This window comes from Polyodon spathula, chromosome 21 (genome assembly GCF_017654505.1).
Source record: "Polyodon spathula isolate WHYD16114869_AA chromosome 21, ASM1765450v1, whole genome shotgun sequence".
In the NCBI taxonomy this organism is placed as follows: Eukaryota; Metazoa; Chordata; class Actinopteri; order Acipenseriformes; family Polyodontidae; genus Polyodon; species Polyodon spathula.
Genome location: NC_054554.1, coordinates 26,927,951 through 26,999,765, shown reverse-complemented (window position 1 = coordinate 26,999,765; position 71,815 = coordinate 26,927,951). Strand labels below are relative to the sequence as shown.

The 71,815-nt window shown below is 43.6% G+C and overlaps 3 protein-coding genes across 3 annotated transcripts in view; 2 read left to right on the top strand and 1 right to left on the bottom strand.

Annotated features, from left to right (window-relative positions):
- Positions 1-23,921, top strand: part of bahcc1b (BAH domain and coiled-coil containing 1b) — an 89,776-nt gene extending 65,855 nt beyond the window's left edge. The window contains 20 exon segments of the mRNA XM_041221860.1: positions 1-270; positions 2,274-3,185; positions 5,597-5,757; positions 7,036-7,172; positions 7,265-7,375; positions 10,740-10,857; positions 11,103-11,337; positions 11,687-11,926; positions 12,657-12,830; positions 13,171-13,448; positions 13,783-13,881; positions 14,213-14,387; positions 14,560-14,677; positions 15,053-15,128; positions 16,415-16,523; positions 17,275-17,391; positions 17,987-18,160; positions 18,540-19,780; positions 20,172-20,408; positions 20,987-23,921. The exon segment at positions 1-270 is cut by the window's left edge and continues 67 nt beyond it. Of these exon segments, the coding sequence (XP_041077794.1) occupies positions 1-270; positions 2,274-3,185; positions 5,597-5,757; positions 7,036-7,172; positions 7,265-7,375; positions 10,740-10,857; positions 11,103-11,337; positions 11,687-11,926; positions 12,657-12,830; positions 13,171-13,448; positions 13,783-13,881; positions 14,213-14,387; positions 14,560-14,677; positions 15,053-15,128; positions 16,415-16,523; positions 17,275-17,391; positions 17,987-18,160; positions 18,540-19,780; positions 20,172-20,408; positions 20,987-21,193 (5,189 nt within the window). The 3' untranslated portion in view covers positions 21,194-23,921.
- A 23,927-nt stretch (positions 23,922-47,848) lies between these two features.
- Positions 47,849-52,196, bottom strand: LOC121296069 (actin, cytoplasmic type 5). The gene is made up of 6 exons (XM_041221237.1): positions 52,090-52,196; positions 50,402-50,531; positions 49,988-50,227; positions 48,853-49,291; positions 48,568-48,749; positions 47,849-48,349 (listed from the first exon to the last, which is right to left on the bottom strand). Exons 2-6 carry the CDS (start codon positions 50,525-50,527, stop codon positions 48,206-48,208), a joined length of 1,131 nt encoding a protein of 376 aa, XP_041077171.1. The 5' UTR covers positions 50,528-50,531; positions 52,090-52,196; the 3' UTR covers positions 47,849-48,205.
- A 9,233-nt stretch (positions 52,197-61,429) lies between these two features.
- LOC121296613 (fascin-2-like) lies at positions 61,430-68,939 on the top strand. Its single transcript, XM_041222329.1, has 5 exons — positions 61,430-62,884; positions 65,040-65,196; positions 66,033-66,154; positions 67,600-67,767; positions 68,235-68,939. The coding sequence occupies exons 1-5, from the start codon at positions 62,062-62,064 to the stop codon at positions 68,438-68,440; spliced, it is 1,476 nt and encodes a 491-aa protein (XP_041078263.1). The 5' UTR covers positions 61,430-62,061; the 3' UTR covers positions 68,441-68,939.
- The last annotated feature ends 2,876 nt before the right edge of the window (positions 68,940-71,815 follow it).

Below are 71,815 nucleotides of genomic sequence, written 5' to 3'. Positions count from 1 at the left end.
GCGCCAAGCCGTTCTCCTACACCCCCGCCAAGAGCGTGCCGCCCCCGGCGGGCTGTGCAGCCAGACTGTCCCCCTGCTCCCGCTCTCCCTCCCTGCGGCCCCACCCCAAGAGCACGCCCTGCACTCCCTGCCCTGCACCCAGCCCCGCCACCGCCCCCCGCTCCCCTGCCCTCAGCCCCGCCCCCTTGCACACCAACAAGGGGGCGGAGCCACAGGACAAGAGAGGGGAGGGGCAGCCGCCTCCAGACTACCCACAATCCCTAGAGCCAGGTAAGGAGATGCTCTTTTTAGATCGATTTCTGTATGATGCGTTACAAAAAAAGAACGCTCCCCAGAGCAACAGGAGCTGCTAATGTCTGACTGCCAAAGAGGCTTTAAACATCATCACCAACAGCTCAACCCATTATACTGAAGATTATAATTGAATTTCCCATAGTTTTATCTATATGTTGTATTTTCTGATCAGTTGACCAATATGTAGTTTTAAGACACAAGCTTAACATATCGCACAGGTCCCTTTATCAGGTGCGCACAGCTGCAGTCCACTGAGACAGTGATATAAATAGCATAATCAAATTAAGACACCACCCCCACCAATCCAATTACAATGCCTGTCACCTTGCACCTGTAATGATGAGCACTAAACTCTCCATTCCCAGCTGTCCAGTGCTGTCGCTACCCACGACCTTAACATTGGCACTGGAACACCTCTATTCTTTGCTCTCCAGCACTGGCCACACTGTACCTTAATACTGAGTGCTGTAAATTCTTTATTGTGTATGGTAATGGGAATATTTAATTCGGAAAACAGTGGGTTATGTAAGAGATTGCTCAGTTGTTACCAATCAAAGAATATATTGAACGGCAGGAGGTTCTTCTTGTACTGGTGTGTCGAAGAGGGAGTTTTACACGTAGGGGCAAGAAGTCAAACGAGGATGAAAAAGAGCCAGTATTGCTTTCATTTCTTTTAAAGGAGTGAATCTCGTCCCTCAGCACCCAGCACTTTTGTTTCATCTGAAAACAAAGTGAATATAGAAAGCAAGGCTGTCTTGTCATACTTCTCAAGGTTAGATCTTGAAAAGCTCTTGTCTTCTCGCCGGTAGAGAGAGCAAGAAATATAGGGAGGGAGGGGGCAGGGTTACAAAGAACAGGGGCCAGGGGGTCCCTTAATAAATCATAAACCATAAAAGAAACACTTGAGTGTTCATGCCCATTTAGGCCTGCTTTCCCAAAGTCAGGAACCATTAAGTTAGCACACTTAGGTGAGCACTAACATTCAAGTGTTTAATTTCAAAATGACAGTGGTATTAAATATTGCAATATTGAATGTTACAATATAAATTAATATATATTTCAGTTCCATTCACCTTTAGACATGTACCAGGCTTTGTTTCACTGTCATAACAGCCAGAAGAATTATTGAAAGTAGTGCAGTCTATTAAATTGTTAAATACCTACCAAGTAAAAATAAAAAATAAATAATCTGTTTCGCCCTCTTCCAAATGATCTATCCCCAAAGTAAAGTATATTTGAGGAGAGAGGAGAGGGGGCTGTCGGAACAGTCGGGGGGGGTCAGTGAGATTGCAAACAGGGCCTCCTTATCCTTCAGGGGTCCTTGAGCAGGAGTCAGTGGAAGGATGCACATTCACCTGGCGGTGATGTCAAGGTTGTGGATGGATCCCATCAATAACACGCCTGAAAGAGGAGAGAAGGGGCGTGAGAGGGCCAGCAGGACCTCTAGAGCTGCCGTCCTGCCGGGCTCTGTAATCACACTCTAGCAGAGCAGCGTCATCAATATCCACACACATGTACATACTGGATCACTCACCCTAACACATACACACTCACACACACACACACACACACACAGACACACACACACACATATGCTGGGCCACAACCTTCCTGCTTTACATGGTTAACTTTCCCTTTTAAAACTCACTGTGTAGAGTTTATTTTATTTTTCGATTATAAATCTATCTGTCCAACTAATGTATCTGTCTATGCAAGCTTATCTGTTTGTCTGCCTACCTGTTTTTATCCATATGTACTTAATATAATGTATTCTATAATGTAAGCCCCTGTGGAAACAGAGCAGACTTGACCTCTCATTCCCATAGCCCTGCTGGTCTGCACTTGTATGTAAGATCCAACACCAGCTGTACCTTAGGAAGTTGTCTTGTGGCTCTATAAGTATTGGTTTTGCTTTATAATGATAGATATAATAAAGCATTCATCTCAACTCTCCTTTTTTAAAATTTTTTTTATGTTAGACCTGCCACCTGGATACACCTACCCGGCCGTCGCTATGGGTTACAGCAGCGGCCCCTCCCCTCAGGACGTACAATTGGCCGAACCAGCCGACCTGCAAGCCATGCAGACGGAGCCAGCTCAGCCTGCTCCAAGGCCACTCCCCTTGAGGGAGGAGCCTGTGTGTGAGGAGGGCAATGCCCCCTTGAGGACGTTGGTGCAGGAGGAGGAGGCGGGCCCTGGGACAGTAGAACCCGGAGGCGGGGTGGAAGGGGGAGGGGTTGAAGGCTGCTGTGCCTCCCCAGAGCTGGAGTCCAGTGGACTGTTCCACTGCCCCAGAACAAAGGGGGGGATCTCTGAGCTCCCTGCCCCTTCTCCGACTCCCCCTGCTTCCCCTTCTGTGGTGCAAACCGAGGTGGAAGGCTCCTCTTCAGAATGCGCACAAGTGATGGAATCTGGGGAGGAAAGAAAGGATGAAGAGGAGAAAAAGGAGGGGGGAAACGACGGGCCAGTGGAAGGAGAAGAAAGCAAGGTTTACCAGGACCTCATGCCTGCCGCAGCTACCCCGTCCTCCCCCGAAGCAATAGCTGACCTTACTGCCTCGGAGTTGCAGAAGAATATCCCCAGCGAAGCCCCTGGGGATACCTGGGACAGCCCATCACCACAGGGAGACACGCTTACCCTCAATACCTCAGGAGACCTGCTGGACCGGACCGTGGTGACAGGCTGGTTACTGGGCCCCAACACTGGCCTGGACTTGCTCATCGCAGCCAGCCTCAGCGCAGAGGGACATATACCTCCTACACCCGTCATCGCCAACCAACCACAGACCTCAGGCTTTCACCCCTGCCCAGGGAGCCATGGGATAGCGCTGCTGAGCGAGCTGGTGGACCTGGAACTTCAGCAGCAAAGGAGCAGGGCAGGAGAGAGTGAAGGTGAGGAACTGGGTTTCGTTTTGGCAGCGAGATGTGATCCCATAAAATGAATTTGTGTTCTACACCTAGAGATCCAGCGTTGACGTCTGGAGAGTTAACTGGTATGATAGCTAGCAATTTTAAGGTTGTGTTGTTTTAAAAGTTTTGTTTTGTTTTATAATAAGAAAACAATATTTTACAAAATTTAAATAACACAGTGGGTTAGAAGTCTTTTCACAAGTTTTTACCAGCATGGGGGGAAAAAAAAACTAGTAGGAAAAAACTACATCAAGAGCAATAACGCACTGCTTGATATCAGAACTGCATTCAGTAGTCCAAAAACCTGACTCTACCAAAGCATGATATTTATAGAACAAGAGTAGTGACTGAATAGCCTTGATTTTTGTTTTTCTTTTGCATGAAAGACCAAAAGCCCCCCTTATAAAGTTTTTCCGCCGACACAGCACGCTGCCTTTGTGCGTGGCAGAGATAACAACAGAGCCCCCCTCCCCACTCCCTGTGGGGCTGCCAGCTGAATGCAGGGGCCTGTGCTTCCCCTGCCATACAGTATCGGACCCTGCCAGACTGGCCCTGTGTAATCAAGGTCTTCCTCTCTCTCTCTCTCGCTCAGACACTCACCGACAGAGCTGTTTCCTTTCTGCAGCTCTTGCACACAAACACGGAAGAAAAAGTCTAGAAAGAGTTTTTATTTGGAGCAAAATACATACATGCGTTTAACTCTTTGTGTTCTGTGCAGATGATTAGCATAAAATTCAGTTTTAGACTGACTTTAAGGTCATTATAGTCAGGGGTTCATTTTTTAAACAGATACTTATTAAGGAAGAGGGATAGCATTTTTGTTTCTAGACCTACTGATCTTGCTTTTCAGTAACTCTCATATGCTTCAAGTTCTCATCTGCTTGGGGATCTGGTTTTTGCGCCTCATTGTTTGAACAATACCAGTAGCAGGCCAACTAACCTAATGAACAGGAGCGACAAGACTTGTAAAGAACGCTATGTTGTTACAGTTGTACACTATATTCTTCAATTCATGGAGCAGGAATAGTTTTTATTGTACATCATATGTATATATAGTGATTTTGTTTTTTGCAACAGTTTTTTAGGATTTATCTTTAGATATAATTCTTGTCTGTCAGACAAAAAGGTAGAGCGATTCAGCACAAATGAACCCCTAATTTATAGTCTTTAAACATATATGAGGAATTCCTGTTTTTATTTCCATTTCTTCCAAATGCATTGGCGGCCCCAGTCTCCCATCTTGGGATGATATAGATTATCCTGTGGGATGGCACTATGCATCTCACCCCTGCTTCTAAGCAGATTGGAACCCCCTGGTGATGCAGTGGGTCCTGCCCCACTTCAATCATCCCCAGCTCTCAGGCCTTCATCATTCCCAGTGCTCACACTCTGCGGGAGGAATTGATTCCGCCAGACTGCTGCAGCTAATCACGGAGAGGTGATGTCAGGCAGGTCGGGAAATCCAAGCCCAGTCTGGCCATCGCTGACATCATAGTGCTATTTGTTCCCAGCTGACATCATTTGCCCCCTCTGCTCAAGGACAGGAGCAGCCTTCAAGCAGACCAGACTGTAACTTGACATTTATTTAGCCAAACAGTGCCTGTCAGTCTGCTAAAAGATGAGGTGCTCTGCATTCTCATTTTCAACTCTGATCCAAAGTAGTCTGGGATATATAAAGCAGATATCCTCCCCTCCAGCCTCGCTCTCAGCCTCCACAGAGAATCCAATTTGTGGTTTTGGTTGTTTTGGTTGTTGCTGTACAGTACATGCATTTGTCCAACAGTGGAAAACTGTAAAAATGTGCATACACAGCAGCACAATGCGATATGAGAGTTGTTTTGTAGCTTCGAGTAAGCGCTCAGTGAGAAGAAATAGCATAATAAACGGTGCATCCCCCCCCGCCTGGTGCGGCAGTCAGGAAAGAGAGATTGCAGAATGTAGAGAACACAGCAATCCTCTAATTCAACAATGCGCTGTACAATCTCCAGCGCGGCCTGGGGCCAGTCTGGGCTGCAATGAATATTCAAGGCTCATTTGATTATTGGGCCTGTGAGCGCAGCTCCTGTCTTAATGACAGTGACAAATGCAAAGTAACCTCTCCGTGCTCCAGGCTCCATCAGGAGAGGACAGGGAGATAAGCTCCTAGTTAATAGCTATCATCATTGTTCACTGTATGAAAGGGATGCCGTGGAAACTGTATACATTTAGGGCTCACTTGATCACACGTTAAAGCAAAATAGTTCATATAAATAGGCTTATTCAGGCACCCAAACTGCCTCATAAGCACATCAACAGGGTGGTAGTTGTTTTAACAAGGTTTCACTCCTCTATCCTAACTAATGAGGTCCAGTGCGCAATAATTAAAAGAAAACATCCCCCCCTTCTCTTGGCAGGAGCGGAGCTGCTGACCTTTGACCTGCAGAGCCTGGCGACCCTGGCTGCAGCTCGCTCTTTGGAGCTCGCCCCCTCCTCCCCCAACCCTGGGAGGCCCTGCCACGTCCGCAGAGCCTTCAACCTGCGCAGGGAGTGCAGCTGGACTCCCCGCCATGAGCCGGTGAGCCCCGCACGACACCCAATGAAATCTGCTGCAAATACAACCCATACAACAACGTGCATGCATTTTACACACACACACACACACACACACGTATATATACACCAAGCATCAAAAGAAATGCATCACTATTATAACACATTTATTTTTGAAAAAAATAAGGTATGTAAGTGATGGGCATTGACTAAATGTTTTTGGTTTCTTTCTTATCACTCAATCATTCGTCCTTGACCATGACACGCTTGAGTGACTATGACTGAAGCATTTGCACTTAATCACCTAATTAGTGAGACAGTTGATTGGACACTAGATATGGAGTGATTACAACTGTTGAATTGCAAGCTTGAATAAAAGCAATAAAGAAAATCACAGAAAAAAAAACAATGTGCCACGTCTGTCAAGAGAGCAGCGCCTTCGTGCAATCGGCATGTTGGAGGCTGGACTGGGACAGCGTACTGTGGCTTGCCGTCTTGGGTGCTCACAGACAGTAATTTTAAACTTGGCGAGACGGTATAACCAGGCACACTATGTCAATGACAGGCCACGAACTGTGAGACCAAGAGTCACAACACCTGCCCAAGATCGACACATCATTTTGCAGCATCTTCATGGCGTCAGATGTTAATCAGCACAATAAAAAGTAACTGCACCTGCTCTAAAACATAGTTTGTCATTTTTCGATCACATCTAGTGAATTTTATCCAAGTATAATTGATAAGTTTCGTTCGATGCACAAATATAAGTGATACGTTTCTTTTTATGCTCAGTATATATGTGATATATATGTGTGTTTGTGTCTGTTTACAAGAAATATTTTATCCACAATATATTTTCCACACCATTTTAATAGTTTTATTCACACAGGGAATACATTTCTCAGTTTTAACTTGAGCGATCCTCATGAGAAAGAGAGGAGACATTTCTCGTGTAAGCATTGCAGTGTCCTTTATAAAAGTGGCAGACAGTAAAACCACAGCGAAGTGCAATGGAGCATAGTGAAAACCTGGTAAAGCATAGGTAAGCTTCGTAAAGAATAGCGAGATATGGTAATGCATATTAATAAACATGGCAATCGAGGGTAAACTATGGTAAATCTGTAGTATAACCATGGGAAAAGCATGGTAAAACTGCAGAAAAACTGTGATACCCTTTTCTAAGGGGTATGCAGGGCTCCTTCCTGCAATGCTGTTTCTCTGCTCCCACAACATCATCCTTGTGAAGATTGCAGGATGCTCTACAGCAAGCTGTTCTGTGATAAGTGTGGTTTGCCCCGCGCAGGTATGCCCGGTGAAGGGTGCTATGGACAGGATGGACAGCCAGGAGGTGGAGATGAGGATGAGGCTGGCAGACCTGCAGAGACAGTACAAGGAGAAGCAGAGGGAGCTTGCCAAGCTGCAGAGGAGGCACGACCACCAGTGAGAACACACTCTCTTTCAAACAGCTGTGGAGTCAAACACAGTGGAGACCCCCAAGTTTGACGCTCTGTCCCCTCTTGTCCCACCCACAGGAAGGAGGAGAAGTCCCGCAGCCCGGCTCGGAGGGGTCCCGGCAGGCCTCGCAAGCACAAACCTGCCCCCGGGACTGTCAACACCCCTGGAGAGGGAGCGCGGAGAGTCAAGTGAGTCCTGCATTCTCGTAACTCGGAACACTTGGAGCCAAACGTCGGGGCTTTTCCTGGGAGTTTCTGAGCTTCGATTTTGTTGGTGTTATACTGTGTGTTTTTGCTAATCAGTAGTGGACCTAGGATTAATGACCCATGAATGACTCTTCCCCTATATAGTTGTGACACTGTAGTAAATTAATCAAGAAAGACTAGCAGTAATGTTTTATACAGTGACCACTGTCTCTGCAGTTTCAGGACGTAAGATGCTAAGAAACATTTAGATGTACAGCCTTCTATGTATGTGTTAGTAATGTGCTCTGTTTGTATGTGCATTTGTTAGTGGCGTTTATCTGTGTGGATGTTAGTGGCATATTATCTATGTTGGTGGCGTGTGTTTGCTGTGTATCTGTATGTTTGTCTGTGCTGTGTATCAGTGTGCATGTCAGTGCTGTGTATGTGTTTGTATCTGTGCTGTTTGTCTGTGCTGTGTATCAGTGTGCATGTCAGTACTGTGTGTAATAACAACTCAATGTAACAACTCAATCCAATAACAACTTAATGTTAGTAACAATACGTGAGTTACGAGCAATGTTGTTGTTATTATTATTATTTTTATTACAACAAAACTGTTGACAAGTACAATATTTCAGCCTTCATATATGTATTTATAGATCTGTTTGTTCATCATATTTGTTATTAACAAGGCAAGCCATTTAGGTGAAACATCTTGTCTACATTTCCCATCGCACTGAACTCTGATCAATTATATTTAAGACAGACAAACAGTGTCCCTCAGCTAATCATGCAGAGAGCGCTACACAAAGAAAGAGGTGTCAGCAGAGGTCATCGAGAGCTGTGAATGACACCAGTCATGGGGAGGGGGGAGGGTGCTGAGTGACAGGCTGCTAAATCCAGTCTGTATCCTAAATAAATGATAATCTCGACCTGGGAGTGCATAACAAAGACTATACTCATCTATAAATCAAGACCATTCTCAGCTGACCAAAGGTTCAGTGTGCTTCAGTGTTTCCTCATCAGCTGTGCTCATGTGTCCAGGGCACCACTGAAAGCGAGCTATGTTGGTCAATGCTTCCCCCCTATGAATAATAGAATATAGCACCCATTAGTAATTCACTTCACCCGAGCCTCTATTTATGTGGCCGGGGTAACCCTTGAAGAGGAGATCTCGCAGAGGGGGCACCGTCAACCTGTCTGATGTTAGTGCAGTGCAGTGCAGTGTTGTGTCATGCCAGTCTGTCTGGTGGCTTTCAAGCAGTTCACACTTTGAAAGAATTTGACACATGGCTGGCACATGGCTCGGTCCACTCGGATGTCATGTGAGGTCAGAAGGTCGCAAGGTCATGGGCGGACAGCAGGGACAGGCTTAAACCAGCATCACTGACAGGTCAGGAAAGACCGTATCGAAGAACAGAGACAAAAATCCTTCATTCTGTCAACTTAGTATTCATGCTTCTACTATTTACATCATCAGTTATAAATGATTACGTCAAGCGCTGTATAGTATAGTAATGTTAGGTCTGTGACGGGCAGGGAGTTTAGTGATGCCAGGTCTATGATGGGCAGGGTGTTTAGTGATGCCAGGTCTAGGGCAGACAGGATGTTTAGTGATGCCAGGTTTATGACGGGCAGGGTGTTTAGTGATGCCAGGTCTAGGGCAGACAGGATGTTTAGTGATGCCAGGTCTATGGCGGGCAGGGTGTTTAGTGATGCCAGGTCTATGGCGGGCAGGGTGTTTAGTGATGCCAGGTCTATGGCGGGCAGGGTGTTAATGGTTCAGATCAGCTCCGTGGCTCTCCGATATCCACTCCAGGTTTTTTTTTCTCTTTTTTTCTTTCTCTTCTTCGTTTCAAGGCCTCAGGACACATGCTGGTGCCTCAGGGGTTAGGAGGGGTGAGTGCCAGGGAGCAGTGAGGGGGCTGCAGGAGTTTAAAACACTTCCCCGGTGTTTATCATCAGTCCCCTAGCCAGCACAACGCTGTGCCTCGCAGCACCCCCTCAAATACACCCCCCCCACCCCCTGCTGTGCTTGCCCTCAGGGATGGGAGCCCTGTGTGAATTAATTATATCACTGTACTGGAACTACATTATACCTGCCGATTTAAGATCATTATCATAGTTTTTAAGCAACATTGGAACAAAGCACCCATAAAACTCGGTCCTAATATTTTATTTTTTTATTTATTTATTTTTTTCCAGTTTTCAAATGGATGCGCCGTGCAGTTTTAGCTTTGGTGTAATAGGTGGCTTTATCCACTATACAGCTTGTTTTTACTTGTATTTTGTTTGTGCGTTTTCCTTTTCCCTTTCAGTAGTTGCACTCCTCCAACAGCTTAGGCTGGTGTTAAACCCGGAATACAACAGAAACTAATACAAGTATATAAAGCTAGCTTAAACCAGAAGGATATGCAGGATAAAAAGGAAGGACAGCCACGCTTTCTATAGGTGACACACCTTCATGAAAGTTGCAGCAATGTAGTGGAGTGGCTGAAACTCATTTGAATCCCTAAAGATCCTGATTCCACTAAGCTCTCGGGTGTCCAGTAAATCGAATGTAAACAAATCTGTAATGAGGATCTCAGAGCTGAAGAGATTCTGCATCAGGGATCTAAGAAGCCAGTAAATTTAACAGACAGACACAAATACCAAGACTCCCAGAGATCTGAGAACTGAGCTCCGGGACAACGTTTGGTTAAAGGTGTTCTCCACGGCTAGTGTGCAAAAATGTAATTCCTTGTGGCGTAGTGCAGAAATAAGCCTTTAGCAAGAAGAGAGGTGTAACTCTCTAAAGAGTGCCGGGGAAACGGCAAACCTCGCTAATCACAATCCTGTTTAATTAGTCATTGTGAGATTACCCCTGCAGCTGCGCACTGATCTGACAGGAGGGAGCGGCCCTGTCACATCACGTTTGTCACAGTCTGCCTACCGATTGCCCTGCTCTGCTGCTGCCAGCACTGCAGGCACGAGCGTGGGGCCCTGGTCGCAACACTCAGCCTGGCTTTTACCGGTGTGCTAAATACTTAACAACTTCTATAGAATAGATTTCTATTAACACAAAATGATTTTAGCTTTAAAGTCTTCTTCTGTTCTGGCTTACACCGGTGAAACGTTTGCCTACTTTCTTATGCTAATTATGTCTGATTCAGTTGCAGTCTACAGTGTGACTGCCTGTACTAATTTTAATGCACAGAGGTTTTGATGATTCAGTGTGATTCTTATGGGATTGAACCCCTATTTGCAAGGTTCTGTGTTGCATTTGCTCCCTTCTTCAGAAGTGTTTGTGTGTATGTGTGTGTTTGTGAATACACATTGTTGTACCTTTTCTCTTTCTCACTCTCATTCTCTCTCTCGTGATTGGCAGGTCACTTGGTGCGGGGCTAGGGCTCCTGTATGAAGAGCTGGGAGGGGGAGCAGCAGGAGGAGAGGTGAAGAGGAAGAAAAATAAACTGTCTGGGTTTGAGCAGCTGAGCACATCACAGGTGAGTTCTGTTACACCAATTCAAAACCTGGGGATCTATTGGTTCAGCGAATCAGGGTTCACCGAATCCACTTTGGCTCCACCTATTGCAAGGCTGGATGATTTTCAGTTAAATCAAAAACATTTTTAAATAGTGAAGTAAGAGACTGCCAAGTACACAGCTAGTTTTCAAATAGTTGAAAAGAAATCTGAACTCTCTGGAATGGCTCTTATGTCCCTGTGTGTGTCTGTTCCCCCTGTGTTCAGATGAAGGCTCGGTGCAAGCAGACCAGCTCCCAAGTAGCGCTGAGCTCCAAACTGGACCGGAAAGTGTCCCAACTGAAGCAGAATGCCAAGGTGCAGCGGGGGGGCTGTGGTGGTACCCCGTTCCGCAAGACAGAGACCCCCACCTGCTCCATTCCCACCAGGCTGTCGAGGGGCCAGGGCACCCCCAGAGTCGAGCAGAAACGAGTAGGAGAGAGCAGGACCCAGACTGACGCTGGTAAACAATGTGGCCTGCACACTCTGCAACTTAGTAACAGTTTTTTTTTTTTAAATTTATTTTGTCTGCACAAGTATAGGATCAATTATGGTCTTAGGACAATTCTAAAACCGTACTATTTTGTAGAATACAGTTCTGCGCCATTAGCTGCTGTTTAAGTAACTGATTTAAATGGGCTGGGCTAAAATCAATGACAGTGGGCAGTGTAACAGTATAGATTTGTCTGTCAAATAAATGGGATACCTTTTAATTTGGTGAATTGCAATAGCACTCTGTATTTTCCAAGCCTCCTAGGAGATGTGCACAGTGAACCCCTGTGATTGTTTTCTCTTCACTGTGGTTATTCCAGGGGTCAGTATGGACAGAGTGATTCAGGAGAGCTGGGCGGGGAGGGAGCTCTTCTCGAGGAAGAGGAGTGGGAGGAAGGACGGAGCTCCCCTGACGAGGACCGCCTCTGCCGCAGCAGGCCACCACTCTCCTCAGAGACCACTGGCCAGGAGGCGGAGCCGCCCAGGAAGCGGGCAACCCAAACAGGAAGTGGTCACGGAGAAGACATCATCCCGATCGGAGAACGAGTCTTCAGAGGAGGGTGAGTGGCTTCCTTAACCCTCATACAATCAGTGCACAGCAGAAGAAGCTGTTTCACTAGGGTGCTGTTTGTGATGCATCGTTATCTCAGTAATGCTATGCTTTCATTAGGGAAATCAATTTGAATTTTGTTTTTGCGGTGTGCAGGCTTCATGGCTTGATGAAGGCATTGCTGTTTAAGAGTTGCATTTAACAAATATGGCAAAATATTCCAATGATTTTTTTTTTTTTTTTTTAATCATGTCTACAGTTCTTTTAATAGCCCTGAAATCTCTCCCATTTGGATATTTGTGAAAGTGTTGACATGTGTCACCTAAGTGACAAGTGTATCAAGAGCTTGTTGACATCTGACACCGTGGTGGAAATGTACCAAGCCTGACCCTGCTGGAATGCAAGTCATTTCTCCAGTGGGAAAAAAACTCCTGCCGTTATACTGCAGTGGAACTGCAGTAAATAGCGTTTTGCAAACTGGATTTCTAATGTATTACATTTGCAGCACTTTTAACTGCTATTTATTATTTATCTGGGAGAGAACACTTGGGAGATATGTCTCAATTCCACAGATCCTAATAACGGTGAACAAGCTGTAAGAATACCACATTTATAAATGGCCCAGAGTGATATGAATCTTTATATCACCAAGTGGCCCAGTAGCAGTTAGAACACTGTAATTCCCAGCTCTTAAGTTTGGCAGCAGAATATAATTCTGACTTTTCTTTCTCTCGCTCCAGAAGAGGAGGATGACTGGAGCTACGACAACAATGACGGGAATGATGACATCATTGCCCAACCCTCCAAAGGCCACACCCCCAGCACAGCCCTGTTAGGCCCGTCACCCTCATCAATTGTTAAGCTGGAAGCCAATCAGAAAGCCAAGAAGAAAAAGGAAAGGCAGGGCCTTCTGGGTAAGACTAAATGTTTTTAGAGAAGAATTTTGGAATAAAATCTGTAAGAATCTTGGAATAAGAACAATAGCTAAGCTCCTGTTTGAAATAATTGTCCCACAAATCATTTTGTACAGTAGGAATATCCATAGTGTACAGTGACACCAGGTGGCTGTATTTTGTATTTGCCATAAAGGATCTCTTATGAGAAAACTGTAATCCAAATTCAATGCACTCCCCTTGCAATCTCACTTTACTTGCTCTAAGAATGCTTTACAAACCATCCTCAATACTGAATAAATACACGAGTCAACTTCTCTTAGAGGGTGGGGAAGTGTACTGACTGCCTCTATCTCTCCAGGGTCATTGCAGCTGCCAGTAATAGAGGGGGAGGGAGAAGTGAAGGTGAGGAAGCGCACCCCCTCCAGACCAGGGAAAATGAGGAATGAGAGCAGGGAGCGAGAAGGAGAGAAGCGAGCCAAAGGGTCCAGGCAGCAGCAGCAGGAAAAGGGCTGGACTGACCCCAGCACCAGGAGCAGTCTGTATCAGGCCAGCTCCGGAGTCCATCCCTCCAGCACGCCCAGTGAGAGGCTGAGGAAAGCCACAAGGAAGAGCAAAGCACTGCAGGGATCTTCCAAGGTGAGTGGAAGTGAAGTGTGCCGCACAGGGTAACAGCACTGAAACTGGACTTCATTTGAGCCAAACTGAAGAAACTTCTTAGTCTAATAGACAAACATAGTAGCCATTTCTAGCATTCTTAGCACTTTGAAAAGTTGCTGGAATGACTGAAATGTCTGCTTTGCACCATGTTTATTTTGCACTGAACACTCATCTGTCTACAGCAGTACAATGTTGGCGCAATCTTGGATCTGGTTCCTTATCTATTATTGTGCATGTCCATTGAGGTTGTGAGGTTCCAATAAGGACAGAACCTATTAATAAGATTGCTGTGTCTGTGTTCTATCTTTTCTAGCAGAAGAAAAGCAGTGTGCAGGGAGGGGCCCTGTCCCCACGCAGACTGGAATGTGTCTCCAGCAAGGGCAAGAACAGCAGCAACTTCAGGAGCAAACCGGTGAGGGGGGTCCACCTGACTAACAATCTCCAGCAATTGTAATCATCAGGAATGGAAATTAGACTCCTATTGCATAGCAGTTTCACCCATTCCAGGTTTTACTACGAGCTTGATTCGCCCCATTGTAAAGATAACAAGCTCAGCTGTGTGTTATTAAATTTGGTAAAAACAGGATCAAACTGCTATGCAATGGGAGTCTTATTTCCATCCCTGGTTATCAGGTGGTTCCATGTGTCAAGCAATCAGACCTTTTCCTGAGCACTATTTGCGGTACCAGTCACTTGATGGTGTTTTCCCACTGAGTGTGTCTCTAAACCCCCTCTTGTCTCAGCTGAAGGGTCGTGCGGTGAGTCGGCTGCTGGAGAGCTTTGCTGCGGACGAAGGCTTCCAGATTGACGAGGACAGCAGCTTCTCGGAGGAGGAGGAGGAGGAGGAGGAGGAGGAGGAGGAGGAGAAGAATGAGAGCGCCCCCCTCTGCACGCCCCAGGACAGGAGCAGCGCCCCAAGTGAGTGAAAACTGCTGCAATACTCCACCCCTGACATTTCCAAAGAGAGAATCTCACTCTGCTTCAATAAAATGCATGATCCATAACTTAAAGTGCCCACTTCAGTATACCAGAATTCAGATTGCAATAAAAGGCATTTTCTCTCTCTCTTTCCCTCCCTGCCTCCCCACAGCCGTCCCTAACTGTACCCTGACAAAAGAGTCCCTAGTGGATGGGCTGAAGGTCCTAATTCTCAAAGAGGATGATCTGCTGTACGCTGCCTACATCCACACACTGCAGCCCCCCGACATGTAAGCAACCCTCCCAGGCACTGCTTCTCTACTGCAGGACCCCCTTCTCATGATGTGGAGACCGCTCACCCCAAAAACTGATTAAACTTTACATTAAGTTTTTGTTAAAGTACTGTAAATTCATATGACTAAACCCTGTTTTAAAATCATCCAAGTCAAATCCTCTAATTCAAGCCAATCTTGTCCGTAAGCCTGGGTTGTTTTTGTAAAGACAGACAAGAAGCATGCTGGGGATTCCCTGACTGTCTTGACTGCTAGGCTGTGATCCACACATGTGGATACAACAGAGAGGGGCTAGAGCATGGGAAATGAGACGAAAAAAACACATCAAAGAAAAAAAGAATAATGATTTTATTTGTTTTTTCCCTCTTGAAGCTACAGCATAATGATCGAGGGAGAGAGAGGAAACCGGCCAAGAATCTACTCCCTCGAGCAACTCTTGCAGGAAGCGGTGAGTTCCGCCCCTAAATCCCACCCCAACCCTTCCCCACTTCCACTGCTGGTTAAAATCAGGTATTTAAGCAGCTTCCAGCTCAGCGGCCAGCTCTCGAGACCCAGCAGAGCTTAAAGAAAACACGCTGGCCGGAGGTGGTAGTAACTGTCTCTTCACAGTCGATCTGCAAAAGCGATTAGGGGTAAATGTGTGTGTGTGTGTGTGTTTGTGTGGTTTTTTTAATTCCAATTTTGGATAACTGTACATGCTGAACAACATCTGGACCAAACGATGAAAGAGTACTATCTTATGGGAAAACAAGAGATCTAGCTTTGCACTGGTATCTGTCAGCACCCACGGCACAGTGACCCCCCACATACCACGGTAGGGAGCTGAAGCAGGTTCCAGGTTATCGCTTAACGAGGCTGAGCAAAGCTAAACTAAACAGCACTACAGCACCCACTGTTCAGTTCCTGGTTAAACCACTAATTAACTGTGACATCGGAACCCAGCCTCTCTTTTTTTATTGCAGTTGTCTTTTAAATAAGAATAGCTAATTACATTCCTCATCTTTAACTGCACTACAGTCTCTGGCTGCGCTGCAGTCGAAGTGGTGCGCGCTGCAGCTGTACTCTGCTAATTTAGTGAGTCGTTTTTCTTGTGGGCTGCCTCTCTGAGTAAACTGTGGTTCTGTTCTCCCTTTGATCTGCCTGCCGTTCCCTCACAGTGACGTCTCACAGATGCTGGTGCTTCCCCGTGCCCTGGCACGCTTGGCATTGCTGCCAGCTGTAATCTCATCCAAATTATCTATATTAGTCATTCAGCACTTCCGGAGGTGGCGATGTGATTAAGGCTGCTGTTTCTCACACACACACACACACACGCTACAAAGCCAGCACGGCTCCATCTCTATTGTAGTGCCAGAGTGTCGATCGCACCACAGCTACTACTATTTCCTTGTTTTGTTTCTGTTCTTTCTTTTCCCTTATCAGATGTTTGCCTTTAACGTCGCTATGCTTCGATTACAGAAGGAGAATGGAATTTAGCTCTCAATGTGAAAGCCATTACAAACACTGTTACTTTTTAAGTAATTTTAACTGCTCTGTCTCCAGGGTTTTTATGACCTAGGTTTCTAAACGGCTGGCAGAGTGGGTAGCAAGCCTGACCCTTTAGATGTCTAAACAAACAACACTGCTCTCCTAACCACCAAATATTTCAGTGCTTTCAATCGCCCCCTAAACATAACAAATGTAGTTCTTGTTTTTATTATATAATCCCTGAGTGTATGCATGTGTCTCTGACAGGTGCTGGATGTTCGGCCGCATTCGGAGCAGGAGCTGACCTCAGGAACCCGGGTGTGTGCCTACTGGAGCGAGCGATCGCGCTGTCTGTACCCGGGCTACGTGCGCAGAGGTGAGGGGGCATACGAGAAAACAACACCACATTTTACCACAGTATAGAGTGATTAAATAAGAATAACTAGGGAAGTTCAGCAAGGTTTAGCATCAAAATGGTTCACTGCAGGATGCTAGCATTTGGTGTTTAGTACCAGGGCTTCATGGGATGCTAATGATGGGGTGTAGTGGGCACCAGTAAACCAGTACAGGTATACAAGGTGTCCTCTGACACAAAGTAAGAGGTGGTATATTACCTGGTATTTTATTGCTGTGTTATCTGCAGCAAAATGCCATATTTCACCTTGCCATTAATACGTTTTGATACATTTGCTTAACTGCCCTACAATCAATCTGTGTATTGTGGAGAGAGAACAGTCAAGTGAGAAATATGAAAGATTAGAAAGAAAAGAATGAGGAATGGAGAGCGAGAGCGCAGGATGGACCGGAGCTGGCCGATGAGAGCCTCTCCAAGGTCAGCAGTGACTCAGCCAGCAAGAGTTTCTAAGCACTGTTTGTCCGTGTGCTCGAGGAGCTGACTCCCCATCAATCTCTGTCTAGAGAGGAAGACTGCAGCCAGCGGGAATGAGAAAAGGGGAGAGGAGAGAGCTGACAATAGGAGAAAGGAATATAGGGGGAGGGATCCAAGGACAGCATAGCGAGAAGGACAGGTATTGAGAGAAAGCGTTGTAGTGGATATTGGTGAGGGAGGCAGGAGCAATGTTAATCATGAAGTGACTCACCCTGCATGACCACCGTCTGTCCTCCAGGGGGCCCCGGCGAGGAAGAGAAGGAAGGCTCTGTAATGGTGGAATTCGACGACGGAGACAACGGACGAATCTCACTGTCCAACATCCGCCTGCTTCCCCCGGACTACCAGATCCAAAGTGAGTCTTTCCTTGAGATCCAAAATACAGCAAAGGACTTTCCCTAGTTTCTAAAATTAAGTTGTTTTTTTTTGTCCCATTTATTTTTTTTTACAATCATTAATGAGCAACTTTCCAGACTCCGACTCAGAAAATAAATAAATTACCCCATACCACTTTTGCACTGTTTCTATGTAAAGGATTGAAAAATTTGCAACAAAAAAAAAACATCTTCTGCATCTTACTTGTCTGAACCAATGAGTTCCTCTCACGCCAATGCTTTGTGTTGACACCGGACTGCAGTACAGTATGTCAATCCAGCTGTCAGATACCAATGCGACAGCACACTGAGCCGGGCTGCTGGTCAATAATGCAATCACACATGCACAAGCTTGATTACAGCTCCCAACATTATCAACAAACACTTAGCCCTTTGCACATAATCTATATCCTCGTTTTATTTACTAAAACGGTTGGTGTAAACATTCAGTAAGCCATACCTGCAAGACCTTTACCTTTAGATCTTCAGCATTGCTTAAAAAAAGCTGATTTCAGCGATTTGCTTCTAGATCACGCAGTGCAGGGAGCTTGAGGTTTGACTGTGGTCTCTGTGTAGGTACGGAGCCTCCCTCAGCCATGCTGGTCTCCAATGGGAGGCGGCGATGTCGCAATGCTGCCGTGAAGAAGACTCTGCAAGGGGACTGTGCTCAGCGAGACTCCCCAGAGAGACGGAGCCACACAGAGCCCGGCAAGACCCAGGGGAGGAGGACTGCCAGCAAGGGAAAGACAGGTTACCAATGGCTGCTGTTATACTGGGGGAAGACAATTCTGGGGACACCAATGCAAACCATAAAGAAATATAGATGCCAAACTCCTACTGTTCAGTACTGGGGGAAGACAGTATTTGGGACATCCATGCTAACCTTAAAGAAAAATAACTACCCTATAGTTGCTGAATTGTATGTTTTAATGTTAAAGGTTTAAAACACTGACCAGTTTCATCAGTCAATTTCATCAATTGTACAGCTAACTCGGCAACATGTGCACCATACCAAATAGGCTCTCTAAAACCTATTGTAGACCATAATATTATATAGTTTTAATTGTAACTTGTTCCGTGTTAGTTCACAAAGCCATCTTGTAACAAAAAAAAAAACTTTTGCTTGCAGGTAAAGTGAAGACAGCCAACTCAGAAACAAAAAGCACAGCTCCAGGAAGCCTGTGTAAAAGCAGCAGCAGCAGCAGCAGCCCCCTTCTGAGCTGGCCCGGAGTGGCACTGCCCAAAAAGAGAACGCCCCACAAGATGAGCATGGGCCTTCAGAACCTGTTCCAGCTCAGTGGGAATCCCAGGAAGATGTCCAAGAGCAAGGAGACAGGCAGCGGGGGCTTCACCCTGCACCCGCTCTCCACGCCTCCCTCCACCCCTGCCAAGACCATCTTCAGCAGCTCCTTCGAGGTGGACTCCTTCAGCAGCATCGCCAATGGCTACTCCAGCTTCGGGAGCCAGGCAGGGCTGCCCCTCAGCCCCAGGAACAACACCTCATCCCGGGGCAAGAGGCTGCCGCACGACGGAGGGCAGAGGGGGAGGAAGGCCGGCAGGGGAGCAGAGTTCCTGGTCAAGCTGGACCACGAGGGTGTAACCTCTCCCAAGACCAAGAACGGCAAGGCTCTGCTGCTGCTGGGGAGCGCAGGGAGCAATGGCAGGGTGGAGAAGGGTTTCGGGGCCAAGGAGGTGGTGGTGGTGGATGCCTCTCCTGTGGGATACACTCCCCCTGTGCTGCTGGTGAAGGACAACAAGAAGGGGGGCGGGAACAGGGCAGACCTCCTCCTGAAAGGGGCCGGCCAGCTACGCAAGCCCCCCGCCTCCTCCCTGGGGCTGGGCGAGTACTCGGAGTTCGGGATGAACTGCGACAGCGACTGCCACAGCTCCTACTCGGACATGGATGAGGAGGACGATGAAGTGGAGGACGATGAAAGGAACACCGGATTGAGGAATGCCGGCCGCTTCCTGTCACAGCTCTCTGTCTCCTCCACCTCCTCTGTGTCTTCCTGCTCCTCCAGCTCCGGCTCTCTCTCCAGCTCCAGCCTGTGCTCCTCCGACAACGATTCCTCCTATAGCTCCGAGGACGAGGAGGACTCCACTCTGCTGCTCCAGTCCTGCCTCTCCTCCCACCCCTCAGTCCCCACCGCCCTGCTGCAGCCCCCGGAGCCCCCCGCCAACGCTGGTTCCTTCGTGGCCAAGGCCATGGCGGTAAGCAGCAGCAAGCCACTGAAGAGAAAAGAGAGCCCCAGCTCCTCCTCCTCAAAGACAGCCAAGCGGCAGAGGCTGCCCTCCGTCGACAATGGGCCCAAGATCTCCAACTTCCTGCCTGCCAGGCAGCTCTGGAAGTGGTCTGGGAACCCCACTCAGGTAGGCCTTGCTTCAGGGGTTCACATTTCATTAAAAGTTAATTCGCTGGCGATGGTATGAGTCGACAAATTTGCATAACCAGTTCATTACAGTTTTACCTTATCATGATGATGGAGTCTTGGAGCATAAATACTGCTTATAACCACAGGGGGTCTGAAGGGGGTCTTTGTTGAAATGCTGCTCCAAGAAATCGCTAGCCAGTTCCTAGTGACATAACATGTGGATAATAGAAGACAAGGCTGATGAGAGAGAAGGAATGGCTGCATGCTGAATACGTATAAAGCTTTGCTGTAAAAGTCTGGCACTAGATAGTAAAGTCTAGGATGTGTTCATGTGGGTTAGGTATATTTTAAATATACACTAAGTAACGGATGCACCGTGGCTGTTGCAGAGGCGAGGCATGAAAGGAAAGGCCAGGAAGCTATTCTACAAGGCAATCGTGCGAGGGAAGGAGGCAGTGCACGTGGGAGACTGCGCTGTCTTCCTGTCCGCTGGCCGGCCGCACCTCCCCTACATCGGCCGAATCGAGAGCTTCTGGGAGTCCTGGGCCAGCAACATGGTGGTCAAGGTCAAGTGGTTCTACCATCCTGAAGAGACCAAGCTGGGCAAGAGACACCGCGACGGCAGGGTGAGGAAGCACAGGTGTCGAGGTCCTGATTTATATACGTTTAATCAAATGGTTTTTATACCCTGTTAAGGGGGTTTTGATCAGAGTTTTCTTCTTGGTTTTACTATGTAGTAGGGAAGTAAATAAATTAAATAAAAAATTTTAGGAGAGAAGAATTCCTCCATTCTACAGGATATGGGTTTTTCCTAATACAGTAATCTCCCTCTATAATTGTAACAATGATAAATGGCTCTAGAGGTAATGACCAATTAGTGGTAATTTCTCCTTTTTATGTGTGGTTTTGTAATTGCATCACATCTATAATCCACAGACAGAGTAAACGCAGATGAGAGACAGAATGGGTTGCCATGCAGAGGAAGCTTCAAGCTGCTTCTGGAAGCTTTTCCTTAAACGCCATGCATTTACTCCAAACAAGGCAGTTTCTACAGATTCTCATTGGGAGGGGCTTGTGATTCACTCTGTTCCTTGTTTTCTATACCCACAGCAAACCAGGCTGCATTTAGAAACCTCTAGGGCGCAGGGTAGGGGGCAAAAAAATCAACCAATTGTAAAGCATTCACTTTCTTCTTCTATCCTAGCATGCCCTGTACCAGTCTTGCCACGAAGACGAGAACGACGTGCAGACCATCTCTCACAAGTGCCAGGTGGTAACCCATGAGGAATATGAGTGCCTGAGCCAAGGCAGGAAGCAACACAATGGCCAGGATCTCTACTACCTGGCCGGGACCTACGACCCCACCACAGGTCAGCTGGTCACTGCCCAGGGGGTGTCCATCCTCTGCTAGCGGCTGTGGAGACAGGTGACCGGAGACAACGGATGAGGACTCCACCCCAGCCACCACTCTCCTCTGAGAAACGGTTTGGCTGCTGGAGTTCTAATGGAGACAGGTTGGATTGTATGGGGTTGAGAGGCAGGGTCGGCTCGGTCTACTGCTGCAGCAGAGCTTACCAGAGCTAGCCCAGTCAGACAGGCCCTACAAGGGCCATGCAGCCCAGTGGTACCAGAAGCACTTGGGAGACAAAAGAGTGGTTTGTTTTGTGGAGGTGGTAGGCACAGTTTCACATCACCCCTTCATCTTCTCTCTCTCGGTGATTATGTGAAGACCTGGAATACAGAAGTTAAGGCATCATGTTGATTTAAGCATCACAGCTCTGTCCCTATAACTGGTAACTGGTTACTGCAACTGGTAGCTGTTGTACCCAAAGTGCACTGAAGAATTATTCAAAGGGTCTTTTTTGGCGGAGATGACGGACGAGATCAATCAGCTTTCTGTAATCCTCAGCACCTGAAAAAAACATCCAGCACTTTTTACAAGCGCGCCTGTCATCCAAGGACTTTTTTTGTAGAATAAATAAAATAGAAATTTGCCTACAAGTTGGCTGCCAAAGTGGGAGAGAAGAATGGCGGAATGGTTTGTTCGTATTGCAGAGAGGGATTCCCCGTGTTGCTGATGTGGATGTGTGTATTGATTGGGATAGGACGGGGGTAAGAGGAGTCTTGTATGTATGGACAGCTTGGGTTTTCTTCAGGGGTGGGACGGTGTGATATAGGGACCGTGCTTCAGTATGAATTTAAATAGAGAATTATCTCCAGACCTCATTTTGATGTTTCCAGGGATATTTTTGCCTTGCAGTAAACAAAAAAAAAGAAAAAAAAGAGGAATGATGATTTTCTAATCAAGCCATACACGTCAGTACCTCTGCCTGTTATCTGAATCAGGTGTAAACTGTACAGGTCATTCAGTTCCGTGTGTGTGTGTGGGTGTGGGTATGTATGTGTGTGTGTGTGTGTGTGTGTGTGTAGATTATATATATATATATGTTGTTATAATGATCGACCCAGGACACTGCTCTTAAAAAATATATGATAAAGGTAAACCTAGCGGTAAAAAAATGAAGTGCACTGTATCTGTCCTTCAATCTTCATCAGCCCAGCTGGGAGTGTGACGTTTGTGAAATCTTGTAAATAGCAAAGCTGAGGGATTGGGTGTTCCTAGTTTGAAAAACCTGCCTCATCTTTGTGCAACTGAAAAAGTGGTCTGAGCGGACAGGGCTGTCTGTTAAATTGTGATCTCATTTTATGTAATACTTTTTTTTTTTTTTAAATGGCTGTGCCGTTTGAATGGAGAAATCAAACCGCTGCCGTGGAAAAATAATTCTTAATAAATACCAATAGTAAAGCAGACACACACACACACACACACACGGAAATGTCAGCCATACTGAGCTTACCTCAGACATTATAATGGGCTTCTAGAACTGGGGCCACTCTGGTATAACACACTTGTTACACTTTGAACACTGAAGGTAAATCCTTTGTATTACAATGCCATATACATGCTGCAATGTGTGCGTCGACAGAAAAGTATACACTACACTTCAGAAGTGATTACAGCCCTCCACTTAACTCCCTCATGCCGTGTATTTCTTACACAAAATGCAGGATACTTTATGATAATGAACCCGGAGTGGAAGGTCTGAACTTAGAACCTTAATAGCATTAATAGTTTGGTTCTAATCAAAGGGACGCTGCTTTATGGTTCAGTGCACCTTTTAAAAACAGAATGAGGGGCAGGGGGGTATGAATTTGTTTTTCTATCAGGGAGAGGGAGGAGTAAAGTAGGGAGGGATCTTGAATATTTAGCTGATGGTGAGTTTGTAAATACAATAAATGTGTGACTTCACAAACCAAAGCACCTTCAAAGGGTATTATTCGTTTAATGTAGCTTTTGTTTTATCTTTTAAATATGTATCTATTGAATCGAATCTTCTTTAAGTGGGACCCTGCAATCCAATTGGCCGACGAGAACTTTTTTTGCAAATTCGTAAATGAAGACTTGAGAGTGTGTGGCTGTATGACTAACACAATACACACACCCAAAGCACTTCCATGCTCTTTGCAGCGCTAATGTAAACCTGTGATTGGACAATCAGACTTCCACATGAGAGCAGTGTGATTGGCTGAAACGAGAATCCGTTCTGTGTCATTTATTTTGCTTTTGCCAAATAGGTGGTTGTTTTTTGGTTGCTCTTATCTCTGCTGCTGCAGTTCAATATGCAAGCCTGGGTTAACCGTGCTATTTGATAACTTTTTTGTTTGTTTGTTTTAAACTACATTTCTTATTGTAACCAAGAGCTTTAAAGAGCACTGGTACGGGGATGTGATGTCATGTTTCTCCAGGCAACCAAAGCCTGCTGCAAGTGAAAAGAGCACTAAGGATATTACTGTAAACTCTAACTGCTGGGGGACCTTGAGGGAGCGCCAGGAATAGCTGGCGTTGTGAAACTTAATAATCCCTGCAGATCTGGGAGTCTCAAACTCCATGGCTACTGCAAGAAGTGATGTCACACCGGTACCGGTTCAAAACCGTGGCGGCACTGTGCGGTAAAATATTTGTGACACTTTTTTGTAATAAAAAAACATTTAAGAGGCGTTTAGCCTAAAGCAGGTATTTATTTCATTTTTTTTTCCCCACACAAAAAAGAAAGAAAAAATATTGTAATAATGTTGCTATACTGTATGCTTGTACAATGTTTGGGTTTTTAAATTGGTTTAAATAATAGTTTTAAAATCCTCTGTGTTTATATATATATATATATATATATATATATATATATATATATATATATATATATATATATATATATATACTCTGTATATGTATATTCTGTATATACTGTATATTTTAAATGTTTAAACAGGAATAGGGGTTGCTTCTCATGACCTGTGTATCTTCTATTATTTTTTTATTTTTTTTTCTAAAGGAAAAAAAATGAAAAAGTCACATTGTCACAGCAGATCACTACAGCTAACCTGCATCAGTGGTTCTGTAGCGTGGATAATTTTTTTTATAAAAACCCCAGCTCTGTAGTAACTCATTAATATCCTGCAGCTAACTCAACATTTCTGTAACACTGTAGTTCTGGGAGTTCACAGGTTATTGCATTTATTTTATTGCTCGGGTGTATTGCTTCGAAAAACACCAGCTAGTGACTGGCTCCTTTATAACTCTTTAAGATAGGTTGGGCTGTTCTTGTTTTAAAACGAAACTGCCTCAGAATTTGGTAAACGCAGTCTAAGTGTGTGTGTGCGTGCGTGAAAGAGAGAGAGGAAGGGGAAATGAGACAGGCTGTTCATTGAGAGAGGCTGTTCACTTTGAGGCACGCGTGCAATACTACTAAAGTGTATATTATTGCATTGAATATTCAGCTTGGGTAGAAAGATGCACCATGGAAACGAACAGGGTGGGTGCAGGCCCACCCATCCTTTAGCCTGTGTTATTTAAATCCACTATCGTTTATATATATTAAAAAAAAAAAGGTATGGTTTTAAAAAGTATACCTAAAATAGTTATTGCTAAGTAAATATTAAGATATTTTAACACTGAATTAAAAAAGAGAGATTTTTTTAATTAAAAATATTGTTTTTATGTTGTTCTTTTTAGGGTTTTTTTTTTGAGGGGGGGGGGGGGTTGAATTGAAAGACTGTTTTTTCTAATTGTGTTTCAATGTTGTAAAAACTCTTGTACATGTGTAAAGTACGACTATGTTTTGAATTTTGATTTTGTTGTAAACACACAAGAAAGGGGTTTATGAACTGCAGACTCCATGTAAAAGCATTTTAGTATTAAGATTTTTATAGATGGCTTATGAGTAAATATAACAAAATAATATAAATTGTTCTTGTTGTTTTTTTTCTGTTGGTATTGGGTGGTGAAGCTAAGGCAGTTCGCAGCTCCAGCTCCGGACTGATAGAGACCCCCTGCCAGAGAGTCTATCAAAAAGGGCAAAGTCTGAAAATGAAAGGAGAACCTGTGCTCCTAACACAGGGTTTGAACCCACCAGCCTGGGAGTCAGGGTCGCAGCTGGAGCACCTGCTGCGTGAAAACATTATTACCTTGTGTGATGTGGACCTAAGGATAGATTGTGATTCCCAGCTTCGGTTCATTTGTGACTTGAACTGGGTTCAAAGCCAGACCTTATAGGCCTATAAGGTAAATTAAACATTATTTTTGAAAATGAGAGATTAACACTTGTGCCTCATGTGGGACTTGAACCACGTACCTTAGGGACCAATGCTCTACCAACTAAGCCAGCCAAGAGCTGCATTAATTATTTAAATACTTAAGTTTAACATAACAATAACAAGTCCTAAAAGGGTATGCAAACATAAACGACAACACACAACATGTTTACTCTCTGAATAACCAAGCAGTTATCACCGGTACAAATACAGAAACATAATATGCAATAAACAAGATAATACAAGAATAATGATCGAATGACAAACAAATGCGTATTTGAACTGTAATCGAGTATATGGTATAATTACAATTACACAGGTGTGCCATGGTTCAATTACAATTACATTGCAATTGCAATTAATTACAAATTGCACAGTTGCAATTGTACCTGACCCCAGGTCTGAACCTAGCGGTATTGTTATCATCAGTGAAGTGCTGTGTGCTGCACATGTCAGTGCATTGTGGTACAATGAGTCCACATACGCATTTAGAGTCAGAGGGACGTCTCCTTTAATATTCTGTTCTAAAGAATGCCCTACCCAGGTTGCATTACAATGGGATGAGCAGGTTTCTAGAAATACATTATATTCAAACAAGATCTCAGCTGTCAGGACCTGCCAAACTTGACACGTCTGAGTAAAACTAATCCAAATTAATAAAACACAAATAAATTAAATGTGTGTAGGTGTTTCATACGAGTTAATACAGAATGGCCTACAGTACAGTATTAATGCAACGTGCTTAAATTCTCACGGCTTCAACTGACACTTGGAAACGATGGACCGTAACATTTTTACCTACAAATTACTGGCAGTGGGATATTGCCTGAAGACAGCTGTAAGTATCCCTGTCTTCTATCTCTGCCAGAGGGGCAAACTGCAGCTGCAGTACCATGCTATTAATCATGATGTCAGCTAACTTCACAATGCATAAAACAGGAGTTATGCTATTTGAATTGCAAAAGGATAGCTAGCTAGGTAAACCTGAATAAAGCTTAGCTTTTGAATGTCTAAATACACAGTATACTAACATTAGGGACACGTCTGTTATTAAAATCACCTTTTACTGACTAGTTTTGGAATGAACTAAATAAAAGATATAAGTTATTGGAGTGGTGTTGGCTCCTCCCCCAGGGCTAATTTTCAAGGTACCTGGTTGGTCAGCCTTGACAAAGCATATACAGCAAGAGAGACCATTCAGACACATGAAAAAAAAGCAGATTACCCATAAACCCAGGGATACAGAGCTCTTTCTCCCCGGCAACACAGCAGTCTGGCACAGGCTTGCTGAGGGAAGACCCCCCCCCCCCCCCCTCAATCACAAGCCCAAACAAAGCAGTTCCTCTCAGCTGTGCTGTGAGAGTCTGGGGGCCGTGGGGCTGGGACTCACTCACACCCTCCATGCTCAGACTCAGGGGGAGCTGTTAACAGTGTAGCACTTGTCTCGGGTTGCACCATCAATCACTGCAGACTCCAGGGCTCTGGGGCCAGCTGGGGTCTCAGTGAGCTGGGTGTCTTTGCTTTCATTTGGGGGAGGAGCGCAGCACTCTGAGGGGTGCTGTGCTGACAGTTAAAAACTAAACCTTTAAATGAAGAAGCACATTTAGTCCCTTACAGTCAGTGGGTGTCACACACACACACACACGACATGTACAGCACTAGATTAGTTTATTGTGCTGCACTAGCGTCCAGGTGCGGGGCTGCTGTCCAGACCACAGTTCAAAGACACCTAAGGTCGTATTCATACAGAATTAGTATGTCTCTGTTTCTCCTGAGCTGCGTGGTGAATTGCTGTGGTGAGGGGGAAAATAGATTGGACATTCTAAATTGGAGAGAACATCGTGGGGTAAAATCGTTGTGCACTCTAACAATAATGATAAGAAAAAAGACTTCTGCAATCACAGCGTGATATACTGTGCATCACTGAGATAGAAAAGCAGCAGCCGCAGCGAGGTGAGAGAGGAAGGGATCCCAGTTCAGACCCCACCACTCTTTATAAAGCAGGGCGGAGGCGCGCACTCATGGCCAGGTTTATCTGATTCCCCGTGTAGTTTACAAAGGGGCTGAACAGCACTGCCTGGGGACAGGGCATCTCTCACCGCACTGAAACAACATCCGTGGGCTCGCTCTGATTAAACACGAATGTGTGCTCCGGGCTGCCCTGCCTGTGTTAATATCTTCACCTAATAAACATCTCGCCTTGCAATTGACCCTGCCCTGGGACAGGGGGCTCGGAGTGAGATGGTGGAGGTCTCTTAAGTGAGTACAAAAAGGCAAACAGACCACCCCCTCTCTCCGGTCTATGGTGGCTCTCTTGAAAGCGAATCTGAGCATCTTCCATCTTGGGTTCTTAACTTAGTGCCAGCACTCAAACCTGCCTCTCCACCCACAGTAGTGGGCTGTTATTTCTGCTATGCTTTAAATCCAATTACTGGACTCTAATCCATTTCCGTGGTGCGTATTACTTCTGATTTAAAAAATGTGGTGCCAGTTATGCAGAAAGAGACTTAAATCTTCAAAGGATTACGTGGGATTATAATTTTTTTTATGGTATGTATCTAGTTCCTCTTGTGAATAATAATAATATTCATAACAATATCCATACTAATAGTAATACCATATTATTGCTAATAATAATAATAATAATAATAATAATAAATAATAATAATTTTGGAACGTCATCCTAATCTAAAGTTGGCCATCATTGCATGTACAGGTTTTAATTCTGACTGGCTTGAATTGCAATTGGAGTTCACAATCTACAGTTACTTGGAAGGGTCCTTAACCTTGACACAATAAATGTAACTTCACTGCATCTACCATTTACTGTACAAAAGGTAACACATGTACTGTACTTGCTATCACCTCCATATTGAAAGACACCTTTCAAGAACTTCAAAAGATGGGTCATCCCTTTCTGGAAGCAACACCTCTTAGATGTTGTCCCATCCCTGTTCAAAGATTGCCTTTTGCAGTCTCTAGTATAAATATCTTCACTTGTCCCTCTCCTCCTGCACTGAGCCCCCTGCATTGAGCTCTCCATGTCTCTGCAGATCCGTCAGCCCTCCCTTCACTCTGCCCTGGTGTTGTCTTTCCAAGAGCCGTGACTCCCCACGCCAGCAAACTTATATTCAGTTATAAAACCTGAAGACCCCCCAAGAAGACGCCTGTCCTGCTCCCATCTTTAGATCTCAAGCAGCTGAGGGCATCAGCTCCTCACATAAATCAGGAGACTAGCCTGGGGGAGAGGAGAGAAACCCGGGATCTGAGACCTGTTAGAGCGGGGTTCATGTCAGAAGCAGGAGCGCCGCTCATATTCTCAGAGTTTTCCTTTTTTTTTTACGTTACGTTAAGTATTCAATAATTCTGCTGAAGTATATATAGTTTTGGGGGTTTTTTTGGGTCATCTGGTCCCGAATGGTGTGGAAATGAGCTGTAAATCCCCCTCCATTCTCTAAATAGGTCTCCAATGTGCAGTTTTGAAAGAAACACATTTTATAAAAAAATGTTACTAGACTAGACTAAAGCAAGTTTTTTTTTTTTTTGGTCTTACTGTAACTTTTTCACTTCTGTGTTTCTGGGGTTAACGTACGTTGCTGGTTGCAAAGTAAGGCAAGGTGTCTAGGGCGGGGGCAATTTCACTCTTCAGGCTAGGAAGTGCAAGGAAACACAAAAAAGCAAGGCTTGCAAACCAAGATTTTATTACCCTGGTATCAGATATCAAGTCAAAAAACTAAAAAAAAAAACATTTTCTACCCACGCGTGAGATTTATGAAATGATTTTGCTAGCTGCAAATACTTTAACGCTGAGCTGTTCACAAGGAGGGAGTCTACGGTATGCTCCCTGTTAGCTCATTATATGTCCATGCGATTTCTTTCCATATATTTTGCCAGCTAGCTAACCCCTGAGATGATGCATCCACCGGAATGTTCCAGAGACGATGGTAATCATTCCGTTGATACAAAGGATGTTTCAGGAGGTTTGCTTTGACTTGCCTGTGTGCTACCGCGCCAGCGACAGCGTTTCACTGAAATTACATGGATAAAATGACTCAACAAACGAACAACAGCCTTTCTGAGGTAGTCACAGTTTGGGTTTTTGAATTATATTATAAAAAAAAAAAAAAAAAAAAAAACATTGAACACACCAGTTGAAAAATGCGACCACCCATGTGAAAATAAATGAAACAAGTCGACCACAGTGGCGTCACACACACAAAACTAAAGAAAAAGTCACGTCTGATCAAATATTCACACACCTGTGGAGCTGAAACCTCATTGCTGGCCCACCTACAGCAGGTTCTGCAAATCAAGGACAAAAGACTTCAGTAGCGATAGAAATCACCCAGGCCCTCTGAGCCAATCACAACGCCCCTTTGACAAACATTCAAAGACATTGTTTTCTATTGTACCGTAACTTCTTATTGTGACACAGAACATAGGCCATTGGGGGGGGGGCTATGTAAGAGGTCCCTTTAAAGTGTTGAAAAGAACAGCAAAGTTTAATGAAAGCATAGTGAAGATGACCAGACTGGGGTCCATTACAATTACAATTACAGCAAAATTGATTACTGAAGTTTCAATTGCAATGCGATTCTGTTCTATTACAATCACACTAAAAAGTAACATCAATACACAAACATACTGAATAACTTCAATCTGAGGTCACCAAAAGTGGCTTAGAATACAAGAATAATGAACAGTTGAACTGGAAGTGATCAATTACAATTTTACAGGTGTGTCAAGGTTCAAGTACAATACCAATCACAATTCCATTGTAATTAATTAATTACAAATTGCTCAATTACAAATGAAATTCAGCCCCTGTGTGGACGTACAGAGAGATGTAGGGTTTATATATCATAGAATACTCCTGGATGCAACATGCATAGTAAACATGTGTTGCATAAGCTACTGCTGACTTACACACATACTATACATAGATACGCACACACGCACACACGCACACACACACACACACTACTATCCTTTTTTTCATTTCTATACTTCCAGCGTGGAACAAGCCTCACACTGTTAGTGCCTCCCTGGTTAAGACAGACTGTCCCGTTTCTCCTGCAGTGTCAGCCCGAAGGAATTCTCCAGGAGCCTGTCTGTGCTGTAAGGAGCTCCTGTGTTCATCCATCATCCCCAGAGCAGGTCGTGGCAGCCTTTACTTTGAACTTTCGATTATTTACATTGCTCCACTGTCTGCTGGCAGCTCCGGGGCTATTAATCAACCACGGCACTCCCGCTACCTTCCCCTCCCCTCCCCAGTCTGGGAGCTGCGTCAGGACTGCTGGAATTCCACAGCCTGGCAACGCACAGCGGAGAACCTGTCAAGAACACGCCACAGCTCTGTACCCGATCTGATTCATCAAGTACGGGAAAGGGAACCAGTGCCACACCTCTGCACCTCACACCGCTCGCAGCACAGGATTCCAAAGCTCCTTCTGAAAGATGCACTGTGGGAATTCTCAAATCAATCTGATCAGGAATGATTCAATGGACTCTCCCATAGCTGGATCGCCTAAATATCTGTTTTGTAAAATGTGACTCAAGAGTGAGGGATATATTGCTTATTACAGTTCACCTAGGAGTAATCAACCAATCACTGGTAAGGATTTGTCAAACTTCAGTCCATCTTATATTCTTTCGATGTCATTCGATGTCATTCCGATGTCAGTCCAGTTTTTCTTTATTTATTTGCATGGCTCTTTAAGATCTCTCTAAATTAGTTTCAACTAAAACATTTGTGAGCTACCCAATATACAACAGCCACTACAACTCCCCTTTACATCAGATCAGGACGCAGGGCAGCTCTGAGGACCAGCTGGGGACGCAAGGCAAGCCCAGGTCAGGTGTGCATTCTGGGGGTCTAAAGATCTCTTGATTCAGTGATCGACGCGCTGATGCACTGGTAGATGTAGATGACATGCTCCTGTCCTGTGCAATGCTGTAATTTACATGCTTGTTTATAGATTTCTTCCCTCCACCTGTGCTAGCTGACAGCACAGCCCTGCCAAAGTGCTAATGAGATGTTAAGTCCCTGGTGGACCCTCCTGGATAAACATTTCATCATATCGATTCAAACAGACATGCATCATCTGTACCTGAGCCGGTGGGGGCCAGAGGTGGTTGCAGTCTTCCCCCAAGGCAATGCAGACACTGCTCCACAGCTCCTCCTGCTGGTGGGAATGAGGTATTTCTTCCCTGATGCTCTGTACAGCCCAGCACAGCACAGCACAACACAGGGGACTCCTGTAGAACTGAGCCAAGTGTTCCAGTCAACATCCACAATGTACTTCTACAGGAGCTAAAAATTGGATATAGTGAAAGTATTTCAGCATGGATAACACACACACACACACACACACACACACACACACACACACACACACACACACACACACACACACACATTCACACACACTTAAGACTTAATAAACAATGTTTCAAACTTCTCGCAAGTTGTATTATTTTTCTTGTTGATCTTGATCTGGACTTAATTTTCATTTCAACTCACGTCAAGCTTGCCGCACACAGGAAACTATGCAAGTTTCCTTCCTGCGTCACAGATAACAGAACCCTCCCCTTGTAATATGTGCTGCACAGCTATGCAGAATCAGGTGGGGTCCCATTGCCTGCAACACAGGAAGAGAGCCACAGTCTGCAACAAAACAACCAGAGACCTGTGAGAATGTAATCGTCCTAGCAACCGTTTCAGTATCAGCACTGCCTGCTGTTTAAAACAACAGAACAGACCCCAACTGCTTCTCAAATGCGCAGTTTATTAGAACAAAAGCTATTATTGTTAGGGAGGCCTGTGGTGGGGGGGGGGGGGATTGAGGTGGTGCAGCTGTCAGTAGCGGAGTTGGGGGGGCTCCCCTGGCAGGTAAACCCAAGCCTGTTACTCTACTGGATATACAGGCACTAGAGGAATAAGCAGCCATATCTAACAGACTAGTTTCTAGACCAGGCACGGCCAAAGTTGACCATTCCAACCCTGTTCCAACTTGTTTAATTGAACCAATGAAATCTCCACCCCACCCTGAAGTAGTTAATTATATCGTTCTATCATTCAATGAAATGTAGTGTATCCGATAGAACTGACAACCTGAGCCACAAACCTCTTACTCAGGGTTATGTGTGTTTAATGGGAGGGGTTTGAGACCCTTACTGTCCCTGATCATGCTGAAGTAACAGGGTGATAATGAGATTTAAACATTGTGTATAACCCTTAAAAATATCTTAACCGTGTTACAATACATTTCATGTTATAACAATGGAGCCCCTATCAGACACACAGTGCCTAGATTCTCAAATGAAGCTACCTGTGGTTAGTGTCTGCATAGAAACTTTGTAACATCAGTATGTGTTGATGCAAGGCTCTGAATTATTCAATTCCATGCCTTGTCATGACAACAGATATTAAGAACTCAGAACAACTGCAAGCCAGCTTCAAAATCAATCTAGATGTCTTTCAGGCACCCCCAGGACTGAGTCACGACTCCTTCCCCAAACCAGGTGGAGAGAAGGAGATGAGCCCTCCACCTCCCCCTCTGCGAAGACAAAACAGAGGTAGTCTGGCCAGTAATGGTCTTAGATAAGGAACTATAATAGCGCAAAAGAGCCAGCAACAGCTTTTGCAATCTGGGGAAGAATGTGGCATCACTGTAAACAAAACCCAGTCTCTCTCTCTCAATCTATTTCTCTCTCCTGCATCCTCTTAGCCGACGCAAAGCACCCTGCTCTGCTAGCTCGCCTACACAAGGCCGCTACCACCGGCACACTTCAAAGCGTTACCTGCTGGGTTCAGGATTCTTCTCTGTGTTTTTTCAGTTGTGCAAACGCTGAGTCAGGCAGAGAGAGGAGGTCTGGGGCAAGGGGAGGCAGGCAGGCAAGCTGCAGCTCAGACACCAGGCAGCAGGGACACTAAGGAGGGGCAGACAGATCAAGCAGCTCACAATGGAGGCCTCTGAGGTGCTGTCTGGAAGTGTCTGTGTGTCTAGGGGTGGGCGGAGGTGTCCACAAGCTAGCTGACAGCACATCGACTCCTAAAAAACTGACAACAGGCTTTTTGCTTAAGAGTATAAAAGTTTCCCTTCTGCTTTCATCCCAAGGGAGAAGTTTCTATGGAGCGGAATTATAAATTACAATATAATGAGTGTCAATGAAATATCCCCCAGAAAGACAGCATTGCAAACATGTACAGTGTGTGTGTGTGTGTGTGTGTGTGTGGAGCGGAGTGTAAACCCTTGTCATCAATCACTCACCCCATATCTCACAAACACTGTCAGCAGAGAGAGAGAGCCGATACACTCAGCCTTCAAACAGAGCTGCGGGAGGCATGTCTGTGTCTCGTTAAAGGTTGGTGGTCCACAAAAAAAATTATATTCTGCTTCCCTATATGAAAGACAAACAATAATAGTTCCATGGACTATTCAATACCAGTGGGCAGGGTTACCATGGATACAGAAGCCTGACAGGGATGATAATAGGAAACCATGACATGGATGGCCCTATTTTGTCCATATAAACATGGCTGACCAATAAACACTGGCTCACAGAGACACCCAGTCCATCAACACACCACTAGGCAACTGCCTCTCCCCCTGCCCCTCCCCTCCCCTCTTAGAGGGGGGTGGGGGATGTGAATGGGGATGGAACTCTCTCCACCCCATACCCTCTCCCCTCACCCCCTACCAAGCACACCACCTTGTTATGAACTCAAGCATGCGCATCCTTTTCAAAAGAAACCACAATTAAAAGACAAATGAGGAATGCTGCAGCGCTGCTGGGCAGACCTGTTGTGAAGAACCACAAACTGAAAAGTCGGGAGGCCAGAGAGTCACGGTGACGATTGATGAGCCGGCCGGGGTGGGGGTGGGGGTTGTTTCGTAACGAGGGCTGTGACAGGGCAGCCAGGAGGGAAGGCAATCTCACCTGTGAATCACACCTCAACACTTAGGATCATGTTTACAGTACAAGCACAATTTTGTTCAACTCCTAAATTGCACCAATGTTAACTTTGGTAAGGGAGTCCAGATGTACTGCAAATAAGTGTCTGTGAAACCAGCCACTAAAAGACTTTTGATTAATAAAATAACATTCAGCTTTCATGGAACCTTTCTAGATTGTGGTTAAAGAAGCCAGGAACATTCTAGAACAGTTTCACAGATATCAAGCTTCATTTAATAAAACATACTGAACCATTGGACAGAGCGAGAGGCTGCATTCCAATTTTCATTCCCTCCCCTCCCAGGTCTGGGGTGTGACTGGTGTGTCAGTATAGTGAACACCTTGTTCCTCCTCAGCTCTGTAATATTAATACAAGTTCCCAGACAGGCTCTGTGCAATACAACAGAACAAGCTGTGCCAGGTGGATTGCAATCGTTATCTGTTCATCAGGCGTCCTGCTTGAGGCTAAAACACTACCCTCTCTGCACAGACACACGTTAACCCTTCAGTCAAAGTAACTGGAGATAAAAACCTGGTCCAAAGAGCTAAGCAGGGCCTAATCCAGGAATGTGTAAAGGGTGGAGGGCCTACTCAGAGGGGATGCCAATTACCCCTATTTAAAAATAAAGAGGATTAGAGCGTTTTAATGAATCTTCGCAGAGGCACAAGCATGCAAGGGCCAGCGTATTTGAATGCTCGAGAATCTCGCTTTCCTGGATAGGCTACGTCTTCTAGCGTTACTGCCAGGGGGATGGTAGAAAATAACCACACATCAAGTGGTATGACAGCAAGGTTTATGAGAATACATATTAAATTCACTTCAACTCATTGGGCTATCAAGGGCTTTCTCTTAGTTAAAAACGTGTTCACACATTAAAGAGTACAACAGGAGACAGGGTTACCATGGATACAGCAGCTTAACAGGCATGCTAATACAAAACCATTGACTGCTAGGCCACACTGCCACCCACTCCCATTAAAAAAAAAGTGACATTTAAAGCACAGTATTCACTTAGAACTAGGCTTTACCATACTGCTGAAAGCAATAACAAGGATTTCAAACTTTCTTTTTTCAATAAAGTTTCAAGGAAGTGTGGGGCCTTGTGAACTGTGGGGGTAGTAAACATTATACATAATAGGGAATTCAGCTGTTCACATAACGTAGCAAGTGGGGTACCACAGAGATTGGGACCATGAATAGTAACAAAATAGAGGATGCTGTGTATGAAAAGGGCTTGGGGGTAGTAGAGGATGAATCTAAGCCAATTAGACAGTGCAGAGAAGCGATACAAAAGGCAAATAAAATGTTAGGTTATACAGCCAACACAGCTGAATGCAAATCAAGAGAAGTTATATTAAAATTATACAATGCACTGGCACGATCACGCCTAGAATAGTGTGTCCAGTTCTGGTCCCCATATCATAAGAAAGACATTGAGGCATTGGAGAGAGTACAGAGGTGAGCAGTACAATTTATTCCAGGATTGAAGAGCATATGAAGATAGATTGAAAGAGCTGAATCTATATAGCCTAGAAAGAAGGGTTTTAACAAAGAAACTGCTGAGACTTATTTTTCACAGGTCACAGAACCAGAGGTGGAAGGCATATTCCGAACTGAGGGGAGAAGGAGCTTGTTCACGGAAACGGTGGTGAACCTTTGGAACAGGCCGCCAGACCAAGTTGCTGAAGCAGAGACTATCGGATCCTTCAAGAATAGATCGGATCCTGTCATGAACAATACTGTATAACCCTCTCTGTGACCATAATAAGACCTTTAGCTAGCCGCTTGGAGGATGGACTGTCCGTTTAGCTACGGATTCCCAGAGGTTTCATTTCCCATACTAACTAAATGGTTTGGGTTTTTGGGTTTTCCTCTCCTGAGTGTTAACAGACCACTCTTGCATTAAGCTAGCAAGCATAGGTGGAACGAATGGCCTTTTCTCATTCTAGAATTTCTTATGTTCTTATAAACAAACAAAAAATACTCAAGCCACCACAAGTTTTGATTAGGCTTTTATTGAGTTTTTGGTTTTCCACCAATGAACCTGAACTTTTATATTTCACTGCAAACCCAGAGTAAAAACTAGCTTCTCATTCACAGCATGCATTGCTTTGCCATCCCAGTCTGCAGGTCAGCCCACCTGATTATTGATTGGAACACTGGTCACCTGATAGCCTTGCACTCTGAACCAGGGGGTTGTGGGATATGTAGTTTAGCAGTGAGAATAACCCTAGCATGGAATGAACTGTTAAACTACAATAATCATACACAACTGTCAGAGTGATGTTAAAGACCAAAATAAAAAAGCTACTGTTTAGCACAGCCAGTTGAGCAAATGAACCCAGAACCACTCAGAAAGCACTATAAAATATAACGAAGACACAATAACACAATTACATTTAAAGCAATTTACACTTACTCTGGTTTTATTATCAAGAGTTTGAGTTCTGGATGAAGTTTTGGAACGACAGCAGCCAGAAGTCAGTGAACACAGCCATTACAAGTCTGTTCTGATGAATAAAATAATGTGCAGTATGTATGGAAACTTTCTAGACTGTGCTTAAAGAAGCCAGGAACATTCTAGAACAGTTACACAAATATCAAACAATTCAAAAGCATACTGAACCATTGGATAAGAGAGAGACTGCATTATTGATTATTGTGAATCTATCAGGAGGGACAGAATGAGAGAGAGAGAAAGAGAGAGAGAGAGAGAGAGAGAGAGAGAGAGAGAGAGAGAGAGAGAGAGAGAGAGAGAGAGAGAGAGAGAGAGAAACCAAATTCATGAGTGCCGGTGAATGCAAACTGGTATTAAGTGTTTGTGTGTCAGGTGGTTGGTTCCTCTTGTTTAGGGGGAACAAAATAAATTCTACAAAGAAAAACCCAACAGGCAAACAGTTTCTTTTCTTTCATAAAGAGCCCACCACATTCCCCTCACTACATAAATTAGCCATTGTGATGAAGCAGGTGTGTCGGCCGCCCCCGGGCACAGCGCTGACAGACGCGTGGAATCGGCTCTCTTATCTGTACAGTCACCGCCCCCAGCCCTCACATACCCAGGGGCCAAACGGCTGTCAGGGGCCAACTGAGATTAGCAGGAGCAGGTGGGATGCTGCACTGCTATGGGTTACCTGGAAGTGAGGGATAAGGAGGGAAGCAGCACGACCTGATGATTTGATTTGAGGCACTGGGAGGATGCAGTGTGGTCTAGCGGTTAGAGCTGAGGGACTGGGTGGCAGTGTAGCATACTCTGCTTGGCTCTTTTCACTATTACCTGAGCAGGGGAGATTTATCCTGGCATTGAGGAACCCCTATCATCTGGCCAGTTAAACTGATTAACACCGGAGCGACAGAAAATGTGTAAAGAAAGCCAACTTAGAAGAGTCCTTCAATTTAAATTCAACTTGCCTCAGCCCGTCTGAGCATGGCTAAGGGCTCAAACTTGGGCCAAGGAGATTAAAATTGACCAAGTCAGCCATCAAATCAGGAGCAGAGGAATTACCTGCGCTCTATTTGCGTTTCCATAGAGACGCGGGGTTGAGAGGGCAGATCCCGCGGCCCAGGGAGGGAAGTGTTGAGAGCGGAGCGAGAGGATTGACACACACAGGGCCGTTATGAAGCCACTCTGCGAATCCAGTGGCTCAGAACGAAAGCGACCGTTGCAAAGAGGTAAGGGGAATGTTTCAAGCACTGCCCTAGATATGTATACGTTTCAAGCCGCTGTTTCTTTGTACCTCATCACATCCTGCGCTGTAGGTCACACTGGGGTAAGGCTGTCCTACTGCACAGACAGCTGCCAGGAAAAGGCTTCAGCACCTGAGAAGGGGGATTGGTGACAATGTTGCCGCTAAGAATAGCAGGTAAGAATTTGTTTTGGTGCTTCTAAGTGTCAGCCAGTAGTGAATTATTTATCATTGAGTAACACTCAAGTCAGTTTAACGACCAGGCAACAATGAAGACAGCCCACTAACCTCTATTTTATACATACAATACTGTAAGAAAGATCAACCCAGTTTGGCTTCCCCTGGTCTACTTTAACAGGTGCTCCATTACAATTAGTGTGTAAAGCAGCACCACGTTCCATTCCACAGAGGCAGCCCCAGCTCCTGTCTTTCAGCACCAGGCTCTCTCTCTTACTCGCAAGGCAGAACAGGCTGCTGAATTCACAGGGAACAAGGGAGGAGGAACATGCTCCTAATGGAAACTCCCTTCTTTCATTTTGTTTTGTGTTTGAAGCAATTGCTGGTAAAAAAACCCAACTCCACTCAATGTTTAGGGAGTGTTAACCATTGTGTTGAAATCAACACCTGTTATTTACACAGAAAATAACATCAATCACCTAGTTCTCCTTTCTTTGTTTTTAATAGCGTCCGTGTTTAAATGACAAACATGCAATCTTATAATGCAAGCACATTCTCAACTATATCACTTTCACATTCACACATGTATAAATCTGAACCAACAACCCATCACCTTCAGTGACAACTATCATATAACAGGAACAGTAAGATATCAAATGCTACAACATTTTTTTAAAGTCACTGTAGTAAACCAACAGTAATATATATCATCTACCTATTCTTGTAAATGGGCCCCACAGTTTAAAGATTCAATTCAACGTTTCTCTATGTGTCTGGCAGAGCCTCTCCAGCTGTCACACACGCAGTGTAATGCGTTTCCATTCTGTGAAAGTTGCACGTGTATCTCCTTGCCAGTATTTTCTTGCGCTGGATTTTTTTAATTAAACATTTGTTGCGAAACTACATTGGGGAAGTGTTTTTATAAATACAAAGAATGAAAAGAGGAATTCGTTGCTCTGCATTTCCCTGTTTTACCTGGAGGCGTATGAGGTCAATTCTGCTGTATTTTTAAGGGGTCGTTTGCTATGAAAGTACAAGGGAGTGCCTTACCTGGCTGTGCTGCAATAGACAGGAGCAGGAAGCCAGTGAACAGTTTACCTGCAGCTTAACACAGCAAAGAATTACAATTACATTTGTATGGATTACAATTACAGTTACACTTATGTGGCAGTAATTACAATTATAATTACAATTACACTAGAGAGTATGATAAACAGTGCCACACATTAACATTTCAAGCAAAAGGGGTTGAAAATAGAAGAATAATGATTGAATGACAAATAAATGTGAAATTCAACAGGAATGATAAAACAGGTGTGCACAGGTTCAGCTACAATTACAATTAGAACTGACCCCAGGTCTGTCAGCGAATGCAAAAAAAATTAAAATAATCCACTGGTCTGCAATGTGTACCAATCACACAGAGTCTCTTTGTTTTGTTTTATATTGGCCAGTTGATTTAATTAAATGTGGAGAGCTGTGAAATACACAGTTAATGTGGGTGAGTGAGGGTTTGTACCCCTCCATCCCTCTCTGCAGCATCTTCTAATCTTTGTTTACAGACAATACCTGGTAAATACAGGCCCACACTATTCAGCTCTAATAGATAACTGCAGTGCCGCGCAAAACAGTCGTTTGATTTATTGTGTTTCTTTAACAGAGTTTAATGACATGGTGCCATAACCCTGTGAGGGCAGAGAAGAATGCAGTGTGATCAGACATGACAGTCCGCCACCACTGTGCTGCACTGCTTCCCTCTCAGTCTCATCTCTAACCCCCCAGCCTCCAGCTCTCACTGCCTTGCACATTGCACACCCAGACAAACCAGAGAAAACGAAAAACGATTTCACTCTCCCTTGAAAAAGACCATCTCCATTTTTACAGGGTCTGGGTTGGTGAGAGTAACAAGATACAGGAAGTGTTTATGTCAATGAGCTGAATGTGACCAACAGGTGCCAGTTTTTGGGAAGGTGCCCAACCTTTGCCCTCAACAGGTGCTGCCAGGGATTAACGCTTGTGCCAGGGATGGTGAGAATTGTTTCGGCCCGGGTGTTGGTAATTCAGAAGGCAACCCCTTCACCTCTGCACTGCAAGGTCACAGATTGCATTCCAGCTTCAAAGTGTGTCCCAGCTGCACCCGAGTAGGCCTGTACCAGTGTGCGGCTGTGCAACTGTTGCCCATCTTGAGGGTTTTGTAGGCACTGTTTAAAACAAAGAAAGTACAGTAGTTGGCCTATGCTGATCAAAGTTCCAGGGTGTAATCTGTATGCTTTGCATGCTCCAGGGATCCACATTTCCTTCCAGTAGCATAAACCCACACCTAACCCTTAAACCACACTCTTACTCCAAACCGGCACCTTCATGCAATCCTTAAAGAACTCTATCAGATTGCAAAATGTGATGGTCATTCCTCTGTAATATTGGAACAGACTCACACAACTTTCGAAAGGGATGTTTGCCAAGATTAAAAAGTGCTTCTAACCCTTTCAAAAAGTTTTTATGAACTATATATACATCTATATATCCATATCTATATCTCTATCTGTGTGTGCATATATATATATATATATGCATATCTGTATCTCGCTCTCTCATTAATTATTATAAGTTTATCATATCATCTTAGTCTCAAGGAAGCAGATTTTTCTTTCTAATCAACGTATTTCTTTTAAACCGTATTATCAACTAACAAAATTGTACTTTTTTTCAGCTAGCTGGAATAAAACAGCACCAAATAGATTTGATTTCTCTTCAGCTAACTTAAATAAAACAGCACTCAGTAAGTTACTTTTGTTATAAACAGTACATCTGTTAAATACGGTATTGTGGGCTGGAGTGCAGCTGGTAGTTTACAGCAGTATATACACTCGAGGTATTTTGTATCTTTTTCTTTTAGATGTGGCACTTGGTTGAAGGAAATGTACAGCTCAAAAAGAGAATGTCAGATTACGTCACTAAAAAGGGTAACTTGTGATAGTTTTTCAATTTCATATCACTAGCAAACAGGATTGATTGATGAGCGCGTTCAGGGCAGAAAGCTACTAAACTAGCTGTACCTGGCAGGGAGAGAGGGGCGGGGCTAGCAGTCCTGTCGTGTGCAATATATAAACCTGCAGTGTTTGTGTGGAAACAATGAAGCTGTCTGTAATTTATGTGGTGGCTTTGTGTGAAAGAGACTCTCTTGGCAATATTTTGTTAAGGAGTGTTTTTTAAAGAACGTTTTGATTAATTATATTAAGATTGCAGTTCATAAAGACTTTTTTTTTTGTTGTTTTTTGAACTGATAATGAAGTTTGCATTATAAAAAAAATGTTGTTGCGGTGTTTAATTAATTAAGAAAATATTGCGAGAGCGCTTTCCTCACAGTTTGGGTGTGACAACCTATCTGTGAACTGGCATCTCAGAAATTTTGATCAAGACAAACTGTGTCGGGTCCTGTTGAAAGACCAAGCAGAGATAAAGTATGACAAGTGTGTCTTTCATCAATAAAAACAATGTTCTATCAGGTTGAAATGACAAGCGCAGAGGAATTCAATTAGTTTTTAATACCAAACAGGATTATTTTAATTATTGTGTGAGGCAGGCTCTGTGAGTTTGCAGTCTGATTAAAGCAGGTGTGTGATGTGACCTGGGGTAGGCTGGGGCAGGTGCTGTTGGAAACTTCCAGGACCAGCGGTCTTCTAAACAAAGCAATATCACCAATATTCCAGGCTGTGCTTACGTGAAACTATAAGGGAAGACCATGGCTGCAGAGGCATTAATGAATTTCTGCATTAACAATAGAAAGCTGGTCACTGCCGAGCTATATAGACCGGAACAGTTCCACACGCTAGATTTATCACCAAGTACTTTCAATTCAGATGGTGATTTTTCATTCCCTTCCTGACTTTTCTTTGCTTCAGAGTTTGTGATGTTTGATGTTGTAGATCCTATTTTAAGAAGTCTTTGAAAGGAATAGATCAATGGGAGTTACTGTCGAGAGAAGCGAGGGCCACACCCACCCACCCATCCTCATACCTACAATCAGGTCTGCATTTCATGGCTCTTAATTAATCCACTGCCCATGTCAGCAATCTCGTGATGCACGGAGTGACCCAGGCTCCCCGAGTGACTGGTAGTGAATCTTGTTTATTTATGGCAGGGCAGCCGGGAGGCAGTGCCAGACGCCAGGGGAACACAAACACAGCTACACTTGTGCCACTGCCTCTGAGTGTCATCTCTGCGCAGCACAATGCCTGGGATTCAGGGCCAGCAGGCAGCAATGGCCCTGCCGCAGAGCCGCACTGCCCCTGGCGTGGAAAGCCTGCTGTTTTTTTACATGTTTGTCTGTTTATTTATTGATGACAAGACCTGCTAAGCATGCCTGGCCACTTTAATGTGCATCTTAAGCTAAACGTGGTAAAAAACATAGTAAAGCCTGGTACCTATTTACCATGGGCCCTCTGCCTTTGAAAACGAACACACACTGTCTACAGTACGATTTACAACACTCAGCTACAGCTATGGCCAAAACTTTTCCATCACCCTACAGAATGAACTAATTCTGCTTCGTAAAGTCAAATGAAACCTGCTGAATAATGTTACGTTAACATATGGAATTACACACCGCTTTGTAATTTTCCAGATACTTGACAAAAAACTGAAAGATGTGACATTTTTAAATCTCACATGAAACACTGGACTACTATTACGACTTCCGGTAGACTTTTGCGATATCATTTTGCAGTTTCTCTGACTACATGATGCTAAATAAAAGATCAAAATGATGTTCATCTAGTTTATTTTTATTTTTATTATGTCTCAGTCCTAAAATTCTAGGTGATGCAAAATGTTTGGGCACAGCTGAACAGCAGGTTATACAAATATTAAAACTTCCTGGATGACATCACAAAGGCAGTCTCAGGTTTGTGTATCTGAAAAGTGCAGGGCATGGGTAGAAACGTTTTCACTCTGTGGTGGCAAGACTGGTAGGAGAGACAGTGTAGATATAAAGTGGCATGAGGTAATGCAATGGTAGGATGCAGCATTAACATAGAGAGTCAACTCTCAGATGCTTACTGGGAAGTAGGCTGGTGATTAATCTTGTGACACAGCAATCTTAAGTCTCCCTGCTAGGTCTGAGTGAGTGTGTGTGTGTGTGTGTGTGTGTGAAGCGAAGGTCTCTCCAGGCACTGCTTGATGGATGCAAGACACCCTCCCCTATCCCAGCACTATAATTCCAGCCACTAGCATTGTATTCATCTACTTAACAATCTCATGTACCGTGAGCAATTTGAGCATCGCTCGCCTCGGAGTGGGAAAACGCTTCGGATTTTCCTTTTCCCCAGTCAAAAGGGATGAAAAGATCTGGTTTACTAAGGTCTTGCTCAAGCGTAAAGCTCTTCTATAAGGATGGAAATAAGACTCCTATTGCATAGCAGTGTTGTCCCATTGCAGGTTTTAATAAGGGCTAGATGAGCCCCCGGTGTAGGTATCCAGCTCAGGGGTGTCGTCTCAAACTCAAAAATAGTGAAATCAGGCGTGAATCAAACTGCTGTGCAATGGGTCTGATTTTTAACCCTGTTCTAAGTGAAAATCCAAAAAAAAAAAAAAAAACACTAAAACAATAAAACAATAAAACAGCAAAAGCAAAAACAGTGAAATGAACACTCAGAGCTGAAAGGTAGAGACAGTGAAAGACATGTGGACAGAGAGCTAGACAGACAGTCAGAACGTGAGACATACAGATCAGCACAGAGACACGGGAAGACAGACAGGTAGGTATAGAAACTCAGGACAGACAGAGAGATAGAATTGAAATTGTTAGATAGACAGACAAACAGACATACAGACAGACAGATAGATAGATAGATAGATAGATAGATAGATAGATAGATAGATAGATAGATAGATAGATAGATAGATTGATTCCAGAAGAACAATTATGCCTGATCCAACATCAGTTTTAAGTGGCCCAAACCACATTTAATTAACTTTATATTAATGATAGTTTGTTTTAATGAATTAAAGGTCATTTAAATGTTAAAAGACTCCAGCTAACATCTATCACCAGCTAGCCATGGGTTGAAGGAGTTTAACAGCTCCAGTGCTCACTTTGGATATTATTCCTGCTCAGTTTGTAGAAAGCAAATGAGATGCATTGCAGACTAAAGTAATCCATTCAATTAGTCACTGCAGGTCTTAACAGAATCAGTACATTCAAATTTACAATTACTATAAACCCAGAAGAAGAAAAAAACCTTAATGACTCCTCTGATTTAAAAAAAAACAAAACAAAACAAAACAAAAAAAAAAAACACTAATTCATATCACTGTTACTAACAATAATAATAACTACAACCCTGGAATAAAATGTAATACAAATTATTTATTGTAAATGGGAAGGATTTGTAAATGTTCCTAAAATATTTTTCATCTTAAACCGTGTTGTTCAGTTTTGTTCACTGTATTCTACACCCATGTTTAGCGGTAGTTTCCCTAATATCTACATTATTCGGTACTATATTTAATAAGTTGGTTAGGTTACCGTAATATTGAGCGTAACATTATATGGATGATTAATATAACACGTGTAATAATCATATGCCCTCCCCAAATCGTTTCCAAAATCCAAGGCAGCACAAGCCCCGCAGTCTATCTGTGTGTGGCAGCACAGAGTTAAAGATCCTATCTAATAATCATGTTTTTAAAATAAATCATATCGGTGTTGTTAAGATGTGTGGATCTCAATGTCAGCTCGGCGCGGCTTCCACGCATTGGCAGATTGATGGGTGCTGGCGAGCCCAGGGCACTGGGTTTACGAGAAGCGCAGGAACCTTTCCGCCTGGTGAGAACAAGGGACGAGGAGGGGCTGGTGGGGGGGGACCCGCACAGCCAATCACAGGCTGCATCTAATCGCACACCCCACGTGGGGCCAGACATGCTCAGCCAGCGGCAAACAACCCATTGAGTCGGATTCTACCAATCAGATTCGCCCTCGATTCTGTCCTGATTTTTTAACCCCAGCCGTAACGTTTTCAATTATTTTATTTGAAAAAAAAATAAAAAATTCTCGAGTCACGGCCTACAGAGCAAGAGTAAAGGTAAGCCCCAAAATACAAATTCTGATTCGAAGTTGTTAAGAATATGCTGCATTGGAAATTCACATACCTACGTACCATATTATATATAATAATATATAATATATATATATATATATAATATATATATATATATATATATATATATATATATATATATATATAGATATATATAATATATATCTATAATGAAACGTACACGATGAGTGAATATATATTATATGCACCGTGGGGAACCCTTACTTGCCCTCTCGTACTAGTTAATTAATCCGCACAGGGATTATTATTATTATTATTATTATTATTATTATTATTATTATCGTAGGCCATCCGAGTTTGTAATTATTATCTTGGTTTTTCAGTTTTGTTTTTAATTTTGTGTAGGCTCCCAAACCGAGAAAATAAACATTAATCTATTATTTGTTGAACGCTGTTCATGAGTTGGGGGATGGGGTGGCGTGGCGATGGATTTAACTCTGTGGGTTACTATAATGCAACGCTGCCCCCTAGCAGCCATTCAGGAGAACTGCAATTAAAAAAAAAAAAAAAAAAAAAGTTGAACGCATGTCTGTGCTTAGTTTGAGAAGACATGGAGCTCCGCGACGGGTGACGTTACAGTATATGTGCACTTATCGCTAAAAGGTGTACCAGTCTCCTGTGAAATGTTATCAGAACAAATCAGCATTTAAAAAAAAAAAAAAAAAAAAAAAAACTCGATTTCAATTTCTTACCTAACTGGAGAATGCAAACGAACTGGACTGTTAACACAGAGCGCGTATAAAGCTATAGAGGAATGCAGAAGAGCCACACAAAGAAATGACATGTTCGTGCAGCACTGGGTACTGTAGATGGACGGGTTTAAAGAAACCAGCATGTTCTGAATGGAACAGTTGTTGATGGTTTGTGAAAAGTAGGGGTCCGTTAATTCCCAAATGCTTATTTTAAACACCAGTTGCAGACAATTTCAGTCCCTCGGTTGCTGTAATGTAACGACTGCCATTTCAATATAGTCAGCCCCGCACAATAATGTGTTCAAAAGCGGCGATTCACTGGGAATCTGGCAGTTACATTACTGAAAACATCTGTCGTGCCTCCGAGGTGTATCAATTTGCAAGATACACCAAAGATTTGCAATCTTATTCTAGGTATTCTTGCTAGAGATTGCTTAAAGATATCACTACATGTATATATTTGGCAGACAATAATATTAGAGTATCAATAAAGGTATGCACGTTTTATTTGTGACACGTCAGTTAAACACAATACCAGCGTGTCTGGAAATAAACCGCACGTATTGTTCAATTATCTCCAGTATTGAATACATGCTGGCTATTAGAGCTACCGGGTGCTTTCTTGGAAAAACAATTAGCAGTCTAAACACTTGTCATGGAGCTCGGTGTGTTTCTTTCAGTATTTCCAATAACACCGTACACTTATACTTGAGTGTGCACGTCTTTGATATTTGAATATGCACGTTTCTTTGTTCACAGGTTTTTGTTTTGAAAAATTTTAATCTATGCTGCCATCTGGTGTCCAATTTACAACATTACCAGGGTTGATTTTGGGATGTCTGCAGTACTGTTATGTGCCTATTTACAAATCGAAGCGGTTTAGGACCTTTGTACACAACTCATAACTTGCTACTATTGCATGTTTCGAGTGTTGTGTGTGGGGTCGCATCTTAAATGTCATTTTGGAGGAGGCAAAGAAACTGGGCTGTCTATTTCTTTCTGAACAGCAGTAGTGCTTAACTACTGGATTCTGGTCAACACTATTTTCATTGACACATTTCATTAGTCATTTAAAATAACTTTAAAAAAAGCACTTGCGTTTTAGTGCTTATACATTGCAGGAATAGTTTATATTCAAGTACAGAGGTGACACCGTTTCCTATCTTGAATAGTAGCATGAACATGTAGGAATATTTTAAATTATCTATATAATCAAAGACCATGAAAGTATAGCCTTATATAAAAAGCACCTGTGCCTATATGCATGGATGGCCCTATCCCAAATATAGTTGAAGACCATTGTAAAGGCACACATGCCAGTTTTTGTAATAGGCAAGAAAGAATTACTCATGTGTCATTCCATCCACAGAGTGGACTGGTTGATCAGCTGAAAGTACCCCTGATGAGTTTCCAAATATTATATAGGATGTTGTATTTTAATGCAATATGTGCTCCTTTACATAAGACTTCTAAAGTTGCTCAACTGAACTTCAACTCAAGTAACTAGACTTCATACAGAGCAATAGCTACACCCGTTCTAAAGATTTCTCACTAAGTTTGTCCACTTCAATACATATTTAAAGTCTAATCTTAAATAATAATACCAAAAAACAAAGCATGTTTACTGCATTTTTTTTTTATTATTTAATTCCTCCCCCCCCCACCCCACCCCAATGAGAAACTGTTGGGTTATACAACACCAGGATGAGTTACACAGGTCACTTTTCTAGTCATGTGAAAATGAACATTAAGGCAGCATACAAAAACTTCTTTACATAAATTTAACTCTGATGCATAACAACTTTCAATGCAAACAGTTTTCAAAACTGGAGTTGCAAAATCACCCTACAGGGCATTTACTGGGTAACAAGAAAGTGAAAGGATCAAAAAAAGGGGAGGGAAGGCTTGGATGGGATGTTTTCTGAAACCCGTGGGGTAGACTGCGGCAAGACAAGTGACAATTGACAGCGTTTTCTGAAATTCACCTTAACACTTCATGCTAGCTTTCTGAAAGGATGGTTCATACAGGCTTTGTTTTTCTTCCAGTTTCATGAGGCCAGCATGTGTGAATTTGCCTAAGCAAATTCTTACTGTGAGCATTTTTTAAAGTCATGCAGCAAATGCTAGCATCTGACTGCAGTCCACTTAGAAGCATTTACGGTGCACGATGGAGGGGCCAGACTCATCGTATTCCTGCTTGCTGATCCACATCTGCTGGAAGGTGGACAGAGAAGCCAGGATAGACCCACCAATCCAGACCGAGTATTTACGCTCAGGCGGGGCAATGATCTAGAGAAAGCAAAAGAAACCGCACATTACTATACACAAAATGTAAAGTTTGTTGCAGACCACCCAAGTACCTGCTAGTCCAGCTAAAAGACAATCTAAATTCCTGTCCATCTTCATTTGACAACACCCACACAAACTGGTGTCTAGCTTGTACTCCAAAACAGAGAAGCAAGTCAGCCAACTTGCAAGACTGTTTTGGGATGCTCCACAGAACCTACCTTGATTTTCATGGTGCTGGGGGCCAGGGCTGTGATTTCTTTCTGCATTCTGTCAGCAATGCCAGGGTACATGGTGGTACCTCCAGACAATACTGTGTTGGCATACAGGTCCTTACGGATGTCCACATCACACTTCATGATGGAGTTGAAGGTTGTTTCGTGGATACCACAAGATTCCATACCTTAGAAGAGATGTTAATGTTACAAGCCAGAGCCATTTAAATGCTGAAAGACTTACACTAGCTAACAAACATAAAACTGGCAAACTACAAAACAGTCACCTACCCAGGAAAGAAGGCTGAAAGAGTGCCTCAGGACAGCGGAACCTCTCATTGCCGATGGTGATGACCTGACCGTCGGGCAGCTCGTAGCTCTTCTCCAGGGAGGAAGAGGAGGCAGCGGTGGCCATCTCCTGCTCAAAGTCGAGCGCCACATAGCAGAGCTTCTCCTTGATGTCGCGCACGATTTCCCTCTCTGCCGTGGTGGTGAAGCTGTAGCCACGCTCTGTTAGGATCTTCATGAGGTAGTCAGTGAGGTCACGGCCAGCCAGATCCAGACGGAGGATGGCGTGGGGCAGGGCATACCCCTCGTAGATGGGGACTGTGTGGGTGACACCATCACCGGAATCCATGACGATACCAGTGGTTCTACCGGAGGCGTACAGGGACAGCACGGCCTGGATGGCAACGTACATAGCCGGGGTGTTGAAGGTCTCAAACATGATCTGCAGACAGGGAGAGAATGTGGTATGAAGTTTGCAAGTGCTTGGCAATTGGATACAGGTTAGCTCAGTTAATGTGTGCTCATGGTCAAAATGCTTAACACCCATCAAGACTTTAAAGTAGAAAAACACTGCATCTGGAGAATTCACTCTGCCTCCAAGGTTTTAGGCTACAGAAGTTTAATTTGACCTAGTTAAAAGCCTACGGCCACTAAGATTGGAATGTAAAATATGACTGTTACAGAAGCAAATTCATTCAGTCCCAGTCAAGTTAAAGGCAAGGGTTCCAGCTCAAATCAGACATGAAGTGTGGCCAGGAAAATAGATCAGGTCTCCCATTAGTAGTTAGAACATGTTCGCGTAGTCATGCTAAAACAAATTAAAGGAATTGACATTCAAGACATGCCAGCAGATGAGGGGGAAGGGGGTTAAAAGGAGGGGACAAAAGCAACACAGAAGAGATAAATAAAAAGAAACCTGAATGACTTCAAGGGACAGAGATGCAGACAAGGAACCTGTGAAATGTTGTAAGAAAACAGAAGGAAGAGAGAGTTACAGCTAACAGCGCTGAAACAAGACAGCTTGAAACTAGGTTGAGGTTTAAAAGGTGACGGGTACCCACATACATGAGCCACATCTGTACGTATATAGGATATGTCAAGAGGAATCCTGCAAGGGCTGTATTGTGGCGAGGATTACCTGAGTCATCTTCTCTCTGTTGGCCTTGGGGTTCAGTGGGGCCTCTGTGAGCAGAACTGGGTGCTCTTCAGGGGCCACACGAAGCTCGTTGTAAAAGGTGTGATGCCAGATCTTCTCCATATCATCCCAGTTAGTTACAATGCCGTGCTCAATGGGGTACTTCAGGGTCAGGATACCCCTCTTGCTCTGGGCCTCATCACCCACATAGCTGTCCTTCTGGCCCATACCCACCATCACACCCTGGAAGGGAACAGTTCAGTTAATGTTAGTCCACAGTGTAGCAACAAAGTGCTATATCTGAAGTATCTGCAAAACTACAACCAAAACAGGTTAGCAAAGAGGTGGAATGGCTGAGTAGCAAGGCAGATTTGTACCAGAGGTTAAGAAAACCCATGGAGAAGTTATACTACACACCTGATGCCTGGGACGTCCCACGATTGAGGGGAACACTGCACGAGGAGCATCATCTCCAGCGAAACCGGCTTTGCACATACCAGAGCCATTGTCAACGACCAGAGCTGCAATCTCTTCATCTGCCATTTTTCTGGAAGCAAAGAAAATAATTCACAGGGCTGTTTTTTTTTTTTTTTAATATATCTACTAGCTTTAAGAGATACAAACAAAGTTAACATGCATGTTGCATTCTCTTGCTTGGACAGTTACATTCTTTACATGGTCTGAAAGGATTGAACGACAAACTGACTACAGTTCAGGTGACATACACCTTTTAGACGTAGGTTCAAGGCGGTTTTAACGATACAAAAGTTAAAGCAAATCCGTTTGACGAAGCTGGAGCGGATTCTGGAGAGACCGTTGTCAGCCGCACCCTCCCAGAGTTCCTGGTTTGAATCTGACAGCTTACGTCACACTATCAGCGAGCCAATCAGCGGTCCCCGCTCCATTTAAGGAGAATGGAGAGGGCCGCACCCACTTCCTAACTTAAATTCAAAGAATCCAAATAATTAAAAAGGTGTTTAACGACCACGCATGCAACTGGCTAACACGTCAATGGTTGCGCTCGGTAAACAAACGCGTGTCACAGACTAGTGCTCTCCGCCATTGGTGTTGAACCAGGCCCTTTGCACAATCATGAATGATACAACCCCTAATTACACCAAGAGACAAGCAACGCATGTACAATTTAATATCAAATCATATGCTACTTCAGAGCAAGGATTACAGTTTAACCGGGTTAGCAGATGTATGACGGTTGTGTTTCAAAGCGACCCCGACGACTATGCTATTCGGCAAAAATGCGTTAATATCCTCCTCGCTCTAGAGGCTCTAGTGTCCGCTTGAAGTATTGCAAGCCCCATTGTTACACAAGCGGAGCGACTTCAACGACAACCGCACCCCAGACCCACACAAAATGATTTGTAACTAAAACCAAACACTTCTGTTAACTTTTCATCAACCGAAGTGGCTTCAAAACACAGACAGCCAATTACAGAAACCAAACGCATGCGAAAAGAGCCCTCCCATGCGACCAGACAGATGCAATGTATCGTTACTATTATAAACGAACCGGGTATCTACAGATCATGCAATACATAGATGCAGCCTCAGTTAAATAGGACAAAAAAAAAAAAAAAAAAAGTTAATCACCCCCAAAACAGCTTCAATAAAATAGGTCACGGCTATTGTGCATCACGCTAAAGCGAGCATTCATGTCTTCTCCCCCGTGCCCCCTTTTCGATTCGGTTTAACATTCTCTGGTCGCACCAACCTTTTAAACTTGAACCCTGCAACCTATCAAACCGTGTTATACAAAGCAAAAAACGAAATAACCGAGGATTTGTCTCTGCAAGTACGTTACTATACCGGCAGCGACACCAGGAGGAAACTATTTTTATATATAAACACTATTTCTCGAACCCCATTTTATGGACAACGACACACCGTTAAAACATAAAACAAAATATCCATACACATTCGAAAAATAAATAAATACAATAGAAATAAAATCGGTTTTGTAAACCGCAGATAATCTTGCAGTTAAACAATGGTCTCACACACCAACCCCCCAATAATGTAATTTACCGGTACTAAAATGTTCATAACCCCACACACTATGTGATTATAACTCTTAAAACACTTATTACCTGTGTAAGGCGTTTCCGAATGCTAAGCCAAGTGGAAAGTAGCTGAGATCCTGCTTGCTCTAAAGCCGCCGGCTGACTGAAGTCAAAGAGCCCTTCGGTATCCTTTTTCAATCCGACAGCAACCGCCCAGACCCTCCCCCCGCGCGCGCAGAACATAGCCATATATGGGCATCTTTCAGAAAACGGGCCTGGATTGGCTGCTTGGCTGCATGCGCTCGCGGGTTCACGCTGCAGAATGCTGAGAGGGGGGTGGGGCCATGTCACGGCCAGACCACGCCCCTCGTATTCAGCGGTGGCGCGCGCTGCCCCGGCCCCGGAAACTGATTTTGGAGGCATTGTCAGCAACCGTCAGAGGTGGCTGAACTGAGTTTAGGCCTCACCACTACAATACGGACTGTCTTTAAAATAAACAGTCAATTCATTTAACTCTGGCGCATGTATATGTACCCTGGCATTAGAATTGCATCAGAAGTGTTGATAGGTCTGAGGTTTGCTGAAGTTAATTCAAGGCAAGGCTATCACCTAAAGCACAGCATGCATGTTTCCTGTTAGTCATTGTGGAGTAGATTAACTCAGCTTCAGGGCAAAGTTTACAGAAGTCATTTTTCAGCCAGTGCCTAAGTTGTTCCTTCCCACTGGTTTCTTTTTGTCTACTGTTCAAAATATATTTAATTCCTCTTTTAAAATGGGCCTTTGCACTTGCCTCAAAATTGTGCGCTAAAAGTTTGTTGAAAAAAATGTTTAATATTAAACCCAGAAGGACACACAGGATTTCGACATTAAAGACCTCTTTATGAACACCATCCATCAAGCATACTTCCAAAGCATTGTGAAGCCCAGAGGGGTGTGGTAAAGTACATAAAAAATGTATATTTGCAATGGTATACTATGGTGTAGTATAATCATGGGTAAAATTGCAAAATTACCATGCAAATGTCCCTTTGTAAACTTTAATAGGAACTTTTTAGTAAAGAGAAAAGGGGAAGCTAGGTACAGTATCAATAAGTCTCTTATCTCAGGATCCAGGGAATTACCTTCATAACCTGGCAGCCTCCATATAAGGTGCTCTGGCCTGTGAATGCCTGTAGTGTCAACAGAGCTTTTGCAATCTGTGTGATAACAGTTTATTACCTAAACCCTGACATTTTCAAATTCCACCTGAGCAACAGCTCCGTCACAAATGACTAACTCCTCTCGCAGCTGTAACACACTCAGCACAAGCAATACCAGGACAGCAAACAAGTCTGTTTGCCTTACTTGGGTAAACAGACTCTTAACTCATGTCCCTCCCAGCTGTAAAATCGGTTGTACACAATAATAACTAGGAATGCATGTTGGCAAGCTGACCTATAAGCACTTGATAAAGTTTGTAGGAACAGTATACCACAGCAGCAGAGTTCCTGTATTCCAGTTATTGTGGGGCTACAAATATATAATGTATTCACCCACAGAAAAGCACAAAGATTGAAAATGAAGATCTGATGTGAAGCCAGCTGGATGACCTGTATTTGTCTGGCATTTTGGTAATGTAAAGCATGGTAAAACAAGGTTAAGAGAGCACAATGCAAATAAGAATGAGACATTTGCACAGTAAGGGAAACTCCCATCTTCTGACCAGCTCTCCATTTTATGGTGGTCATAATAAAGGAATTCCTAGAACGTAAACACTGGCAAATCACCGAGGCAGTTCATGGCTTTATTTGGTCCTCTCTGATCTCAGGTTGACCCCAGGTTTCTCACTGAACACAGAACAAAGTGTTCAGACTTGGAACACAGGCACAGAGAATGCAGAACAGACATGGAATTGTGAGGAGAACAGATTTAGTAAACATTTGCTCTGTTAATAGGCCAGAGTGTGCAATAGGTAATCAGAACAAAGGTGTAGTGTTTTATTAATAAAGATTTCATTCTAGGTGATCTGTCTCCCAAAGGTGCTTATCTTCAATGGAGATACTGCATGACTCATCTTTGCTTTGAGGGACTAAGCGGCTAACCGGAGTCAACAAGCTTCATGATTCACATGCACTCCATTTTCTGACTGTTTTTATTTTTTTCAAGTGGGCTAATTATTTAATTCACTTTGCAGGATGCAACACACATTTCAAAAACCCTGTTTTATAAGATTAAGTTAAGATTCATTAAACATGTTCTGTGATTTTGAAGGTTCTAAAACATTGGGGACTGGGATCAGCTCAGTAGTATAGTGGTTAGAGCTGAGGGACTGGGAGCTGTGATGTAATAGCAGCAGCAGCACTGCCAATAATCACCATCATCACACGACCAACAGTCAACTGCCCTTTACATTCAAATGCCATATTCAAATGCCAGGCTTTTAAAAAGAGTATCCCTTTCACAGAGTTATTTTCATATTTATTCATGTTCCCAGGCCTTTCAAACAGCCAGACAGGGGCTCCTTAATCTGGGTATGAATGAAGAGGTAGCAGGTTTCCAAGCCCAGGCAGCAGCATTGACTATACTGTAACCCTTTCTTTGGTAAACAGTACCAAACCGTGAACAGAGTGAGAGACTGGGTGAAGCTGTGAGACAAGGCGGGGTTAGTGCCCAGAGGCACTGAGACTAGTGAAAGAAAAGAACAAAAAAAAAAAAAAATCCTCTCCAGCCCATATTTCCATATTTGGTCATTTTGAGATTTTATTTAACTGGGGAGTGTCTGAATTGCAGGTCCCTGTGTCTGAGTTAGGAAAGAAAGCACAGCTAAATCGGACTGTGTCTGAAAACTGTGACTAGCCACTCCAGGGTGTGGAGAGAGGACTGCCTGCACTAGCATTGTTATTGTAATAATCACAACAGCAGCTTCATCTGTGTTTCTGAGTGCAGTCAGTGATAGTACCTAGTAATACATTCTAGAGGTGTGGGTGATACTGTTACATTGCAAATACATGAGTGCAACAGTGGAATATTTTAAAGTACAAACATATCTGTAATGTTAAACATTTTTAAAGAAAAGTTATCCTTTTTGGATTTTAATATACTTTTAACGCAATTAGGTTTGCTTTTCTAAAATATTTTGAATCTAAAATATATCGAAGCGTTTAAAATATATAACAGTGCTTGCACAAGATATTCAGTAAAGCTCAAATTAAAGTTTATTATATTAGACAGACTTTTTAGACACAAAACATATTGACAAATACTTCCTGCTGAAATGGTTGTGTAAGCAAGGTTTCAGTTCTGTTTTACTGGATATTTAACCTGGGTCTGTGAAAGCACCCTTTACAGTTGGGTATAAAACCCTGCATGCCAGCATGAAGTATATGTGTTTAGGACTAGCCTGGACCTGCTGCAGCTTTGTTCTGCTACAAAATTTCAACAAGAATTCCTGGTCAGCGTCTTTTAAGTTTTGAAAGATGTCTTGTTATAATATTTGTCTACTGCTGATGGGTCATGCATAACAACTGTAGCTAGATCTCAGCTGGGCATCTTAGAGAGGGCATTGCCTCGTATAAGAGCCTGTCACATTCCCTTTAATCGCAATACCTTATAATGTGACTAGTGGACTCTGTCTGCCATTCACTTTCGTGTGTGTGTGTGTGTGTGTGTGTGTGTGTTTTGGGCTAGCTTCTCCCAGCTCCCCAGCCTGGTGTATGCTGGGTCTGTATGCCCAATAGGATTTTATTGGATGGAAGCTGGGATCAGCCCACTTTTATAATATAACATTCTTACAGGTGAATAAGTGTTGTCTGTGCCATTGCTTTTATTTGGCAAGCCTCAATTAAACATTGATCAATGAATCGTTCCAGTAATCTATTTGGAGCCTCCTTACCTATATATCATATAATAAGCACATGCATGTTTTCAGTTGTATGTGAAGCCTAGTGTGACAAGTCTACATGTATTCTGATTCTTGCAACTGAATTATAAAGTGCTCTCCATGCATCGCTTACAAGCTGTCCTTATAAAAGTTTCCCATAGTAAAAGCATAGAAACATGTAACAAAGCATAGTGAAAGCATGGTGAAGCATAAGGAAGCATTACAAAAGAATGGCCAGGTATGGTAAAGCATATTGAAAAACATGGCAAATCAGGGAAAACTGTGGGAAATGCATAGTATAACCATAGGGAAAAAGCACGGGAAAACTGTAAAAATACCATGCAAAAATATTTTTTGCAAGCTGCATTAAGACAGTAATACAGAATTTTAAAGATAGATAGTGTGTTGATAAGGCACACGGAAACCAGACTTAAAAACTGTTTTCACATGTTATCACTGAAAACATTAAAAATGACTTTCCTTGTTTAGTTTGACATGCTTTGTTTTATCTACAATCCAGCACTACTCTGTAGATTGCTTTCTGTCCTTTATGCCGGACTCAGTGTAATGGTCTGGCTGCAATCCAGTGGAGGTACCAGAAAGCCTCAGGTTTAGCTTGAATAGACAGGATTGTATTTGAAGACAGCAAAGGACTAAAAGATTACCAGGGAGTACGAAAGGGGGGCCCGTGACAGTGTTGCTAATCAGAGCTAAGAAATCAGATTTGAAAGCCTTGGTGGTTCTTCTTGAAAGGAGTGTGTTCCTCCCCACACAGCCTTCACTCGATGTGTCTTGCAGGCTTGCAACTCTTGGCAGCCTCAGGCTTGTTCCCATGTGCGTCCACTGCCTGTGACAGGAGAAAGGCAGGGGGTGGGGGGGTGTCACCACTGCTGCCACTACACAGCAGCTGTCCCTTAACTGTGACTTTAAGGGCTTATGACTCAGTTGGAGGGGGGAGCTGGTTTTCTGTAGAAATGTTAAGCTTCAAAGAAGATTAAGAGGCATATTCATGCAGCTGTAGCACATCAGTTATTACACAGCACAGTAGTACAATGCACAAATGCTTTATGAATACATTTGGCAGTCAGTTTATAAAGCATTTGCTGTTCAGTCTCATGGACCAGCTTGACCCGTTGGAATCCCATTCAGTCAGCTCCAATCAGCTTAATCCCAGTGCTGACTGGGCACTGCAGGGATTTATAGAGTCTTCGGTGTTCCTTTCCCTATCTGAACGGAGCCAGTTATGCACTACAGTGAAGCTAGAACTATTAAGTCCCAATTGAAAGATTAGTGGGCAGCAGAACAGAATCAGGTAATGGGAGCACTCTGAATGATTCAAAATAAGTAAAGCGACCCTTTTTTGTTTTTGCACATGTGACGTTTTAAACAACAGCAATACTCTCTGATGTATAGAGCCCTGAGACAGCCTAACACCAGAGTACCCAGCTGTGCTTTTCCAATGACATCATGAAAACATACAGGCTTGGAATTTAGAGTTTGGAATTGTACAGTGATGTCATACATACAGCTTGTACATACCTTAGTTTACTAAGCCTGAAGTGTGAGCTGCCAGACACTAGGGGACCTGCATTGGAAAGAAGTCAGGTAAACACATAGTGGAATGCAATGATTCACACACACACACACACACACACACACACACACACACACACACACACACACACACACACACACACACACACACAGTTTGATTACAGTGAATGGAAACCAGTATTAATCAAGCCTATGCAGTGTGACTTAATGGTGAATTGCAGTTAAGACTCTTGGAGTCTGATGTAAACTGAAATGGGTCTGTTACCATTGCAGCTTAGAAGACATGTTGCCTCTCTTCTTTACAAATGTAGATATGATTGATGGTCCACGATACTTCAAATCCATGTTAGCAAGTGAAGTTAATATGCATCGTATTTCTGATGAGTACGAAGATAGGCCAGCCATCTTTTCTGTACAGAGCTCTGGAATCGGTTGCCATTCGACATTCGAAATCCAGCTTCACTGCGTACATTTAAATATTTGATTCATAATTATTTTCTTGTATATGCAATCACTGAGCAATATGATGTATATATAACCAAATATGAAATGCCCCCTTCAAAAATGTACACCTGTATAGTAATAGTGAAACACAGAAACATTAGGTCTTTCGCAAATTGATAGATCTTCCTTTAGGGACAGTTTAATAAAGTTTTGATCCAGTGTAAAGTTTCCAAGGGAACTGTTCAAATCTAGAAACCTAGTGTATAAATAATAAATAAATAAATAGAAGTTACATTATTATCCCAATGTCTACTCTGCCTGACCCTAACCATTGCATGCATCCATGTATGCATGACGTCTCAATGCTGTATACCAGGACCATGGTATAATATACTGTAGCTGCACAGGGGAATCCAGGAATAGAGTACACAGCGGCCTTCAACAATATCATTAGTGAGAGTGCTGCTGTACCAGGACAGACAGACACATAGGCAAATTCTGCTGAACAGAGGAGGGAGCATGTATGGATGTAGGCATGTCTGAGAGCTACACTGAGAGAGGAAATGGACAGCAGGGCCATACAATCATGATTGGAAATAGATCTAGGCAAGCAGGCAGGCTGGCGAGGCGGAGTCAGGGATGGGTCTGACGGTAGGTGAGGAATCCTGATTGCAGCTATCACCGAGATGAAGGATGAGAGTTAGAAATCAGAACCTCAGATATACCGACTGCGAGAAGCTCGTTAAGGACCCGCCATTAAGAAGAACTCAAAGCGTCATTCTGGGATGCAAGTAGGGGCTTGTAGGTGTGTGCAGAAAACTGAAGCACAATAGTTTCAAAAAAGAGAGATAGTGCTATCTGACCATAGCACTTGAACAGAGACAACCAAGTTACAGCAAATAGATCAGCCATACCAAGATCTGAAATTTACACGGAACGTTGTGCTCAATAAAACTGTGTGCTGCAAACCAGTAATCTGAGCTTGGATACTGAGGTCAGCATAACACAAAATGAGGTACTCCACATGTGGCAAGCAACAAGCTGCTTGGCTGCCAGACCCAATGAAGAGTTCTGTACAGCTGGATGGAAAGTTGGCTGAAGAGCAGGAAACATAGGGATGCCATAAATGGAAACTTTTTCAAGTTTGGGAAAGAGGCTATGAGAGGAATACTTCGCGGCTCTGTGTTGGGACCCCTGTTGTTTATTGTACAGTGCCCTTTAATGACTTATAATACCAAACCTGCAGCTAGAGGACAAACAGAAGAAGCAACACGATCAGATTCAGAAGGATTTTGTACATCATGTAAGGTGGCTAATGATTGCAGATTTATTTTAGTTAGAAGCAAGATCGTTTTCATAATGGATGAAACAGTCCATCTATTATCCTCTCTGTGATAAACAGGGTGTTTGACGATGCACTTCTAATAAGCTAATCTCACCATAGTGAATAATTACACATGGAATTGTTTCCATTAGTCACCTGGTAAGGGGCTGTTTAATAAAGCAGCTATTACCAGCTTTCTTATTCCTTCAGGGTCGTTTATGCTCGACATCTACAGTGAAATCTGTTTACTAGAATGGCCTATAATGTTAATGCATACTAAAAGCATGGGGAAGCATGGTCAACTGCAAAATGACCATTTAGCCACCACTGGCCCTAACAGAGTCCGCTGCCTCTATACAATGAACTGTGATCAATCAGATTACTCAAAAGCCCCAGATGAGCAGTAAACATACCTGGGGGTACCAGTTATTGGAGCTGCAGCTCACACAGACACAGCCAGCCCCTGCAAGACAACAAGACCCATGGTAAAGCATAGTGAATCAGGGTAAAACATAGCAATGATGAGTAGAGAAGCAAGGCTTAGGGTTAGGGTTAGGGTTAGGGTTAGGGTTAGGGTTAGGGTTAGGGATAGGGTTAGGGTTAGGGATAGTGTTAGGGTTAGGGAAGTATATTATTCCTTACCAGCGTCCGAATTAACTACTGCCGATGTTTCCAGCAGTAAATGCAATAGTACTTGTAATAGTGTCTTTGATGCTGTACAGGCTGCCGTGGAGTAGTAGTGGTGCAGCACTATCCATTTGCAAAGCATAACTGACAACCATTTGTTTACCTATAGTTTTTACTGACAATTCTTAAAGCTATTTTCTCCATGTCGTTATCAGTTAAAAACTACAATTCAGAAAGGACAAAACCCATCCAATGGAGGTGGAAAACCTAAAATAGTAAAAACCTAAAAAGGTAACCTAAAATACCTTTATTTAAGTACTTATTCTTACATTTTCTTATACATCTAGGAATTGCACTAATGGCGATTTTAAGTTAATGTCTCTGCCCTTTGTGATTGTCTGAGTGCCTTCATGGTATGCACTTAAAGCATGAAGAAGCTTGGGGGATCGAGTGATAAGCATTCAGGAAGCGTGATGAAAGCAGGGTGAACTATATAGCCTAGCTTGGCACAAGCAGAGCGAATCATAATGAAGAAGCAAGTGACAGCTCGCTGCAGGCCCATGAACCCTGTTAGCAAGGGCTGATTTATTTATTCAGAGTTTTGTATTCGCAGAGGGTTACAGAAACCCACAGCAGTCTGTAACACTTTCATGCATACAAAATTTTGATTTAATCCGTCAGAACATTCTTTATATAGCTCATGAGTTATAGCTTTGCGAGCAGGGTGCCACTGTTTTCCAAATCCATTTGGCATTTTTGGCAGAAGAATTCTTGTATCTTGCTTGTGTGTCTGCATGCGTGCGTGCATGCATGTGTGTGCGTGTGTGTGTGTGCATGTGTGTGTATTCAGAGGGGTGGCGGGGGGGGGGGTTGTTGAGTGAAGATCAACTTCCTCTGAACTGTCACTGACAGATGGAAGGAAGTTTGTTGGAAGGGTTAAGGAGAGCTGATAGGATTAGACCAGACTAATAGGATAATGGTAAAGAAGATTAGTATCTGGTGGAATGGGAGAGGACTGTTTTTTTGTGTGTCTGTATATGTGTGCACCTATATAGGTGACCTAGAGGGGCTGGAATCAGAGACCTGGAGTTACTTTATACAGAGGAGAGGAGGAAAGCAGACACCAATAGGGCCACTACTGCCACTGGGGAGGGATCGGATTGCATGGCTTGTAGGCAACTTGCAGCAATACAGGAGGTTTCAGTTCAGGGAATGGAGATGGGAGAATCAAAAAGGAGCACTAGGGGATTTTGGGGAGTCTCTGTGGAGGAACGTTAGGCAGAGTAAACCGGTGCCCGATCATCCCGCAACAGGGTTCCCTCCCTGATAGCAGCTGGTGGGTTCAAGGGAGGAGGGAGCTTGGTGAAAGAGGGCTTTGTAAGAAATTAGAGAACAAATCTCTTTATTACCCAAGCCTGCTGCTGTTATTTGTTTCAGGGGACTTGGGCCGGCTTATTGAGATCTGGGAGAGTTTGTAATCCAAGATGCGTTCAATTAAACAGTCTGTGAGGGGCTAGGTAACCAAACTGCTGCTAGGCTCCAGGAAATTAAACATGTGAACAAAAAAACCTGTAAGAATCAGAAGAGAAGGGAAAGAAAAGAGAAACTGAATCCTCCTGTCCAATTTTTATCAAGGCTTCCATAGCGGCACTCCGATGTTTGATTTGCAGCCATAGAATCTCCAGGGCGCTTGGAGTTAGGGGTTGGAGCACTGGATTGGACTGAGAGAGAGAGAGAGAGAGAGAGAGACAGAGAGGGAGAGGGAGCTTTTGGGATCAAGGTGACATCAGTGGATTGAGGTGTCCTGCTCATTTTAATCATGAGCTGATTAGTAGAACAAAAAAAAGCCAGTGTTAGTGTGCACTGCGTGGAAGTGAGAGAGGGTGTCAAAGGGCAGGAGCGACAGAGAAAGAACAGTAAAGAGGAAGAGAGCAGAACGACAGAAAAAATAAACAGGCAGAAAGAAGAGACAGATACAAGAAGAGGAAGAGAAAAAGAAAGGTTGTTAAAAGGAATCTGAGAAGAAAGATAAGAAGATATTTAGAAGGGCAGACTCCTTCGCTATTTGAACAAAAACTGATAAAAAAATAATAATCTGGGAGGAGAACGAAAGTTTCTCCGCTGCTTCCTTTTCTGCTTGGTAGTTGTTCTACCTCCTCTTCCCCCAAATCTTCCCCCAATTCCCTTTCCCCTCTTTGAACCCATCACTCATCACCCCAGCGCCTAGACTCAAGACTCAAGACAGGCCAAAATGCCGACCAACGGGGTTCACCAAGCCTTGAAGATCCAGTTCGGCCTGATCAACCACGAGAACCGTTACCTGACAGCGGAGGCGTTTGGCTTCAAGGTGAACGCCTCAGCTCCCAGCATGAAGAAGAAGCAAATCTGGACGCTGGAGGAAGAAGAAAAGAACAGCAGCGTGGCATACCTACGCAGCCACCTGGGCCGCTACCTCTCTGCGGACAAGGACGGCAAGGTGATCTGCGCGGCCGAGCAACCTAACGGCAACTGCCGCTTCCTGATTGTGGCGCAGTCCGACGGCCGCTGGGCTCTGCAGTCCGAGCCCCATGCCCGCTACTTCGGGGGCTCCGCGGACCGCCTCTCCTGCTTCTCCCAGGCCATAGCCGAGCCAGAGCTCTGGGCTGTCCACCTGGCACTGCACCCCCAGGCCAACCTGCTGAGCCTCAGCCGCAAGCGCTACGCCCACCTCTCCACCCAGGAGAACGAGATCTCAGCTGACAGCAACATCCCCTGGGGAGTACAGTCCCTCCTCACCCTCATCTACCTGGACGGGAAGTACTGCCTCAAGACCTGCGACAGCCGTTTCCTCCGCAACGACGGCAAGCTGGTGAAGGAGCCCGTCCGCAACACCGGCTACACCCTGGAGTTCAAGTCCGGCAAGCTGGCGTTCAAGGACTGCGAGGGCAAGTACTTGACCCCCACGGGCCCCACTGGCACCCTGCGGTCCGGACGCAGCTCCAAGCCTGGCAAGGATGAGTTGTTTGACCTGGAGGAGAGCCACCCACAGGTCGTCTTCCAAGCAGCCAGCGGTAGATTCGTCTCCAACAGACAAGGTACACTTATTGTTGTAAGGTTATAGTGCAGTGCTTACAGTATATTGTGCCACATGTGAAATGCTTATTGGGGTTGTGAAAATACTATAGTCAGGAATGGTTAAGGCTCATCTGACTTGTCTCTCCATGCTGATGGTAAAGTGACCTTGGGGTAAGTTATGATGCAGCCTTCTTTGTATTACTAGCAGCATTATCACAGGTCAATTCTTTCATTGTGCTGTTTCCTGGGGTTTTATTTTATTTGCCACAATATAGACATTTCAAACAAAACGCTATAGATTAAACATTTAAAATGTTGCTTCCTGATACCTAATCCCTTCCTGGGATAAAACATATGAATTATGAAGAATTGATGGTGATGTGACAGGTGGACTTCACCCGATCAACACAACAATAAGGGACTTCGGTAAATGTTATAATGCTAATCAGAGAGAATATCTATATTTTCCCACATCTCTTGAAATAATTGTTAGGCTTTCTGTCCTAATCTAGTTAATCTAGTACTGTAATGGTGAGAGGTTGTCTTGGGCAGTTGGGTGGTGGTTAGGCTGTGGAAAAGGGTGGGCCAGGTTTTGGGTTCATAGTTCAAGCCAATAAAAAGTGGTGTTTCTGTGATGCTCTGTTTAGTTTTTCGAGATTTATGATTATACTGTAAATACAGTATAATCGTAAATCTCGAAAAACTACTCACTTCTAAATCTTTTGTAGTCATTTTTGTATTACTTTAGTATAAATACATGTTAATTTGGATTCATATGTTGTTTTTTTCTGACTTTATGTGAACGAAAAGACACACATTTGCCCGTTTTCCCATTGGATATAGTGATATTTTGAAATATCACTGTCCTGGTCACAAAAGCAAAGTTTGTGGGGAATAATAGCCATTTTCTATACTTTTGAGGCATAAGCAATTAGGAAATAACACTTACTACCCAGGAACAAAAACAAAAAAATTGTTACACGGTTTTATTGTATTATATCGGTACTGAACCTTGTGGTTTTGATTGGCTTTACACATCGCTGTGTATAGTCAGTCTTATTATTTAAGCAACAAATAAAGCTTTGTTTTCACCATTGGAACTGTTGTTGGACCTGTGCACTACAAACCAGTTTGCCACATGTACTAATAATGGTTCACAATTGCAACTCTGCAACTGAACTATTAGAGAACTAATGTCCCCTATCGAACACAATGAGATCATAGAGGCAGCGTGCAAAGCAGCTTAGCCTTTCCAGTGCTGACCTGCATTTTACCAGAGAGAAGATATTAGAGAGTTGTTGTCAGGGAAGGGTAGGGATTTCCACTGTAAAAGGATTAACGGTTGAGGCATTTGAAAGCAGCTATTTTTATGGTGTCTAATTCGGGCATTAGATACAATCTGCTTCATTCTTCCTCTTCTGTTAACAGACAGGATTTGTTTCTGCTGACGGGATATCAGATGCTCTGCATTTCAGTTATCTGCCATAACTTTGCACTGTGTAACCAGTTTACTGTAAAGAGTCACTAACCAGACATGCCCTACCTCTGATTACCTAGTGAGCAGGGACAGCACACACATAGGCGATGTCAGCTTCCATGTATAGCCTGTGAGTATGCCTCAAGCCTGCCCTGGCCTGGAGGGTTCACCTATTCTCTAAGGGCAGTGATGGTGCAGTTTGATACCACAGAATTTCACTTGTCCTTCACTGAGCGAATTCTTCCCTACAGTCGAAACAACTCTCTGTGATATAAACCGGATTATCAAAAGTGATTTGAAATCAGTCCTGTTCAATGACGTCATCAGCGGAACGAGATCCAAACTGAACTTAGACTGCCAGCCCCAGTTAGGATTACCGACTGGGTGGTCATCTACAGCTTCAAAACCCTCACACAATTGTAGGGAGGGTAAAACCAGAAGAAACGGATCACTTGTGTTCTGGGATGTTTGACTCTGCACCTCTTCTACACTGCCAACTGGCTAAGAGCCAATTACTCTAGCTTTATAAAGTGTAATCAAAAGACACATTACATGGTTTAGCTCCTGAGCATGACTGTTTTTCTTAATCTTAATAAAGTGCCAGCAGAAGGTGCTGCTCCAGTGATGTTAATCTTCAGTAACATGGGGATTACTTACAGCTCCATTAAAGTTCTCCTTGTGTCTCCTTGTGTTTTCAGGTGTCAGTATCTCAGCCAATCAGGATGAAGAGACAGACCAGGAGACGTTCCAGATGGAGATTGACCAGGGCAGCAAGAAGTGCATGTTCCGAACCAACGCTGGCAACTACTGGACGCTAGTCTCGCATGGAGGCATCGAGTCCACTGCCACCGAAGTGTGAGGCAGCCTCTGTCTTCTCATTCCCTCTGTGGCACCATTCAGACACTTTTGTAGATTTATACAGTATATCAGTGCTGGCCCTCAAGATCTGTTACAGGCAATTCTGAAACTACTTAACTGAAGGGCGAGGGAGCAATTAACTAATTGAAGTTTGGAACAAAATACCCAGACTGGGATCAATCTCTGCACCACCACATTATGTCAAGGATGCTGTTAATATTTAATATAGAAGGGTCTGAGAATCATTGCAGTAACTTATCATAAAATAGGCAGGACATTTTATTGCCCACTGCTAATGCAACCCTAAAGCATGCCTAGAAATATCTTGACAGAATATTAGTTGATAATGTGCATAATGAGATCTAAGTTTTGAATAAATAACCCCATACCTAAACAATTAAAAGTATGTTTGTTGTAACTGTTATGTACTATAATGCAGGCATAGGCAACTCCTGCCCGGGTGAGCCATTCTACACAAGGCTTAACATGTAATTGATTCAAGTAAACAATTAAGAACATGGTTGGAACAAAGACCTGGTCAGAAAGGGACAGAGCTGCCCAGCCCTGCTCTAGTATATTGTTCATATGGATTGGATAGGGCCTGTCATTAGAAACTCCCAATTCCATGCCTATTTTCCCACCTTGACCCCCTTGTAACTTCAAACTTCTAACCCTAACCCTAGCCCCTTGCAACTCCATACATCAGCCATGCTTAGAGAAGCGGCCTGTTTGTGTGTGAGGCCTGGTTGTCATGAAACTTAGTAACAGAAATGGCCACCCACCTCTCACAAACTCACTCAAGCTCCCATCTCCTCTCTTCTTTGCCTGAGCAGAGCTGCCAACACCATGTTTGACATTGAGTGGCGTGGGCGCAGGGTGGCACTCCGAGCGGGAAACGGCAAGTACATCTGCACCAAAAAGAACGGGCAGCTGTCCGCAGGCAGCGACTCTGCAGGTGAGTATGGACCTGGACAGATACACGAGGCAAAGTATCTGTGTGCTGCTGTGGACAATGTAGCTGGCTCCCTACCTATCTGCACTCAGTGTTGGGGTTGTTTTGCCTGTTGATTGACTCTCTTAGTATGTCACAATCCGCTTCAGCCATCATCTCCAGCCCTGTTCTATTGCATGTCCACTAACTGGCATAAAACCTAGAGTGACCTGTTAGAAAACCTCACAATTATAGCTCCCATCGCATTGTTCGAGTAGAAACACGTGTGTCTTCTCCAATGAAGGTTTCTGTGATTCTGGCATCTGTGGTCTTCTGCTGGGTCTCACAAAAGATTGCTTATGTCCGTGGCATTGACCTCTCATAACCTGCTTGCGAACAGAGTTGTACTTTGCTGTGGTGGTTTTCTGCAAGCATTGCCATTCCAGGAACACCTGGGAGTCTTGAACAACACATTAGCCTAATTTCAATAACACATCCTAATAGTTCCTAATAAAGTGCAACTATTCAGTTTAATAGTGCCTGGAATAGCGCATATCTGGTGCTGTGTTTGGTAGAAGCTCACGGATGTTCCTTGTTCCTGATGACCTTGGCTTGACGCCAGCCCTTATCCAGTTAAACCCTAATAGAGTGAGACACTGAGGTGGTTCTCAGTGGAAGTCTGGCAATGAGGGCACACAGGACAGTCTGGCTTACAGGATTATCACAACTCTTTCTGTAAAGTTAAAATACGACTACCGAAACATCATTTTGGTGCCAAGCGTTGAAATTAAAACATGAGTGCCAGTGTGCTACAGAACGAGTGCCACTGTCCTGAATGCAGCCAGCATTATTCCCCTTCAACTTTCATGAGCTCTAAATGCACCTTTTCAGAAAAACACCACTGATCTAGAAATCAGTGGGACAGAGCATAAGCACCCGTACATAAAAGCAAAAAACAAATGTCAAAGCTTAGAGCTGCTTGGGCATTCTTCAATGCAAGTTACAGATACACAGCATGGGCAGAAATTATTTATTTGGCAGAAGCCTGTATCCAAGGTGACTTACAGGTGTTACAGGGCATTACAGTGCTAAATTAACATTTAAATACAGTATAGTTTACAGTAAGCACAAATAATACTACAAAATTCCAACATGAAATAGGATGCAACCAGTTAGGATTCTAGCAAGTTATATCTACTATGACATATTAGTAGAGCAATAGTGCAAGGATAGTCTCCATGTTCGTGATTAAGTGTGCATGGTTGCCAGTTCAGCCCAGCTTCTGCTCTGCTGACATGCTTGTTAAGTTGGCTATGCTGGTAGAAACGCTGGCTCACATTGTTGCTCTGCTATGCTTGTTAAGTTGGCTATGCTGGTAGAAACGCTGGCTCACATTGTTGCTCTGCTATGCTTGTTAAATTGGCTATGCTGGTAGAAGTGCTGGCTCTAATTGCTGTGCTGTGTTGCAGGCGAAGATGAGGAGTTCCTGTTCAAGCTGATTAACCGTCCCATTCTGATCCTGCGCGGGGAGAATGGCTTCGTCTGCCACCACAAGAACTCCAACACGCTGGACGCCAACCGCTCCGTCTACGACATCTTCCAGCTCATCTTCGCCGACGGAGCCTACCACGTCAAAGGTACCCGCCCCAGACGCTGCCCCGCTTGCTCAGCCTGTGTGTTTACCAAGCGTTCCAGAAGTAAAGCTCCAGTCACCGTGACGATCGTTAATAGTAAACAAGGACTGTATTCTCTTCAGTCACTGTGTGCAGAATTGGACCATGTTACGTTTTCTATATATGTATCTATTTTATAATGCATATGTTTTTTCAGGTGACCGAAGAGTATATTTATCCTTGGCATTGTAATGAATTTCCTCCTAGCAGCTGATGAGTTAATAATACTGAATCAGCATTTACCTCTCAAGTACAGAACTTGCTCTTTGTTTGAATGGTTGTTCGTCTTTGAACCATATGGTTTGCTGTTCAGGTCGAGTCTTTGCCTTTCCATTCAATTCAGTGGGCTGAGATGCTAATAGTAACTCAGGGTAGTTTTTGAGCCCAGTCTCAGTCCTGACACCCTCTCCCCTCTCTCCTCTCTCTGCCAGGCTCCACAGGGAAGTTCTGGTATGTCTCCAGCAGCGGGCTGGTCTGCTCCGACGGGGAGATGCCCGAGGACTTCTTCTTTGAGTTCCTGGAGCATGGGCGGGTGGGCATCAAGGGCAAGAACGGCAAGTATCTCCGCGGCGACCAAGCGGGCACGCTGAAGGCCGACGGAGACAAGGTGGACAGCTCCACGCTCTGGGAGTACTGACCCTGCCAGACACTCCGGGGAGCACACGATCAAACCAACACAAACAAACAAACAAACACCTGAAAGGAGCCCGGTGTGTTCAAACTTGCATTTAGGAAACTGGACTCAAGGACTTTATTTCTATGTGTATTTTTGCAATTGCTTCCAAGTAGGGGTGGATTAAGACAAGTCTCCCTGTTTCTGTGGTAACATTCACACACAGTAAACGTGGTAAGTATTTGCCATTTTTTAAACAGCTGTGTGTTATGGGCTGGGTACGGCTGGAAGTTGGATTGAATAGCGTAAGGGGGGTGACAAGGTTCACTGTTGTATGTTTGGATTACTTCTTTTAGTCAGTGCTGTTGTCATTTTTATTCAGAAGAGAAGACCTAAAGAAAACTAGGATAATGAACAATGAAGTGCAATGAACTACAAGCACTAATGTCATTTATAGGAAAGTGCTGAGCATTGCAGTACCAAGCCTTATTAGCAGACTGTAGACATCATTCTCTCTCTTGTAGCCAACCCTTACACGAGAGTCTGGTGCCAGTTGCATCTTATTCTAATAAAAGACAGTGTATTAATACAGAAGAAATTGGAAGACAATCGATAACTGTCACTGCAGTCTATGTGCTAGTGTCTTGAAACATATTTCCCATGTACTAGTATATATCATAGAAACGCAGAGGGCACTGAAGCCCACGCCTGTTATTGCATTAACATCTTAATGCAATAATGAATAGGCGTATGGCTGTCATGGCTAATAATAATAATCATTCATCATTTTGGTTCCCTGTAAGTACAGCAGCAGCAGTAATAAGAATATGGCCAGCGTTCACACTTTAGGAGGAGAGTAAAGGGCAGCTTTCCCACAAGGCATCTTTTGATGGACTGCAGTCTTTAATAACGCTAGAAGGTTGTTTTTTTTTTATTATCTGCAGCAGCAGCGACTGGCTTGCAATGGCAAGTGTGAGTCTGACCTGTTTGTTTTTGAGGCATAAAATAGACTGCAGTTCAGCAAGGTTAGCAAACATTCTGTTCGTTCCCGATCCATTCTAGAACCTTTTGTGGATCTTTTAGAACCCTCCCACCTGGAACTTCTGTCCTTTATTTCAAATTGTTTTTTTTTTTTGTTTGTTTTTTTTTTGTTTGTGTTTTTTGACACATCTCAACACATTTAGCTGACAGCAAACTTATTCTCAGATCTTAATAATATGTACTGGTGTCAGTCCTCTATATAGGAATTATTAACAGGGGTTTCTGGATAAGGTTTTTATTTATTTATTTATTTATTTATTTATTTATTTATTTATATAATAATGGTTTGTTTTACAGACAGACCTCAATATGACATCACTGTGGACTAGATTTTCAAGTGTTACGTTTACAATCTCCACATTTTTGGCCAGCCAGTGTGTAATCTTCCACCTCGCACCTTTCAGATATGGAGCACCCCCCTCCCATCCCTGTCTGCTGCTGTGAGCGATGCCCTCATAAGCGCTCCACACGTTCCACATGTCCGCTCAGCCTCACCTCAAACCCTTACAGTGTTTTGCCAATCCTGACTCAGCTGATCAATCACCCGCCTGGAGAGCGGCACAGGAAAGTATGAAGTTACAAACAGTGTTGGAAATGAGCCAGATTCCTAATGGGCTCAAAACAATTGTAGAAAGTAGCTTCTTAATGGATCTAGTCATTATCAGAAAGACTATCAAGTAGCACTTATCAATCCGCAATGTGGTTTCATTGTTAGAATGGGTACTTTTCATGCCACTAAAGAATTAGGTTTTTACAGATTTTTTTTTTTTTCCTGAAATGATTTTAAGATTATGATAATAAAAACAGCTTTCTCCTTTGTCTTTTTTTTATTTTTATTTATGTATTGACTGATTGGCTGAAGTATCGACTGTTTCTTAACATGTATATTTGAAATTCAGTCGATGGGTAATTGCATATCAATGAAATACTTTTGTTGCAAAATAAAACGTTACCGTGGCATTGATGATAGTGGAGCAAGGATCGATTTTTAGATAACAGTTGAAACAAATAAAATGGCTGACATGCTGTATAACTCACACTATGCACTTCTCCATTTCATAATATTCATGCTCTGTTTATGATTGTTGGAGCACTCTTCTAACAGCGTTTACATTGGCCACACATATTGAACGCCACCTGTTCTAAACAGAGCCTGGGAAAGTGGGTAAGAGAGCTTCTGTTTCTGAGCAAACCGATCACTCTCATTCAGAATAAAGGCCCCTGGTCCTCCAGGCATCCCACAACCCCTCAGGGTTCCTTTCACAGCCATGACACAAGATAACCAGAGCATAATAAGCATAATATGTTATCTCACAGGACCAGAAAGGTTCGAACTACTTGTATAAAACCAAGAGCTTATTGGATTACAGCAAACGCAAATACAACACTATTGGAACTCTTCATTTTTATTGGCTGACATCGGAAATCAAATGATGATGATCGAGAGAATCATAGAACACAGCTGTGTACCACATTTGTTGACAATGGCCTCTATTTACCATGTATCAACTCTTTTAGTTATTTTGTGAGGCTGAAACAAGAAGAAAAAAAAAAGTATATTTAGATAACTGATGCATTTAAGCTTTATGAACATAGCCAAGTGTGATAAAGTGATCTGTCTCCATCAAGAGGAAACCTAAAAGACCACGAGATGTCAACATGGCAGCCCTTGTTTTCGGGATTTCTTTCCCCAGCTGCTGTTTTCAAGGCCATGGAAGGTTTGAACTGGCAGGAAGGAGAGATTACATTTAAAAAAGGGAGCTTTGTTTTTCAGTTCTCCCACTCTGTTTTACGTTGTTGATGCTTTTGTGAAGGTACATCGGGCCATGAGAAATACTTTACAACCATTGGCCAAGTTCGAACACATGAAACCTTAGTAAGACTTTTGCTGTTGCAAAATTGAAATAGAAAAAGAGACTCCCTAATCTTTTTGCAATTCTCAGATGAACCTTGGTTTGTATTATCTATCTATCTATCTATCTATCTATCTATCTATCTATCTATCTATCTATCTATCTATCTATCTATCTATCTATCTATCTACGGTATCTGCTTCTGTCTCAATCTAACTGCACAGACAGTCTTTATATTGTTAATGGGTATGGCTGTTGCTTGCCTCTCAGTTTATCCTCACACAGCGCAATTTTATTTTCCTCTGCGAATATGGAAAACATGACCCAGATAACCGGAGTTCAAGAGCAGCCACTCGCACTAAAGAAAGTGTGTTGCTTTCCCTCCTGTCTGCTCGGCAGTCTGGGGCACAAAGGGGCAGGCTGTCCAGAGCAACATCTGGGAGCCATCTGCACAGAGGGAAGGCAGCGTTACAGCATCACACCCCCCACCCCTGTCCTCATAAAC

Bases quoted from the DNA above. Each gene is read 5' to 3' on its own strand.
- LOC121296613 (XM_041222329.1), top strand. From the start codon at position 62,062: ATGCCGACCAACGGGGTTCACCAAGCCTTGAAGATCCAGTTCGGCCTG. The intron at 62,885-65,039 runs GTACACTTATTG...TTGTGTTTTCAG, and splicing joins ATTCGTCTCCAACAGACAAG to GTGTCAGTATCTCAGCCAAT. The intron at 66,155-67,599 runs GTGAGTATGGAC...GCTGTGTTGCAG, and splicing joins CGCAGGCAGCGACTCTGCAG to GCGAAGATGAGGAGTTCCTG.
- LOC121296069 (XM_041221237.1), bottom strand. From the start codon at position 50,527: ATGGCAGATGAAGAGATTGCAGCTCTGGTCGTTGACAATGGCTCTGGT. The intron at 49,292-49,987 runs GTAATCCTCGCC...CCCTGTCTGCAG, and splicing joins ACAGAGAGAAGATGACTCAG to ATCATGTTTGAGACCTTCAA. The intron at 48,350-48,567 runs GTAGGTTCTGTG...TGCTTTCTCTAG, and splicing joins CCAGCACCATGAAAATCAAG to ATCATTGCCCCGCCTGAGCG.